At 43.6% G+C, this 72,089-nt stretch overlaps 1 protein-coding gene across 1 annotated transcript; it reads left to right on the top strand.

Annotated features, from left to right (window-relative positions):
- The first annotated feature begins 21,660 nt into the window (after nucleotides 1-21,660).
- herpud2 (HERPUD family member 2) lies at nucleotides 21,661-49,159 on the top strand. The gene is made up of 7 exons (XM_078539815.1): nucleotides 21,661-21,738; nucleotides 28,350-28,460; nucleotides 30,229-30,389; nucleotides 33,922-34,047; nucleotides 39,093-39,416; nucleotides 45,744-45,861; nucleotides 47,191-49,159. Exons 2-7 carry the CDS (start codon nucleotides 28,365-28,367, stop codon nucleotides 47,377-47,379), a joined length of 1,014 nt encoding a protein of 337 aa, XP_078395941.1. The 5' UTR covers nucleotides 21,661-21,738; nucleotides 28,350-28,364; the 3' UTR covers nucleotides 47,380-49,159.
- Nucleotides 49,160-72,089: the final 22,930 nt, after the last annotated feature.

Here is a 72,089-nt window from a genome sequence, read left to right as displayed (position 1 = left end):
CGTCAAAACCTCCATGAACCAGCACAATTGTCAGCATAATAAAACACAATTGTTTTTTTTTCCCTTGCATTAAAAAATACTGGTTGTTTTTAAGAGTAGTAACCAGGTGCAGTTTTATTAATAGAGCTGAAAATTCAGCTCAATTAATAATATAAAATAAATAATAAAATAATTAAAATACTATATATAAAATTATAAATAACAATGTTTATTTAATAATATTAAAAAATATATTTAAAATTATGCATTTTAAATAAATATCTATTGCGTTACCTGTGAGTAACCTGTTGTTACATCACTGAAAATGAGTTTTAAAAAGTCCCTACTGAACCATTTACTAGTTTAATTAGTGTGCATCAGACAGTTTATTAGTAAATTAAATATTTTTATTGTGTAAAAGCTTTTAAAAGCATCTACCAGTGTCTGGACCTCAGAAAACAAGCTCAATTTAAAGAGTCTCTTTGAATGGATACAATCAGCAGAAGCTTGGCACTCTGGTTATTTTGATCTGAAAGTGAGGCCTGTTTAGTGACAGTGCCAGTGCTGGGCAAAAAGAATTATAAACCATCATTAAGATTGCAGGAATTTGATTTACGATTAACGTAACTTATCTAAAATTCCCCAATCTTTTGAGTTAATCAACCAATTTCACTCTGATTGCGCTGATGAAACTAGTAGAAACTCTGCCTCGTGGAGAACTGACAGGAGTGGAAATGTGCCCGTAAGATTCCCTTGTACTATTGCACAGAATCTTGTGTATATTGATTTAGCAGTAGTGTTGGTTTTGCTTTGTTTGACTCTTTTGTCTCAGATATCTTTGCTATCTGAGAGTTGAGATATTTGTTACAGTAGTCTGGCCAATACAATGGTTCATGTTTGATGTTTGATCCTTTTACTATCTCACATGTTAGAATTTTCAATAACTGAAGTACTGATGGGGCATCGCTGATTTGAGGAACAGTTTCTGTATATTATCATGGACAAACTTTGGATGCAATAAATATCATGCGAACCATAGCTGTGTTTACACTTCTGACCTCCTTACCAAACCTTCGCCATGTATCTCAGCTCTGGCTGTCAGGAAACCTGATCATTCTGTTACAGGTTTAATTAGGCCAACATCATGAGCTGATTCTTCATAGTGGTTACCATGCAGAGCTTTTCAAAGCCTATAGGTGTGATTGCAAAGAGTTATTAGCTCATTTAGTAGTTTTTCTTCAAAGTAATCTTGCATTCTGCTGTATGTTTTGTTAGCAATATCTTCCAACTGTAAGACATACAGTTCCATCATTACCAATGTTGCTTCTATCACTATGACTAAATTCCTGTGCATCGACCCTGTTGTTGGTTCTGAACTAACCTGGCGCATTCAGTCACCTGTGCCCTTTTCTGTGTCAAGTTACTCTTAACATTGTCCGCTTCCTTGGTCTTCCTCAGCTTCTTGCTCCATGTACGTCTGCTGGGTCACAGAAGATGTTTTATCTGTCCGTTCTGGAAAGGTATCCAAACCACCATAATTGCTGATCCTGGATCTTCTGTATAAGTATAGATTCGTGTCCAAGCAATGTTCTCATTAAATTATTCTTGATTATTTGCATCCTGAATAGTCCCAGTGTTCCTCTCAACCAACTCCGCTCATCGAGTGGTGCTCCGACATAGAGTTATTCTGCATATCCATACTAAAACCTGATACGCAGACTTCTCTTACTGTCCACTTCTCTTAATCCAAACTGGCCCAATTCAGGTGAACTGGCATTTCACTTTTTGTTTAGTAATAGATTCCCAGTTTTCTTACATTTTCAGCACTTAATTTATTTTTAGTGCAAAATGTGCGATTATCAGCGATAGACCATAGTGTGAGTTTCACTGAAGCAATGAAGCAATTGAGCTCATGTCATTTTCCTGTTGAGCCTACTCAGGTGACATGGTGTTATTTTTCTCTGCATGTTTTATGCTAAGAAGCATTCCAAACAATTAGAATATTCTCTCATACCCTGTTCTTCATTAACATTGACTTTGAGGTGTCAGCTGTGGCTCAGTTCATAGCACCCTCGCCTTTGAATCAGAGGGTTGTGGGTTCATGTCCCACTCCCGGAAACCAAGAACTGTGATTGTACTCGAAAGAGTTGCAATCTGTGACTGTTGATAACTCGAAAGAATTAACATTGACTTTTATGGACATACAATTTAATCGCTGAAATCTGAAGAAGCCTGCCCGTATTCAGCACCTAATGCTTTTGTAAATACTTGTAGATTTTTCTGACATTGCTAAACACAGATGTGTTTTGTTCTGATATAGTGCACACAAACACTAGTCAACTAAACAAGGTACGGTTGATGACCTTGGCATTCCAATTTCTGAACAGCTCGCTATCCAGCAAGGCTTTGATATATTTTAGCATTTGACCCGTGTAATGATTCTTTTGATATCCCCTTGTTTTTGTTCAGGATCTGAGCCATGTAGTATGACCTTGAATTACTTTTGGGCCAGAACATTAAATATTGTCACAAACACAAGTCACAGACGACATGTAAAAGGAGTTGGATCTTCCTTATTGAACAGAATAGCCACAAATTCTATCATTAGAATGTCAGGGTAGCTTTCCCAGACTGTTGAGCTTGACAGTTAGAAAGCGGCTTTTCAGTGAGCTTTAAAACTTTAATTTGTTCTAAAATTCTAAGAGCACCGTGGTTTGCATGATTAAAGGGCCATTATTGGCAGTGGTTTGCTCTTCTCACCTCTTTGCGATTCTTATTTGCAATTCTGTAGATTATAAATATTTTTCTACATAAAGCTATAATTGGAGTTATTTCTTCTGGGGGTAGGGTGGGGGGCGGGGGGGTGGCGGGTGGCAGGTTTATCAACATCATTTCTAGATTTAGATGCATTTTAAGTATTTATAGCTGAACACAGATCACCCACTCGATTGAAGCAACATTTTTCAGCCACTGGCTGTGCCTTCATGACAGCCCCGTTTAGCATGTTCGGCACCTCAAACTGTACCAAGTTTCCTCATTTTCGGCCATATGTTGGCCCATAATCATCGGACTATTGAGAAAGAATTAATTTCTTCACTGCTGTGACACAAGAAAAGTTTGTTTCAGTAGAGGAAGAGGGAGGAGATGGGTTCTGTGACTTAGCAGCTATTGGATGATTAACCACAACAGCATCTAACATCTAACTTTCAGTGTGCCGCAATTTCCTCCAACAAAACATTGAGAAGAAATGAAATCGTTGTCTTCGACCAAGTCCGTGCCTTCATCACCTATTACCTCCCCTTCTCTGGCCAGTGTTTCAGGCTGAAGCAGACTGTTCCCAACCTCACTATTCTATATGACCCTTAGCTGAGTTTCCAATTGCGAATTCTCTCCATCACAAAAACCATCTACTTCTAGTTTCATAATATATCCTCCTCCTTCCAACTTCATATCAACCCACCTTCAGCTAAAACCCATCGCCACTGTCCTTGCTGACATTGGCTCCCAGATCCCCCAAGACCTCAAATTTAAAATTCTCATCCTTTTTGGCTCCACATTGCGTAGGAAGGATCTTGAGGTTTTAGAGTTCAATTTTGATTCAGCGGGGTGCGGCCTGATATCGGAAATAGGAATATGTTGCTGCTTGTTGCCACTGCTACCAGCAGATCTGCTGTCATAGCATGTCACACTCGTCTGCCTTACACCATCTTCACACATCCATTGTAGCTCGTCTGCCCACTACTTTGCCTTCTAAAATAGATCTCTGTAGCTTTTCAGTTCTGATCAAATGGCTGAAATACTGGCATTTTCTTTTTTGGATGTCATGTTTTAGAGTTCTTTTTGCTCTTACAATTTCCAGCACTTCTTTGTTTATCTTATGATCTGTTTATGGAACTTTTAGCAAACAACTTAGCATCCACATTTCATAGGCCTGTGTTTTCTTCCATAAATCTTTATTTATTGCCCAGGTTTCTGAGGAAAACAGGAAAGTGGATAGAATGTAGCATCCTGAGTTTTTTTCCTTTTTACAAGTTTGCGTTTTCTTGTTACTGCATCCTTCATCTTCACGAAATTACTTCTGGCTATCGCAATCCTTCTTCTAACTTCTGCATCACATCTGCTATCTTCTGTTATCATTTGTCCTAAATAGACAAACTGATCCATATGTTCCAGTGTGACACCATCCACTTCAATCTAGTTTCTTCTACTGTATTCCTTCTGACTATCATTGTTTTTGTCTTTTTCGTATTCATAGTCAATCTTATCCTAAACTTCTAGATTTTACTTGGTCTATGATATTTTGTGGGGCCTCTTCTGATTCTGCAAGTAACATTGTGTCTTCAGTGTACTGCTAGTTTATTATGTTCTTGCCTCCAATTTGTAGCCTTGGAAGTACATCTAATTCTCTGAATATTTGTTCAGCAGTACACAGCCTTGTTGTACTCCTCATTTCACTTGAAATGTGCCTGATTGTCTTCTATCCTGATGCTTGCTATTTGGTCCCAATATAGGCTCTGGATAAATCTCATCTTTAATGTCATTGTCACATTTCAGCAACACGCCTGTTAGCTTTTGGTGATAAACACGATCAAGCACTTTTCATAGTTTATGAAGCATATGTGAATGTTTTTGTTTACTTCCAGATATTTATCAAAGATTGTTCTTGGGTTAGATATTCCTTCTCTGTTCCTACGCCAGGTCTAAATCCAGACTGCGCTTCAGCAATTTCTACTTCAGTTGCCTTTTAGGAATATAAAATTGCGAAATTGGTTCTGTTTTTAATTACAGCAACACAGATTATAGAATGATATGACAGAAGTGTTTCACGCTATAAAAGGAAAGGCAGGGTTGATAGAAGCAGATTGTTTCTAGTAGCTGAGGAGTCAAGAATGAGAGGCCATAAGATACAAAATTAAAGACTTGGAACAGAGGGCAAGGGAAATGTCTTCAGAATTGTGAGGCTGTGGAGTTCACATCCAGACTTCATAGTTGAGTCATTCAGAGTTAGATTGAGTAGGTGGATTATGGAAACCCTCACTCAGCCTCTGCACCTCTCTTTCTTCCTTCAAGATGTTCCTATCTGGTTGACCAAGTTTTGGCCATGTTAGGACATCTCAGGTTGCTCATTGTCAATTTTTGTCGAATATGCACCTGTGAAACGCCTTGGGACATTTCACTAGGTTATAGTTGCTATCTAAATGAAGTTGTCGTGATTTGGTTTGGTCGATTGGCCTGTTTCTGTGCTGTAATGTCCATATGTCATCTTTATACAGATTTAGAAAATCAAATCTATTTTTATGAGGAGGGGAGAAAGTTAATGTGAGCTACTGCTTAGTTACAGAGAAATTGATTTGTTTTTGGCTGCCTATGTTGATATAGAAAGTTGCATTTCAACAGAAGATGACAATATAAAGTAGGTTATTTAACATGACAGTGTGGAGTGCATGATGTGGAATCCAAATTGCTTTGCAGTCATTCGTGACTGAATGCTCACAACAACAAAATTGAAGTTCCTTTTATTTATGCTGGTTAGTTTAGCATGCTTGGATGGACGTGTCTGAATCCATGTCATGGTTTTTAATTTTACCATGGGCAAGTTCTATTCAATTGTTACTTTTGAAAATGCTACCATTCGAACAAAAAATGTATGTAGTAAAGCTCAGTATAGAAGGCCCATTCCTCACTGTAGTGTTTATGGTATTTATTGTGCTGATCTTTATTCTGCTGAGTAAACAAGATACTAACTAATGGGATGGCTCACTAATTGAACTTGTCCTGGGATGGGTGGGGAGGGGGGGCTGGGGTGGTGGAGGGGTGTGGGGGCATGCTGGGAGGCTGGGATTTTTCTCACTCTGTTTCAGGTAAACCTTCAGCCAATGCCCCATAAGGAAGGTGGTCCTAACACAAGAAGGATGGAAAGATTTTCAGTGCTCTGTGCTGATACACTGTCAGATTTCAGCCTGTTTATACTCCAGGTGTACCCTTGTTCAGGTCTGAGGTATTTAAGACGTGTCTCTGTGGAACAAACCGAAAGCCTACAGGTGGATTTAGATTGCTCAGCAGTTGAATTTGGAGACTTGTAAACATGTTGATAGTGTTATGTATATGTCAGAACAGCTGGCAGTCCAAAAAAGGTCTACCATCTGAAAATAGTATTCTGAGCAATGCCTTCAGTGTAGTAAATAGCTGTTAATTGTACTAAGGTACTTTACCCAAGAATGCTACTGTATGGCTTTGTGATTACCATTACTTAATTAAATTCCTGATTTTGGCCAGGCTGCCTGATGGGTAGAGCTAGTCACTCCGCTGATTTGAGGAAAAATCTTAGCTGACATTTGCATACTTTCTTGTGACTAGTTGCAGAGAGAGTTAGCAGAAGCCTGTGTCTGTAATCTTTCCTCATTGCTGCCAATTGGATTTCAGTGAAACAGAATTGTGAGTATGAGAGAATTTTGAGTCACTTGACTGTACAATATTGGATTCTGTCCTTAGCAACTGGATTAGATGCATGAAAGGATTGTTTTCAGATCTTCAACAGAAATATGAAGATATGGTAATCTGGTGGAGCAGTGTGAAGTGAGTTAGCTTATTTTACGACAGCGGGCTTAATAGGGATTCCTCTTCCTTCCTGAACAGGGCTAACTAGAACGGATGACATTTTCTATTATATAAAATGAAAGCAGAAAATACTGGAAACACCGGAGAGAGCAACAGTTAACGTTTCAGATTGGTGACTTTTTCTCAGAACTGGAAATTGTTAGCAATGTAATAATTTTTAAGCAACCTCAGAGGCAGGAAAAGAGTAAAAAGGAACGGTCTGTGATGGGTGGAATGCAGGAGAGATGAAACGATAAACCGGATAATGATCCAAGGCAAAAGTGGGTGATAATGGGACCAGTATAGGAACAGAAGATGGGTCCAGAGGAGGTGGAAATGAGAATATCAGCATCATTACCATCTTTCTGAGAAAAAGGGGGCAATAGTCATATGAATTGGTGACTGCAATGTTGAATGCAGAAGACTGAAAGATGAGGTGCTGTTCCTCGAGCTTAATTGAGCTTCATTGGAACAGTATAAGAGATCGGAGAGGTGGAGGAGGTGAGATTTGGGATTGGGGTAGAGAATTAAAAATGGTAAGCAACCAGAAGTTCAGGGTTGTGCTTGTTGACTGAATAGGGATGTACAACAAAGCAATCACCCTATATCTGCTTTTGGTCTCTCCAGTTGGGGAAACCACATTGTGAGCAGCAATTGCAGTAGATTAAATTTTAAAATGTACAAATAAGTCACTGTTTCAGTTGGAAACAATGTTTGGGGCCCTGGATACTGGGAAGGGAGGAGGTAAAAGGGATCCCCTGACCTTGTTTGGGAAGGTGCTATGCGAAGGGGAACTGTTGTTGAGGTGATTGAGGAGTGGGCCAGTGTGTTGTAAAGGGAACTGTTTTTTTTATTCATTCACTGGATGTGGGCTTCGTTGGTTCGGCCAGCATTTATTGCCCATCCCTAATTGCCCTTAAGAAGGTGGTGGTGAGCTGCCTTCTTGAACCACTGCAGTCCATGTGGTGTAGGTACACCCACAGTGCTGTTAAGAAGGGAGTTCCAGAAGTTAGATCCAGCGACAGTGAAGGAATGGCGATATATTTCCAAGTCAAGATGGTCATTAACTTGGAGGGGAACTTCCAGGTGGTGGTGTTTCCATCTATCTGTTGCCCTTGTCCTCCTAGATGGTAGTGGTTGTGCGTTTGGAAGGTGCTGTCGAAGGAACCTTGGTGAATTCCCGCAGTGCATCTTGTAGATGGTACACACTGCTGCTACTGTGCATCGGTGGTGGAGGGAGTGAATATTTGTGGATGTGGTGCCAATCAAGCGGGCTGCTTTGTCCTGGATGGTGTCAAGCTTCTTGAGTGTTGTGGGAGCTGCACTCATCCAGGCAAGTGGGGAGTATTCCATCACACTCCTGACTTGTGCCTTGGTGGACAGGCTTTGGGGAGACAGGAGATAAGTTACCAATTGCACAATTCCTAGCCTCTGACCTGCTCTTGTAGCCACAATATGATGTGGATAGATGTGTTTGGTGGTGGCATCATGATGGAGGTGGTCGGGGTGGTAGGTGAGGGCAATGGTAACCCTGTCATGGCTCTGGAAGGAAGGAAAAGGGGTGAGAACAGCAGAACTGTGGAAAACAGGGCAAACGTGTTCGAGGACCTTGTAAACCATGGTGGAGGGTAAAGGGAAGACATATCAGAAGCAGTGGTGTTCTGTGGTATCATCAGAACAGATGTGACGGAGAATGGCAGAGTTCTTCCAGGAAGTGGAGTGGGAGGCAGTGTAATCACGGGAGTTACAGGCACCTAGTGGGCTTAAGTCTTCTGTTATTCTTTGTATGTTCTCCATGACCCCACCCCTTGCCTTCTCTCACTTTGTCTTGTAATATTACTAGTCACGGTGATAGGCTGAATGGCCTCCTTCTGTTCCTTTTCCTCCATTGTGACTCCTTGACTCTTTTAAAAAGTGGATTGTCTACATAACAAGTTTACATGAGGTTAACGATGAGCAGTATAAAATCAAATGAATGTGTGGGCAGTGGAAATCCCCGCTCCCCTGTGAGAAATCCTGTCCCCTTTCACTTTGTCTCCTTTTTCTTGAAAATATCTTCCAGCTGTTGGCAGAAATATTGGTCTAAATTTCTGCATTGTAATCCTTTAGGCATTAAAAGGGGTGGCCCAGGTTGACTAGTTTCAATACTCCCCTTTGTTTCCTGGCATCAGCTGCAACTTGCATTTATATAGCGCCTTTAATGTTGTCAAACATCCCAAGGCACTTTCACAAGAGCATTATCAAACAAAATTTGACATAGAGCCACATAAGTAGGTATTAGCACAGGTGAGCAAAAGCTTGATCTAACAGTTAATTTTTAAAACAAAAACAAAAATACCTGGAAAAACTCAGCAGGTCTGACAGCATCTGCAGAGAGGGATACAGTTAATGTTTTGAGTCTGAATGACTCTTCATCAGAACTAAGGAAAAATAGAAAAGAGGTGAAATATAAGCTGGTTTAAGGGGGGGTGGGACAAGTAGAGTTGGATAGAGGGCCAGTGATAGGTGGAGATTGCCAAAAGATGTCATAGACAAAAGGACAAAGAGGTGTTGACAGTCATTCAGACTCGAAACGTTAACTGTATCCCTCTCTACAGATGCTGTCAGACCTGCTGAGTTTTTCCAGGTATTTTTGTTTTTGTTCTAGATTTCCAGCACCTGCAGTATTTTGCTTTTATCTTAGTAGTTACTTTTTTAAAATAATTTTAAAGGAAGAGAGACATACAAAGAGATTTAGGGAGGGAATTCCAGAACTTAAGGCACCTCCTGATAGTGACACAGCATAACTTGCAGAAAACCGTATGTTTTCCTGTGAAGAACAGTTTGTCTTTCGTGTTATGGTTCAGGGTTTGAAACTGTGCTATATTAGAAATATCTGTATATCTGGCAACAAGCCAGTGACAGTGCCTGAGTTCCATTGTTCATAACTGCCTGTTCCAAAGGGTACAAAAACAATAAGCTTAGTATGCAGTTTATTTCTAACAAAACTGTCTTCCGAATACCTATGCATTTGTGTAACCTGTAGTTTGTATAGTGAATTCGCTGGCTGTTTTTTTTTAAATTTACTCATGCGATTATGTGAGCATCACTGGCTAGGCCAGCATTTATTACCCATCCCTAATTGCTCTTGAGAAGGTGGCAGTGAGCAGCTTTCTTGAACCGTTGCAGTCCATATGATGTAGGGACACCCACAGTGTTATTAGGGAGGGAGTTCCAGGATTTTGACCCTGTAAGGAACACATCTTTTTATTTTTGTTGGACTGCTGTAAAGAACATACCTTTCTATTTTCTGTGAATTGTGGATTAAAATTACAAAGACTGCAGGTTGAAAGACATGTCCACTGGAACAGGATGAGAGATATATATATACAACGTTACAGTCCTGGAACAGAGTGTGCCGGAAAGGAGTCCCGGACCAAAGGATCTCCCTGACAAACGCATTTAATTGACTTATGACCAGGTGACCAGACATTGAAAGACAAGTGCTCAACCAGTGAACTAAAGACAAAGTGCTGGAAGACCACCTTGTGTCATCAACAAAGAACTGAAAGGAATTTGGGAGACACCAATCAAAATCAGCCCACCTAATCCTGCACTCCAGAATCGGTGCCATTGAACTGTTTTATCCCACCCTTAAAAGTTTTTGTGTGTATTATGTGCCTTGTATGTGTGTGTATAGGGATTTAAGAAGAGGGTAGAGTTTAAGTTATAGTGTTAGTAATTAGCAGTTCATATTTCTTTCTTTTGCCACAGGTTAATGACACTTTGTTCAATTAACCGTTACTTATTTAGCAAGTTTACAAACCTGGTGCTTGTATTCTGTTAACCTAAATTAAACAATTAGATAGAATTGGGCAATCTGGTGGTTTGATCAAACTTTTTTCACATTTGTCGTGTCTCAGGGAACAGTGGGGTTTGGTATAACAGCTCACTATCTCCAGTGAGTCGTGACAGCACAGCGACGGTGATGAAACGTGACATATTTCCAAGTCAGGATGGTGAGTGACTTGGAGGGGAACTTCCAGGCTATGATGTCTGCATATGTCTGCTGCCCTTGTCCTTCTAGATGGTAGTGGTCGTGGGTTTTGGAAGGTGCTGTCTAGGGAGGTTTGGTGAGTTCCTGCAGTGCATCTTGTAGATGGTACACACTGCTGCTACTGTGCGTCAGTGGTGGGGGAAGTGAATGTTTGTGGTTAGAGTGCCAATCTAGCAGGCTGCTTTGCCCTGGATGATGTCAAGCTTCTTGAGCGTTGTTGGAGCTGCATGCATATAGGCAAGTGGAGAGTATTCCATCACACTCCTGACTTATGTCTTTTAGATGGAGGACAGGCTTTGGGAGTCAGGAGGTGAGTTACTCGCCGCACACTCCCCAGCCTCTGACCTGCTCTTGTAGCATGGCACTTTTATGGCTGGTCCAATTCAGTTTCTGGTCAATGGTAACCCCCCAGGATGATGTTAGTGGGGGATTCAGCAGTAGCAATGCCATTGAATGTCAAGAGGCAATGGTTAGACTCTCGTTGAAGATGGTCATTGCCTGGCACTTGTGTGGTGAGAATGTTATTTGCCACTTGTCAGCCCAAACCTGGATTTTGTCCAGGTCTTGCTGCATTTGGACATGGACTGCTTCAGTATCTAAGGAGATGAACATTGTGCAATCATCAACAAATATCCCCACTTCTGACCTTATGATGGAGGGAAGGTCATTGATGAAGCAGCTGAAGATGGTTGAACTGAGGACACTATCCTGAGGAACTCCTGCAGTGATGTCCTGGAACTGAGATGATTGACCTACAACAACCAACAACCATCTTCCTTTGTGCTAAGTATCACTCCAACCAATGGAGAGTATTTCCCTCCACTCCATTTCTCATTGACTCCAGTTTTGCGAGGGCTCCTTGGTGTCACACTCGGTCAAATGACGCCTTGATGTCAAGGGTAGTCACTCTCACCTCACCTTGGGAATTCAGCTCTTCTGTCCATGTTTGAACCAAGGTTGTAATGAGGTCAAGAGCTGAGTGGCCCTGGCAGAACCCAAACTGGATGTCAGTGAGCAGGCTATTGCTAAGCAAGTGCTGCTTGATAGCACTGTTAGTGACTCCTTCCATTACTTCACTGATGATCGAGAGTAGACTGATGGGGCGGTAATTGGCCGGGTTGGATTTGTCCTGCTTTTTGTGTACGGGACATACCTGGACAATTTTCCACATTGCTGGGTTGATACCAGTGTTGTAGCTGTACTAGAATAGCTTGGCTAGAGGCACAGCAAGTTCTGGAGCATGAGTCTTCAGTACTATTGCCGGAATATTGTCAGGTTCATAGCCTTTGCAGTATCCAGTGTTCTCAGCCATTTCTTGATATCAAATGAAGTGAATCAAACTGCCTGAAGACTGGTATCTGTGATGCTGGGAACCTCCAGAGGAGGCCGAGATGGATCATCCACTCAGCACTTCAGGCTGAAGATTGTTGCAAATGTTTCAGCCTTATCTTTGGCACTGACATGCTAGGCTCCAAAATTGAGGATGGGGATATTTGTAGAGCCGCCTCCTCCAGTGAGTTGTTTAATTGGCCACCACCATTCACTTCTGGATGTGGCAGGACTGCAGAGCTTAGATCTGATCCGTTGGTTGTGGAATTGCTTCGCTTTGTCTATCGCTTGCTGCTTATGCTGTTTGGCATGCAAGTAGACCTGTGTTGGAACAGGATAAGCCAGTGACTTGTATCAGATCCTTGTTTCTCAGTCTTCTCCATTTGGTAATCTTAATTTTGTACTTTCTTTAGTTTCCACAAGTCAATCAGACACTTTTCCTTTTTTTTCTCAAAACAGTGTTTGCTTTGGTTTGATTCTATTGAGCCAAAAAAAATCCAGATGTTCTGACAGTTTATTAGTATTGCACCAACTTTAACTGGAATTCCCCCCCCTCCCCCCCACGAGTTGAAAACAGCTGATAGTTCATTCAAAGAATTTAAATTCTTTGACTTGAAGGCTTGTGAAAATTAAGATTTTCAAACCATTTCTAGGCTTTGGTCAGCAAGCACTACGCTATTAGAATGGATGAAGTGATGACGCTTTGGAGTTGTTCTGTGCTTGCTGCTAAAGCGTGTTCTGCACTGTTTCCATTGCTTGTAAATTTTGTTTCAAATGTACTTTGTTAATCCAAGGATATGAAAACCTATACCTACTTTGTCAAAAAAAAATCTGCACACACTTTGACAAACACTTTAATGGAATAAAATGCCCTAAGCTGCTTCACAGAAGCTTGACATTAAACCAAATGAGATGAAATGATGAAAAGCTTGGCCAAAGACATAGGTTTGAAAGAGTGTTTTAAAGGAGGCAAGTGAGTTGGAGAGGCGGAGAGGTTTAGTGAGGATATTCTAGACCTTGGAGCTGAGACCACTGAAGTTGTGGCCACCAATGGCAGAGCGATTAAAATAGGGGATGCTGAAGGGCCCAAATTTAGATCCAGGTGCAGATATTTTGGAGGGTTGTTGGGCTGGAGGAGATTACAGAGATGGGGAGGGGTGAGGCCATAGAGGGATTTGAAAATAAGGATCATGATTTAAAAATCAAGACGTTGCTTGACTGGAAGCTGATGTACATCAGTGAGCACAAGGATAGGGGAACAGGACAACTTTAATTAGTACGACATGGGTATAATTACATTGTGACAAGTTAACATAGGCAGTTTCCAGTATAAATCTGGGCAGAATGGAAATATAAAAATAAGGACAGACTATGACATTAGAAGTGTGACTGAATTCCATCTGTGCGTCGTGTCTGATTATCCCCCAGCTTCTGTCTCTCCTCCAGCTAAACTTCGCTTTAACACAGAGATAAAAGCAAAAAACTGCGGATGCTGGAAATCCAAAACAAAAACAGAAACAGAAATACCTGGAAAAACTCAGCAGGTCTGGCAGCATCGGCGGAGGAGAGCACAGTTGAAGGGTCATGAGGATTCGAAACGTAGTTCTGTTGAAGGGTCATGAGGACTCAAAACGTCAACTGTGCTCTGCTCCGCCAATGCTGCCAGACCTGCTGAGTTTTTCCAGGTATTTCTGTTTCTGTTTTTGTTTTGAACTTAGTTTTAAGTCCATGTGCACTGCCTCAGGGGATTGACTGTTAAAAGTAAACACACTCCTTGAGTAAGTTTCTTGGTCCATTGGCTTTGAGATCAACAACGATTTAGTCATGGATTGTGATTGGTTTTTGGTTGTTTTCATGAGGAAGGTTCACAACAAGTTATTTGTTAAACAAAAACAGAAACAGAAATACCTGGAAAAACTCAGCAGGTCTGGCAGCATCGGCGGAGAAGAGCACAGTTGACGTTTTGAGTCCTCATGACCCTTCAACAGAACTAAGTAAAAATAGGAAAGGGGTGAAATATAAACTGCTTTAAGGCGGGCGGGGGGGGGTGGGGGGGGGGGCGTTGTTTGTTAAAATGTTATTTGTTAAAATGAATTTACAGAAAATTTAACTGAATTAATTTGATAAAGTACCTGGTTACCATAACACCTAAAAGACCTGCATTTATATCGAATCTTGCACTTCCCCAGGATTCCCCACAGCACTCCACAACCAATGAGTAATTTTTGAAGTCTAATCAGTGTTTTGTCAGAGAATGTGGTAGCTATTTTTGTGCACAGCAAGGCCTTGCAGACTGCATTGTGCTAAGTGATAAGATAATCAGTTTTATTGATAATGGTTAAGGCATAACTTTTTTGGCCAGGACGCAGAGCTCTCCAGCTCTTATTTAAATTAGCACCATGAAATCTTTTATGTCCACCAGAACATGCAAACTTGGCTTAACATGTCATGCAAAGTTTGGCACCTTGGTACAACACTCTGTTGGGACTGAAACGTTACTTCTCATTGTGTGCTTAAGTCATGGAGTAAGGCTTGAACACAACCTTCTGATTGGGCTGAACATGCTACTAATAAGCCACATTGATTATGAGAATCTTCACAGCCCAAGAAGTCTGTCAGTTTCCAGTTAGTTTGTAGATCTCTCAAATTTCATTCAATTGCATTACAATTCTCCCACCATTAACATCCTGGGGGTTAACATTGACTATAGCCATATAAATACTGTGGATGCGGGGCAAGTAACTCATTTTTTAACTGCCCAAAGCCTGTTCACCATCTACAAGGCCTGAGTCAGGAGTGTGATGGAATACTCTCCACTTTCCTGGATGAGTGCAGCTCCAACAATGTTCAAGAAGTTTGACACCGTGCAGGACAAAGCAGCCTGCTTGATTGGCACCCCATCCACCACCTTAAACATTCTCTCCTTCCGTCATCGTCGCACAGTGACAACAGTGTGTACTATATACAACATGCACTGCAGCAACTAACCAAGACTCCTTCAACAGCGCAGGAGATGAACTGTTTTTTTTATAATCCACTCTGACCACAGAATCTCCATGAAATGGACTGAATTATTTCTCTCTAAGCTTGCAGTAATGATGTAACAATGGTTAATTCTGCAGTGTGAATGACACTGATATACAGTGCACTGGAGATGGACAATCGTTTGGTGCCAGCACAAATATCGACTGATTGTGAGTACATCTCCACACACACCTTACAACTATACTTTAAAAAGATGCAGATTCCAAGGCTGTAATTGAAGCTCCACGTTCAAGTGGTGTTCAGGGCTTTTCTGAGCTTTCATTACTTTTCCCCTAAATGTTGTTTCATTCCAGTATCCAGTAGCAAAACAAAATAAAAATTGATTCTTTTGGTTTGACACTACCACCAAGGTTGTTGTGTTGTGATTGCACTTGTTAAAAAATATTGTATCAATCTGTGTCTAATACAGTTGGCAGGTGCCACTGTGTATTTCACTTGACTGTGCTCAAGGTGCCTTCAATCTAATTTGATAGGTTCAGCTAAAGGGGTGTAGGTGGAGACTTGTATGAAGCCTAAATGCTGGAATTGACCAGTTGGGCCAAACAACCTGTTTCTGTGTTGTACGTCCTAAATAACCCACTGGTTATTCAAGTATCAGGCTGATAAATGTATTGCTCTTGCTCTAAGACTCTGAGCTAATCTCATCTAATTCTAATTAGTTATTAAAGAAAAATATAATCAATATAAACATTACAACCATTCTTTTAAAAATATCAAGCTTCTCCCTGACTGCCCAACTTTAGGTAATAGTTACAAAATATATTGTCTAGAAATTACATCGGCATTAAATGGACAATAGAAAATGGGGATGGGGCAGAGAAAGACGAGACCAATAGAAGTAAAGTTCTTAATTGCTCCTTTTTTAAAATATAGGGTTGACAAATTTAAATAGATTGTTGCAGTAATTAAGTTGCTCCTGCTGTCTGAGTAACCTTGTAACTATTAAGTTTTATAAATTTCATAGATTACAGGTAAAATAATTTTAGCACAGCTTTCCAAAGTCACCCTCTAATACCTTACTAAGATATTCTGTACACAAGCGGTTACACATAAGATGAGTGCCTTGTGGAAAGTAAATAACTGAAGGGTGTGCCTGAATTTGGACGGCTCTGACATAAAGACCTTGTATCCCTGGACTTTATGTCCCTGGAGTGTATTCTGTTTTTCTATTAAGTGCATGTAGCATATGATTTGGCATTGAATGAGATGTTTTTATAGTAACTTTTCTGTGTCCCTTATGGGCGCATGTACTGTTGAGGCTGTGACATAAAATAAGGGCAGGTGACATGATCCTAATTTTGATTTCCACCCCTCGCCACAGTAGTTTGAATATGAAGCTGTGAAGTTGTGGAATGCTCTGCAGGGAAAGGTGGTATTGTTTAGCTGTGGGCTTTGGTGGCAGTTTTGGTGTTTGGCACATCACGTTTGCTTAATTTTCAATCCGTTTGGCAGCCTTATGCTTTGCAATGTGCTAAGTCCCCGCAGTTGCACAAAAAGACAAGGAACAGGAGCAGGAGTAGACCAAATGACTTATCACGTTTGTTCTGCTATTCCAGACAATCACGGCTGATCATGGGCTTCAAAGGGAGCATTGAATCATGAGTACACCACCCCTTTACAAGATGCATATATTCTGTAAGAAGCTGTATTTATAGTTTAACCATTTGAAGATTTGAATTGGCTTTGGACCCAGTAATGTGGTGATGATGCAATTTTGTTTCCCAGGCACAGTTGGCAGTTAACTAGTCCTCAAAAATAACCCCCCCGCCACCGCCCCAAGGAATCCATGAATGCTGTTGATGTTAACGATATGGCCCCAGGTTGACCTCTCTTTAATCTTAAAACGTAGAACAGTGTGTTTGCTAATAATTTTGCAATGTCCGTTTGGTTTAGAGGGTGACTATAAATACTTGGGCCTAATGCAGGTACTTGGCTGTATTGTGTGCCACCCTCAAGTGACTTTGAGACGACATGTTGATCTCTTCTGTTAGCCTAGTTTAAATCTCAGTAGTAAAATGATGTTCGCATCAGTATAAACACAGTGTGAGGGATGTTTGAGGTTCCACTTGTTACCTTTTGTACCTGTAGAGTACAAAAATAACACCCGTTGCTGCCAAAACTTTGGGTCCCTTCAGCTTGAATTAAGGAGGACATGTGAACAGTACAATTACAATATCCCAAAAACTGTTTGAAGAGCAGTCATAGTCTTGTGCTCAGCTACATTACAGCAGAATTACAAATGGTCATGGTACATTGTTTTCTCACTGATCATTGGAAGTGCAGTAATAGCTTTTCCATCATTTTGCATTTGGCCTTAAAGCACTGTTTTACTCTCTGCTCACATGTAAAGTTCTGAACATCAAAAACCAGCTGCTGGTTCTAAAGTAGAACCACAAAGAATATCAGTTAAGGTTTTGAGTTGTGTCACTGTCCTATTTTTCTTGGGTTTAGAATAATTTGGTACAGTTGAATCTAATTGTTCTGTGTGAAGTGCTGTTTCTTATTAAAACAATAGCCCCTACAGCACAAAAGCAAAATACTGCGGATGCTGGAAATACGAAATAAGAACAAAAAGTGCTGGAAAAACTTAGGTCAGTTAGCATCTGTGGAGAGAAACAGAGTTAACGTTTCAGGTCGATAACCTTTCATCCCTACAGCACAATTGTTTCAGAACACAGACGGTGCAATTGACAACACTACGGAAGCTATTTGCAAATCTGCTGTGTGAAAAATGCTATAAGCAAAATGTTTGCTACTTATGGTACATCTGTGTCAACAGTGTGTTGAAACATTTAGTATCACCAGTTGTAAGATAATTAGCTAATAAAATTAGTCACAATTAAATTTGCAACTCAGCTCTTAGTGGTGGTTTTATTCTTCTTTTCCCTGCCTTTGACACTGCCACCTGTCTTTATCTCTGCCTTTGACACTGCCACCTGTCTTGGAACAGCAGATTCTGGAGCCAACCGGAGAGCAGGCTATACTTGGCCTGGTATTGTGCAATGAGATGGGATTAATTGATAAGTTCATAGTGAAAGCACCCCTAGATAGCAATGATCATAACATGATTGAATTTTACATTCAATTTGAGGGAGAAAAGAGTAGGTCCAAGACTAGTATTTTGAACTTAAATAAAGGCAAATATGACAGCATGAAAGTAGCTAACTAGAGTGAACTGGCGAATGAAGTTAAGGGATAAGCCCATAGAGATGCAGTTGCAGACTTTTAAAGGGATATTTCAGAGTACACAGAACAGATACATTCCAATGAGAAAGAAAGCTTACAAGGGATGGATCCACCATCCATAGTTAACTAAAGCTGAAGACAGTATCAAACTTAAAGAAAAATCGTATAATTCCACCTAGATGGGTGGCAGGTCAGAAGAGTGAACAGACTATAAAGAACAGCAAAGAATGACAAAAAGATTAATAAGGAGGGAAAAATTTGAGTACGAGAGAAAGCCAGCTAGAAATGTAAAGATGGATAGTAAGAGTTTCTATAGATATTTAAATAAGAAAAGGCTTAACAAAGTGAGCATTGGTTGTGTAGAAAGTGAGCCTGGGGAATTAATAATGGAAAGTAAGGAGATGGCAGATGAATTGAACAGGTATTTTGCATCGATTTTCACTATAGAGGATACAAGTAACTCCCAGAAATAGCTGTAAATCAGGAAATGGAAGGGAGGGAGGAACTTGGGGAAAATTACAATCACCAGGGAAGTGGTATTAAGCAAATTGTTGGAACTGCGGGCTGACAAATCTCCAGGTCCTGATTCATCCATTGTTTTCTCACTGATCATTGGAAGTGCAGTAATAGCTTTTCCATCATTTTGCATTTGGCCTTAGAGCACTGTTTTACTCTCTGCCCACATGTAAAGTTCTGAACATCAAAAACCAGCTGCTGGTTCTAAAGTAGAACCACAAAGAATGTCATTTCTGAGTCAGGTGAATCACCCTGCAGTGGAGGAGAGATATCCTTGAAAGCCTTCAAATTTAGTGTGCATTTAATAAGCTCCAACGTGTAACTTTGCATTCCCAGTCCTGTACCTCGTCTTCCTAAAATCTATTCAAGAGAACCATTGTAATAAAGATAAATTAAGAATATGAAACTTTCTGGGATGTCAGAGGGAAATGTAAGGATTGATTTAATATGTAGGGAGCTTCACCTGGACTAGGTTTTGGTGAGGTAGGGGTAGAGGAAATGGGTATATTTGCATGCTTTTCTGAGGTGAAACCTGCCTTAAGAAGAATCCCTAGAATTGAAAGGCAGTTTCTGATCTGTTAGACAATTGGTTTAGGAACATTGTGTCTCGACTAAGCTGCATGCAGCAGTATAGGCCAGTTTGGAAAAAAAGAAAGAAAATCTGGTATTGAGGTTATTTGTATTCTGACCATTCCAGGTATAAGGGGCACAGAGATCATACTAAAATACTGCAGATATTAAACAGAATGGCCATCTAGTGCAGAGCTGATTGCAATTTATGGTTCTGTATCAGCATAACTGGTAGACTAGGAAATTTGGCACCATAATCGCCAACATGTTTGTTTCATTATAATAAGGTGCTGATGCACTGATTCAGCTTTGTACATGTAGCAGGTCAGAGTGACAGCCAGTTGTTATGACTGGAGAAGAAGGCGGGTAGGACTATTTTAAATTTGCAAATACTGCTGGTGGTAAGAGAGTAGTACTTTTGCTGTCAGCTGCACTCCTGTGACCTTAAAAGCATTAGCTGAGTGACCGTGACTACTGCATGGAAAATCATGGAAATTCTTGGATTTCTACAGCACCTTTCACAACTTCCATATATCCCAAAATGTTTTAGAACTAATTAAATACTTTTGAAGTGTAGTCATTGTTAATGTAGTCATTGTTAATGTAATAAATTCAGCAACTAGACTGTGCACAGCAAGCTCCCACAATCAGCAAGTGATAACAATTGGATAGTTTCATTTAGTGGGTTGAGAGGGACAAATATTGGCCAAGGTGCTGAGGAAACCTCCCCTGATCATCTTTGAAATTGTGCCGTGGGATCCCCCTGAGGGGATAGATGGGGGTCTTGGTTTAATGCTTCTTCCGAATGTCAGCATCTCTGAGAGTGGAGCACTTCTTCAGCACTGATCTGTATAATTTGCTTGCGGTTGTTTATCACTTTCATTGGCAGTGATATATTGCTCAAATCACAGGGCTAGAAGCATAAACCTGCTTGGGGTGGTGAGAGAGAACAATATAAAAGGTGTCATCAATGCTTTTTGTACAAACCCCCATCTTGGATATTGTACCATCCCCATATCTGATTCCTCTTTGAATTTCCAACAGGTTTTCATAATCCGGTATCTCGTGTTTCTCCTTTCACCAGGAATAGGGGTGCAATCCTATACCTGGTGAAAGAGGAACACTTACTTTGCAGGCACTGAATGCTTGAGCTTTGTTCCATTGGTGTTTTTTTCCAACTTAATTTTTGATTTTTCCACCTGTTCGGGTAGAAGTTCATTGTGACATCAAGCTTCGAAACCAAAAATTATTATCCTGCTAAAGGAAACCAACGCAGGTGTTAAAAGTAGGTGATTTTGTATGTATCTGTTAGGTTCTATTGGCAGCAATCTTCTGAGTCAGAAGGTCATGAAGGCAATCAGAGTACTATCCTTCAGCCTAGATCTCCCATGGCTTGCAACTCCTACACAAGACTAATATTGTAGGATGTGGCCAAATGTTTGGTCCTTATTGAAGTTGTCATTGTTCAGGAGTTTCTCTCTATATTGGGTTATAAATGTTCTTTCTATATTTATTGGAGTTTCCATTTCCCTAGTGTACCAAATCCTGCTAGAGCACCTTGACTGATCAGTTACACATTGTGTTTGAATGATGGCCTTTTTGCAGTATTTATTTACATTAAAATTTATCTGTCATTCCCTACCTAGCCTTTGATTAACTTCAGAACTTCAGCACATCATTAATCTTGATGCTTTAGTGTGTTACTGAGGCAATCCAGCATTGTCAGAGGTATTGACTTTTGGATTAGACATTAAACCAAGCACTTGCCTGCCTGTTCAGACGAAGATCTCATTTCATTATTCAAAGAAAAGGAGAGTTTGCTTGTAGTCCTGACCAATATCTCTCTCTCTCAACCAGCACATTTGCTGTTTGTGGCATCTTGTACACTAACTAACTATTTGTTTGCATCATAGGGAGAGGTGGTGGCGTAGTGGTATTGTCACTGGACTGGTAGTCCAGAGACCCAGGGTAATGCTCTGGGGACCCAAAATTCAATAAAAATCTGGAATTAAAAGTCTAATGATGACCATGAAACCATTGTCGATTTACGTAAAAACCCATCTGGTTCACTAATGTCCTTTAGGGAAGGAAATCTGCTGTCCTTACCTGGTCTGGCCTACATGTGACTCCAGACCCATAGCAATGGGGTTGACTCTTAAATGCCCTCTGAACAAAGACAATTAGGGATGGGCAATAAACACTGGCCTAGCCAGTGCCGCCCACACCCCATGAACAAATAAAAAAAAAAGTGGCTACACTTCAAAAAGTAATTCATTGTCTGTGATGTAGTTTGGGGTGCTCCAAAGATGGAAAAAGCTTTTTATATGAATACAAAATCTTCCTTTTATTATTTGTGATGCAACTGTCTGGAAATAAATTCACCTTTTCTGTTCCCTCCTCAGTCCACCAAGGATCAGAGGCTTGTGTATTCTGGCAAACTTCTCCCTGACCACTTGCAGCTGAAGGACATTTTCAGAAAGGTAATTTAAAACCCTTGATGGTCTTGTGTTAGGTTAATATAAAGTGAATGTGAGTTAATAGTGACCAGATTGAAATAAAACTATTTAAAGGCCTGACTCGCTTCCTGTGCAGTTTAAAATGTGTTCAAACACCAACTCTCCTGTTGGCTGTAATTTGTTTTAAATTGCACTTACCTTTTACAATGACTGATATGCTTGTCATACAGTGTTCACAAGTGTATACAAGGGAGGTGGGTATGTTCATATTTGGGCAGCAATATGAAAGGATGAGAATGTTGTAAAGTTATGGCAGTGGTTACAAGTTGAGTTGGAGAAAGAGACATGTTTTATGGGTTCCAGTTAGCACATGGATATGCGTTTGAGGTGCTGTAACCTACAGGGTTATGGACCAAGAACAGGGAAGTGGGATTAGGCTGGATATCTCTTTTTAGCTGGCACAGGCATGATGGGCCAAACGGTCTCCTGCTGTGCTGTAAATTCCTGACACTAGGATTCTATGAAGTTTGACCCAAAGCTGCACAATAAATCCTCTTCATGACATTTATGAACTGCAGGGAACCATTAGCTGGGCACTTGTGAAATTCCACTTGTCACTGTCCCGAGCCCTTCCCCATTTATCTCCCCATTTTTTCTCCCTATTCAGCCTGCCTTCATCCAAATTTGACAAACATAGCACTTGTCCAAGTTCTGTAATTCAATTCCAGCTACAATGGGCTTAGCCACAAGGGAACATTGGCCATATATTCTAGTGTCAAGGTTCATGGAGCATGTCTTACCCATCTGTATTCAAGCAGCAGACATCTCTATCTCTTTTACTAATGCATGTGCTTCACTCTATATTGATATTCTATAGTCATGGTTCTCAAAGTGTGGCCCATGGACCACTGGTGGTCTGCGAGGATCTTTAATGTGGTCCACAGGCAGGTCCAAAATACAGGTCACTGAAACTGGTAAAAGCAAAGGACTACGGATGCTGGAAATCCAAAACTAAAACAAAAACAGAAATACCTGGAAAAACTCAGCAGGTCTGGCAGCATCGGTGGAGAAGAGCACAGTTGACGTTTCGAGTCCTCATGACCCTTCAACAGAACTAAGTAAAAATAGGAAAGGGGTGAAATATAAACTGGTTTAAGGGGTGGGGGGCGGGAGGGGGGGCTGTTGGGACAAGAAGAGCTAGGTAAAGGGCCAGTGATAGGTGGAGATAACCAAAAGATGTCACAGACAAAAGGACAAAGAGGTGGTGATATTATCTAAGGAATGTGCTAATTAAAGGTAGAAAGCAGGACAAGCAAGGTACAGATAGCTCTAGTGGGGGTGGGGTGGGGTGAAGGAATACTAAAAAGGTTAAAAGATAGAGATAAAACAATGGATTGAAATACATTTAAAATGGAAATAGGTGGGAAAAGAAAAATCTATATAAATTATTGGAAAAAACAAAAAGGAGGGGGAGAAATCGGAAAGAGGGTGGGGATGGAGGAGAGAGTTCATGATCTAAAATTGTTGAACTCAATATTCAGTCCAGCAGGCTGTAAAGTGCCTAGTCAGAAGATGCACCGAAGTAATCATCGATGTACCGGAGAAAGAGTTGTGGGAGGGGGCCGGAGTAGGACTGGAACAAGGAATGTTCCACATACCCCATAAAGAGACAGGCATAGCTGGGGCCCATGCGGGTACCCATAGCCACACCTTTTATTTGGAGGAAGCGAGAGGAGTTAAAGGAGAAATTGTTCAGTGTGAGAACAAGTTCAGCCAGACAGAGGAGAGTAGTGGTGGATGGGGATTGTTCGGGCCTCTGTTCGAGGAAGAAGCGGAGAGCCACCAGACCATCCCGGTGGGGGATGGAGGTGTAGAGGGATTACTTCGGTGCTGCTTCATGCTCTCGTTGGGACCTGGAAAAATTTATTAATTTTGCTTCCAATTTCCACCCCTCCATCGTTTTCACATGGTCCATCTCTGACACTTCCTTTCCCTTCCTTGACCTCTCTGTCTCAATTTCTGGTGATAGACTGTCCACCAATATCCATTACAAGCCTACCGACTCCCACAGCTATCTCAACTACAGCTCCTTACACCCCGCTTCCTGTAAGGACTCCATCCCATTCTCTCAGTTCCTTCGCCTCCGTCATATCTGTTCTGATGATGCCACTTTCAAAAACAGCTCCTCTGACATGTCCTCCTTCTTCCTTAACCGAGGTTTTCCACCCACGGTGGTTGACAGGGCCCTCAACCGTGTCCGGCCCATCTCCCGCGCATCCGCCCTCACACCTTCTCCTCCCTCCCAGAAACATGATAGGGTCCCCCTTGTCCTCACTTATCACCCCACCAGCCTCCGCATTCAAAGGATCATCCTCCGCCAACTCCAGCATGATGCCACCACCAAATACATCTTCCCTTCACCCCCCCGGCAGCATTCCGTAGGGATCGTTCCCTTCATGATACCCTGGTCCACTCCTCCATCACCCCCTACTCCTCAACCCCCTCCCACGGCACCTTCCCATGCAACCGCAGAAGATGCAACACCTGCCCCTTCACTTCCCCTCTCCTCACCGTCCAAGGGCCCAAATACTCTTTTTAAGTGAAGCAGCATTTTACTTGCACTTCCCTCAACTTAGTCTACTGCATTCGTTGCTCCCAATGCGGTTTCCTCTACATTGGAGAGACCAAACGCAGACTGGATGACCACTTTGCAGAACACCTTCGGTCTGTCCGCAAGCATTACCCAGACCTCCCTGTCGCTTGCCATTTCAACACTCCACCCTGCTCTCGTGCCCACATGTCCGTCCTGGGCTTGCTGCATTGTTCCAGTGAAGCTCAACGCAAACTGGAGGAACAGCACCTTATCTTCCGACTAGGCACTTTACAGCCTTCCGGACTGAATATTGAGTTCAACAATTTTAGATCATGAACTCTCTCCTCCATCCACACCCCCTTTCCGATTTTTCCCTCTCCTTTTTGTTTTTACCAATAGTACTGAGCAAATTGATGGCGCTGCAGGCTGGCAAGTCTTCAGCTCCTGATGGACTAGGGTCTTAAAAGCGGTGGCTAATGAGGTAGTTGATGTGCTGGTGTTAATTTTCCAAAATACGCTGGATTTTGGAAAGGTTCCATCAGATTGGAAAGTAGCACATATAACCCCTCTATTCAAGGAGGGAGGGAGGCAGGCAACAGGAAACTATAGGCCAGTTAGCTTGATGTCTGTCATGGGGAAGGTATTAGAATCAATCATTAAGGAGGTTATGGCTGAGTACTTAGAAGAGCTCAAGGCAATTGGGAACAGTCAGCATGGTTTTGTGAAAGGGAAATCATGTTTAACCAATTTATTGGAGTTCTTCGAAGGAGTAACATGTGCAGTGGATAAAGGGGACCCTGTAGACAAACAGTACTTGGATTTCCAGAAAGCATTTGATAAGGTGCCACATCAAAGATTATTATGGAAAGTAAAAGCTCATGGTGTAGTGGGTAACATATTAGCATGGATAGAAAATTGTCTGGAAGGCAGAAAGCAGAGAGTATGCATAAATGGGTCTTTTTCTGATTGGCAGGATGTGACGAGTGGTCACTGAGGTCTGTACTGGGGCCTTAACTTTTTACAATTTACCTCAATGACTTGGATGAAGGGAGTGAAGACATGGTAGCTAAATTTGCAGATGACACATAAATAGGTAGGAAAGTATGTTGTAAAGAGGACATAAGGTTGCAGTTGGATATAGATAGTTGAGTGAGTGGGCAAAGACCTGGCAAATAGAGTTTAACGTGGGAAAATGTGAAGTTCACTTTGGCAGGAAGAACAAAAAAGCAGAGTATTACTTAAATGGAGAATGGCTGTGTAATTCTGAGGTCAGAGGGATCTAGGTATTCTAACACACGAGTCACAAATTACCATGCAGGTATAGCAAGTAATTAAGGCGGCTAATGGAATGCTATCCTTTATTGTGAGAGGGATTGAACATAAAAGTAAGGATGTTATGCTTCAGTTATACAGGGGCCATTGGTGAGACCGCACCTCGTATACTGTGTGCAGTTTTGGTCTCATTTTAGGGAAGGATGTAAATACATTGGAGGCGGTTCAAAGGAGGTTTACTAGATTGATACCTGGAATGAGTGGGTTGACTTATGTGGAAAGGTTGGACAGGCCGGGCTTGTTTCCACTGGAGTTTAGAAGAGTGAGGGGTGATTTGATTGAAATGTACAAGATCCTGAATGGCCTCGACAAGATGGATGTCGAAAGGATGTTTCCTCTTGTGGATGAGTCCAGAACAAGGGGGTACTGTTTTGAAATTAGGGGTTGCCCTTTTAGGACAGAGATGAGGAGAATTTTTTTCTGAGGGAGAGGATTGTGCATCTTTGGAATTCTCTGCCTCAGAAGGTGGAGGAGGCAGGGTCATTGAATATTTTTAAGGCAGAAGGGATAGATTCTTATGCAAGGGAATCAAAGGCTTTCGGGGCTCAATGGGAATGTGGAAATCAAAACACAAGATGATCAACCATAATCTTATTGAATGGCAGAGCAGGCTCGAGGGGCCGAATGGTCTACTCCTGTTCCTATTTCTTATGTACTTTATGTCGTCTGCAAATTTAGCTACCAGGCCTTCACTCCCCTCTCTCAGTCATTGATATAAATGGTAAAATGAGGAGGCCCTAGCACAGATCCCTGTGGGACTCCACTCATCACATCCTGCCAATCAGAAAAAGACCCATTTATGCATACTCTCTGTTTTCTGCCAGCCAGCCAATCTTCTATCCATGATAATATATTACCCCCTACACCATGAGCTTTTATTTTCCGCAATAACCTTTGATGTGGAACCTTATCCAATGCCTTCTAGAAATCCAAGTACAGTATGTCTACAGGTTCCCCTTTATCCACAGCGCATGTTACTCCTTCAAAGAACTCCAATAAATTGGTTAAACATGATTTCCCTTTCACAAAACCATGCTGACTCTTTCCAGTTGCCTTGAGCTCTCCCATGTGACCAGCTATAATCTCCTTAATGATTGATTCTAATAACTTCCCCACGACAGACGTCAAGCTAACTGGTCTATAGTTTCCTGTTTTCTGCCTCCCTCCCTTCTTGAATAGAGGAGTTATATTTGCTACTTTCCAATCTGATGGAGCCTTTCCAGAATCCAGCGAATTTTGGAAAATTAACTCCAACGCATCAACTACCTCATTAGCCTCCTCTTTTAAAACCCTAGGATGAAGTCCATCAGGAGCCGAAGACTTGTCAGTCTGTTGGAACTTTAGATATTTCATGACATTGCAGCTTGTCCTTTTCTGGAGTGGGCTGGGGAGAAGGGAGCCTGGGGGGTGGTGTTGAAGTAACTTTGGCAAGTTTTCTCTCCTGCACTTATGTCAACCCCCTTACACTATCGTATTATCCAGCAGGCAGATTTCCGGAATTCTTAACCTACCATAAGAGAATATGAAATAAGAGCAGGAGTAGGCTACTCGACCCCTCAAGCCTGCTCCACCATTCAGTAAGATCGGCTGATCTAATCGTGGCTTCAGCTGTACTTTCCTGCTTGGCTTCTATAACCCTTAACTTCTTTGTAGATCAAAATCTGTCTAATGATCCAGCCTTCACAGCTCTCTGGGAAGAGAATTCTGAAGACCAAAGACCCTCGGAGAAGAAATTGCTCCTCATCTCCATCTTATGGGAGACCCCTTATTCTGTGGCTGTGCCACCTCTTAGCATCTATCTGTTAACCCCCCTCAGGATGTTGTGTGTTTTCCATAAGATTACCTCACATTCTCCGAAACTCCTTGAGTATAAGCCCAATCTGTTCAACCTTTCCTCATAAGACTTACCACTTCATCCCAGAAATCATCCTAGTGAACCTTCTCTGAACTGCTTCCAATGCAAGCATATCACTGCTTAAGTAAGGAGGCCAAAGCCGTACATCGTACCCCAGGTGCGGCTTCAGCAATGCCTTGTACAGTTGTAGCAATACTTCCCTACTTTTATGATTCATCCCTACTTGCAATAAAGGCCAACATTCCGTTTGCCTTCCTAATTACTTGCTGTACCTCCATGCTAACATTTTGAGGTCCATGTACAAGGACACCCAGATCCCCCTGTACCGCAGTATACTGAAGCCCCTCTCCATTTGGATAATATTAGCTTTTCTATTCTTCTTGCCAAAGTAGACAGCCTTCACAGTGCAGTGTGACCTTAGAATGGTGTGTTGCATATTCAAATACCCTTATGATGCCATGGTGTTGATAGGTAGCCACCTGGTAAAATGTTTGTACTTCTCTCCAGACCTGTCAACCAATATTACTCATTCTGCACTGATGCGTGGTTTGAAAGGCTCTTCTTCTTATTTTTTATTTTTTTCTTTCTTATTTTTATGTGAAGTGTTTACAGGCTAGTAATTCCTTGATTCAATTTCATATTTTAATTTTTTAAGAATTAAACAGCTTGTATGAAACTAATCTTTTTCCCAGCACCTTTTGTCTGATGTGTAAAATGAGCAAAAACAGTCGCTCAGGTTGTAATTGAAACTGTGTCTTTAGCCGTAGCTTGGCTGTTATAGCACTCAACGTTCCTAATTCAGTGCTTTTGCTTCCTCCTTTTTTCATCCTCCCTCCACCCATATTTGTGACACAGCAAGACGAGTATCACATGGTTCACCTAGTCTGCTCTTCAAGGACTCCTCCAGGATCGCCCAAATCCAGTTATCGGAACAATGGAACGACGGCAGCCAGCAGTGGCACCATGGTAAATATCTTTCCATTTCAAGTCACTGCAGCCGTGATTTAAAAAGTATGTACTGATGAATGCTACTTCCAGAACAGCTGAGGATGCTCAGTTTCCCTAAGCTGGGTTGATCTCAATTTCACAATTTCAAAATAAGGGGGAAGCCACTTAGAACCGAAGTGAGGAGAAATCTTTTTACTCAGGTTGTGAATCTTCGGAATTCTGTACCTCAGAGGGCCGTGGAAGCTCAGTCACTAAGTATGTTTAAAGTAGAGATTGACAGATTTTTAAATACCAATGATGTAAAGGGATATGGGGATAGTGTGGGGAAAAAGGCATAGAAGTGGACGATCAGCCATGATCGCATTGAATGGCAGAGCAGGCTCGATGGGCTGAATGGCCTCTGCTGCTATGTTCTTAATTCTTAGTTTTGGTAATGGGTTGCCATGGTTCCTGGAAGAAAATGAATATCTTTTTAAAATTACTGTTTCAGATGTATTATATTTGGCAAGTGAAAAGTTAATACAAATACTTTTTAATCACCTGACCCTCCTCCAACCACAAACCAGCCTGTCTGAATCACTGTGCTCATACTCTATCTTACACTGTCACATTTGCCTCTTGCCCTATCTTTGCTGACCCAGGTTGGCTCCTGGTCCCCTAATCCTCAAATTTAAAATTCTCATCTTGTGTCTAAATCTCTGTGATCTCACCCCTCCTGTTTCTAGAAATTTCCTCCATCACTACAACCTTCGTCACTCTGGTCTCTTCGATTTCTGCTTTCCCTCAGCAGCACCAACCACCCCGCCCAAGCCTGTGTCGAATTCTTGTGTTGTGTAAGTGTTTGGGATGTTAGTGTCAGCCATGGCTCAGTGGGTAGCACTCTTGCCTCTGAGTCAGAAGGTTGCTCAAGTTCCGCTCCAGGACTTGAGCATAAAAATCAAGCCTGATACTTAATGTTTACACCGATGTACACTTGTTTTCTTCAGACTATTTCACTGTTTTTGGGACAAGTTCTTCAGTTATTATAATTTCTGTTACTAGCATTGGTATGTTTCTGAAATGTGTTTGAAAACATCAATAAATGGATTTTTCCTATGACTATGATTTTGTGCATTCATTTGAGGTGAAATGTATTAGTTTTAGACGCACAGACTTTGGCTAAAGGCATGTTTACATTTAGTACTTCTGATTATTCATTCACTGGTTCCCTACATTTATATCACTTCGAGATGGTGGAGTTGTGTTTTTGTGAGATTACGAAGCTGCTATTGGGTTCTGTGAGGAATGTAAATGTACAGGGTAGACACGCAGTCATTGGTCTCCTGCAGAACATCAGACCTATAGAAGCACTGGCTTTAAAAACCCATGGACATGACTGGAAAACTTTGAATATGGATGCTGATTGACATTTTCATCTCGGGCTCTTTTATCTGTCAAAGACAACTGACTTTTCCAGAGCATTTTGTCAGTCTTTTATAGGTCATTGCTTTTCTTGTTTGAGCCAAAGAAATGTTGAAAGGTGGGCCTCTGACATGTTTGTGATGTCATGATGGAAATTTTGAGCCCAAACTGTACTAATTTTGGCTGAAGGATGAGATCTGATAGGAATGAAAAGCAAAAAAATTTGGAAAACATTCAGGTGCAGGTTCAAGCGACATTGGTGGCAAGGGAAACTAAGTTCTCATTTCGGGTTAATGATCTGTTGTTCACGGTATGAGTTTATTCCACTAGAAGTTTCTAGTCTCTGAATGAAAGTATTTACAATGAACTTTAATCCTCTTTTCAGAGTTCTGAAAATTCAAGTACTACAACTGTCTCATCGTCTCCAAGCCAAGAAACAATTATTGGATCCACGGGCCCCAATTCAACTAATATCAGACATCGTAACTTTTCTCAGGTTCCTTTAAACCATGCACAGAGCCAAGGATTCCAACACATAATGCAAGGGTAAGTAGATGCAGTTAGAGGTGTGTCTTTTTTTATTCATTCACGGGATGTGGGCTTCACTGGCTGTGTCAGCATTTATTGCCTATCCCTAATTGCCCTTCAGAAGGTGATAGTGAGCTGCCTTCTTGAACGCCTGCAGTCCATGTGGTTTAGGTGCACCTACAGTGCTGTTAGGAAGGGAGTTCCAGGGTTTTAACCCAGTGACAGTGAAGGAACGGCGATATATTTCCAAGTCAGGATGGTGAGTGACTTGGAGGGGAACTTCCAGGTAGTGGTGTTCCCATGTGTCTGTTGCCCTTGCCCTTCTAGATGCTAGTGGTCGTGGGTTTGGAAGGTGCTGTGTAAGGAGCCTTGGAGAATTCCTGCAGTGCATCTTGTAGATGGTACACACTGCTGCTACTGTGCGTCAGTTGTGGAGGGAGTGAATGTTTGTGGATGTGCTGCCAATCAAGTGGGCTACTTTGTCTTCGATGATGTCAAGTTTCTTGAATGTTGTTGGAGCTGCACTCATCCAAGCAAGTGGGGAGTATTCCATCACACTCCTGACTTGTACCTTGTAGATGGTGGACAGGCTTTGGGGAGCCAGGAGGTGAGTTTCCCATCGCAGGATTACTAGCCTCGACCTGCTCTTGGAGCCACAGTATTTATATGGCTAGTCCAGTTCAGTTTCTGGTCAATGGTAACCCCCAGGATGTTGATAGTGGGGGCCTCCGTGATGGTAATGCCATTGAAAATCAAGGGGCGATGGTTAGATTCTCTCTTGTTGGAGTTGGTCATTATCTGGCACTTGTGTGGCATGAATGTTACTTGCCACTTGTCAGCCCAAGCCTGGATATTGCCCAGGCCTTGGTGCATTTGGACATGGACTGCTTCAGTATCTGAGGAGTCGTGAATGCTGCTGAACATTGTGCAATCATCAGCGAACATCCCCACTTCTGACCTTATGATGGAAGGAAGGTCATTGATGAAGCAGCTGAAGATGGTTGGGCTGAGGACACGACCCTGAGGAACTCCTGCAGTGATGTCCTGGAGCTGAGATGATTGACCTCCAACAACCACAACCATTCTCCTTTATGCTAGGTATGACTCCAACCAGCAGAGAGTTTTCCCCCTGATTCCCATTGACTCCAGTTTTGCTAGGGATCCCTGATGCCACACTCCGTCAAATGCTGCCTTGATGTCAAGGGCAGTCACTTTCACCTCACCTCTGGAGTTCAGCTCTTTTGTCCATGTTTGAACAAAGGCTGTAATGAAGTCAGGAGCTGAGTGGCCCTTGGCATCAGTGAGCAGGTTATTGCTAAGCAAGTACCGCTTGATAGCACTGTTAATGACCCCTTCCATTACTTTACTGATGATCGAGAGCAGACTGATGGGGTGGTAATTGGCCGGGTTGGATTTGTCCTGCTTTTGTGTACAGGACATACCTGGGCAATTTTCCACATAGCTGGGCAGATGCCAGTGTTGTAGCTGTACTGGAACAGTTTGGCTAGGGGCGCGGTAAGTTCTGGAGCACAAGTCTTCAGTACTATTACTGGAATATTATCAGGACCCATTGCCTTTACACTATCCAGTGCCTTTAGCCCTTTCTTGATATTATGTGGAGTGAATTGAATTGGCTAGAGACTGGCATCTGTGATGCTGGGGACCACCGGAGGAGGTTGAGATGGATCATCCACTCGACACTTCTGGCTGAAGATTGTAGCAAATGCTTCAGCCTTTATCTTTTGCACTGATGTGCTGGGCTCCACCATCATTGAGGATGGAGATATTTGTGGAGCCTCCTCCTCCAGTGAGTTGTTTAATTGTCCACCGCCATTCACAGCTGGATGTGGCAGGACTGCAGAGCTTAGATCTGATCTGTTAGGTGTGGGATCGCTTAGCTCTGCCTATCACTTGCTGTTTATGCTGTGTGGCACACAAGTTGTCCTGTGTTATAGCTTCACTAGGTTGACACCTCATTTTTATTTGTACCTGTTGCTGCTCCTAGCATGCCCTCCTGCACTCTTTATTGAACTAGGGTTGATCCCCTGGCTTTATGGTAATGGTAGAGTGGGGGATATGCCGGGCCATGAGGTTACAGATTGTGGTCTAGTACAATTCTGCTACTGCTGATGGCCCACAGCGCCTCATGAATGCCCAGCCTTGAGTTACTAGATCTGTTCAAAATTGATCCTATTTACCACAGCCATAGTGCCACACAACACGATGGAGGGTATCCTCAATGTGAAGGCGGGACTTTGTCTCCACACGATTGTGTGGTGGTCATTCCTGCCGAGACTGTCATGTACAGATGCTTCTGCGGCAGGCAGGTTGATGAGGATGAGGTCAAGTACGTTTTTCCTTCTTGTTGGTTCCCCCACCACCTGCTGCAGGCCCAGTCTTGGACCATTGCAGTACCTGGAGTGATGGCACTCCCTTAGTGGTGTGAGGGAGGGAATTTCTTTTGCCCCGGTACGTGTCCCAAGTCCGGATGATTACAACTTGAAGGTCATGTTTCCATCTCCAACAGGCAGTTCACAAGCTTGGCTCTTGTTTCAACCTGAACTGAGCGTCTAACCTGCACATCCACCCCACCTGAAAAACATTAACTACTTCCACCTTCATAACATTGTCTGCCTCTGACCTGACCTATACTCATATGTTGCTGAGAGCCCCATACTTGCCTGTGATCCCCAGACTTCAATATTTCCGTATTCTCCTGACCATCACCTCACCCTCCTCCATCCACAAACCAGCCTGTCTGAATCACTGTGCTCATACTCTATCTTACACTGTCACATTTGCCTCTTGCCCTATCTTTGCTGACCCAGGTTGGCTCCTGGTCCCCTAATCCTCAAATTTAAAATTCTCATCTTGTGTCTAAATCTCTGTGATCTCACCCCTCCTGTTTCTAGAAATTTTCTCCACCACTACAACCCTCACCACTCTGGCCTCTTCAATATTTGCTTTCCCTCAGCAGCACCAACCACCCCACCCAAGCCTGTGTCGAATTCTTGTGTTGTGTAAGTGTTTGGGATGTTAGTGTCAGCCATGGCTCAGTGGGTAGCACTCTTGCCTCTGAGTCAGAAGGTTGCTCAAGTTCTGTTCCAGGACTTGAGCATAAAAATCAAGGCTAACACTCCAGTGCAGTACCAAGTGAGTGCTGCACTGTTGGAGGTGCTGTCTTTCAGATGGTACATTGAATTGATGCTCCATCTGCCCTTGCAGGCGAGTGTAAAAGATCCTATGACACTACTTCAAAGAAGAGTAGAGGAGTTCTCCCTGGAGTTCTGGTCATTATTACTGTATTGTTACTATACAGCCTTAGGTTGATTCTAGAGTTTACAGAGGTTATTAAAATTGCAAGTGTAGCAATGTGTTTTGTTAATTGAGGTTGTCCAGTGTAGACAATACAACCTATTTGAGTTGCAAAATCCCACAGGTACCTGGCCCTTGGATCTTTGACTTGCTCATTTTCAGAATACCGCATCAATTATGAAGCATGATTTTGGTCTCTCCCCTCTGCTAAACTGTGCTACTTGTTTTCTTTTAGACATGGAGTTGGCCAGGTTCCTATGCAGCCAGGAATTCCAGGTGGCTTTCCAGTGTACCCCATGTACAGTCCACAGCATGTCTTCTGGTGGCAACAGATGTATGCTCGCCAGTACTACATGCAATAGTAAGTACTCTGTTACTCAGACGTGAGAAGATGCATTACTCAATTCTGAATGGATATGCAGAAAAAAATCAGCTTAGTGAAATGGAAAATGGTATAGCATCTCACACACACATTTGTACTTCACCTACCATTTCCAAGCTTCAGGTGTTACTTTTATGGAAAGAAATGTTGTCGAGTTGGAGGAAAGTATTAAAACAGTGTGCTGCACTTTAACCATAGAACCATAGAAAGGTTATGGTGCAGACAGAGGCCATTCAGTCCATTGTGCCTGCGCCAGCCAAAAAAAAGAAACTTGCGCCTCATTTTAATTCCACTTTCCAGCACCTGGCCTGTAGCCTTGCAGGTTCCAGCGCTTCAGATGCAGATCCAGGCACCTTTTAAATGAGTTGAGCATTTCAGCCTCAACCACCAATTTAGACAGTGAATTCCAGACACCCACCACCCTCTGTGTGAAAAAGTTTTTCCTCATGTCCCCTCTAATCCTTCTACCTTAAATCTATGCCCCCTGGTAATTGACCCCTCAGCTAGGGGGAAACAGGTCTTTACTGTCTACCTATCTAGGCCCCCCATAATTTTGTACACCTCAATTAGGTCACCTCTCAGCCTCCTCTGTTCTAAGGAAAACAACCCCAGCCTATCCAATCTTTCCTCATAGCTGCAATTTTCAAGCTCTGGCAACATTCTTGTAAATCTCCTCTGCACTCTCTCCAAAACAATTATGTCCTTCCTGTAATGCGGTGACCAGAACAGTACACAAACTTCCAGTTGTGGCCTAACTAACATTTTATACAGTTCCATCATTACATCCCTGCTTTTGTACTCAATAACCACATCCAATAAAGGAAAGCGTTCCATATGCCACCTTTACCACCTTATCCACCTGTCCTGCCACCTTCAAGGACCTGTGACCATGCACTCCAAGGTCGCTCATTTCCTCAACCCCTCTCAATATCCTCCCATTTATTGAGTATTCCCTTGCTTTGTTTGCCCTCCCCAAATGCATTACCTCACACTTTTTTTTCTAGATTAAATTCATTTGCTACGTATCCGCCCACTCAACCAAACCATTGATATCTTTCTGGAGGCAACAGCTATCCTCTTCATACACGGCTGATTTTTGTGCAAATTTCCCAATCATGCCTCCTACATTTAAGTCCAAATCGTTAATATATACAACAACCGGCAAGGGCCCCAGCTCTGTGGAACACCACTGGAAACTGCTTTCCATTCGCAAAAATATCCATCAACCGTTACCCCGCTTTGCTGTCACTGAGCCAATTTTGGATCCAACTCACCCCCTTCCCCTGTATCCCATGGGATCTCACTTTTCTGACCAGTCTGCCATGTGGGACCTTGTCAAATACCTTACTGAAACATGTAGACAACATCCACTCCACTACCCTCATCAATCCTCCTTGTTACTTCCTCAAAAAATTCTATTAAGTTAGACACTATCTTCCCCTAACAAAACCATGCTGACTATCCGTGATTAATCCGTGCCTTTCTAAGTGATAGTTTGATTCCAGTAATTTGCCCACCACCAAGTCAAACTGACCGGTCTATAATTTTCCGGCCTAGCCCTCGCACCCTTTTTAAATATTGGTACAATGTTCGCAGACCTCCAACCCTCTGGTACCTCGCTGTATCTAGTGAGGATTGGAAAATGACCCTCAGAGCATCTGCCAATTCCTCCCTGGCTTCCTTCAATAGCCTGGGATACAATCCATCTGGCCCTGGTGATTTACCTACCTTTAAGGATGTCAGCCCCTCCAGTACTTACTCTCTCATTATGCTTATTTTATCCCATATTTCACACTCCCCTTTAACTAGAATGTCTGCATCATCCCTCTTCTAGTGAAGACAGAGACAAAGTACTCATTGAGAGCCCTGCCCACATCTTCAGTGTCAACGTGCAAGTTGTCATGTACATCTGTGATAGGCCCTACCTTTTCCTCAGTTATTCTCTTGCTCATAATGTACTGGTAAAACATCTTTAGCTTTTCTTTGATTTTACCTACCAATATTTTTTCCTAACCTCTGCTTTACTAATTTCCTTTCTTCACCTCTGTACTTTCTATGCTCATCAGATCTTGTGTACAGGAATGGTACAGTCACATTATATTCATCATAGATCATAAATCTGCAACTTTACTTAGCACTTGCTGTTCTGAGTTCTACAGTGAAGTCAGTTTTACATTGAAATTCATACAGTTAGCATATGTCGTTAATTTTGGGTAGCTAATTTTTGTTGCACTATTTTTATTTTAGCATAAATTAGCTTGCTTTTTAATGTTTACAAAAAAAGTTCTTGGAGGAAAGTCTTAGTTCCTGATCAGCACAGATTTGCACTTTAAAATCAGTTTTAGTGTAATTTGTTATCTTGCTTGTGTAAGCTGTTCTAAATATTTTGTAAATGTAATATAAAAATAATCTGTTGATAAAAATAGGGAAAAGTTTGTGTTATTACTTTCTTCCCCTTCCTTGCTGCACTCTGTAGTGTTACCTTGGTATAGGAAGAAAGGTTAAACCTAAAATAATGATTCCATAAACCCAATTTCTTTTATCCATTTACAGAAGGTGGACATCACTGATGAGGCCAGTGTTTATTGCCCTATCTCTAATAGCCTTTAAGGTATCTGAGTAGCTAATCTAGGCCATTTCAGAAGGCAGTCAATAATCAACCAATTGCCATGGGTCTGGAGTCACGTGTTTACTCAGCCAGACAGAGTAAAGGTGGCCGATTTCCTTCCCTAAAGGACATTAGTGAACCAGATAGGCTTTTACGACAATCTGGTAGTTCCATGGTTACCATTACAGAGACAAGGCTTTTATTTCACATTTATTTAACTGAATTTGAAATCCCTAGCTGCCCTGGTTGGGTTTGAACTTGTGTCTGTAGATCATTCATCCGGACCTCTGGGTGAGAAGTTCAGTGACCTGACCATTGTGCTACTGTATCTGCTGATACCGTGTGCATTCTTGCTGCTGTAATGTGGAGAAATCCAGACATGAGATCACTTTGTTTCAGCGTAGCTGCTTTTGCTGAAGATTCTTCTCTAAATTATTGTGAAATTCCATTCTGTACTGTAATTTTATTCTAATTTTGAGATTTAACAGTGGGTCCCAGCAATAGGATGCAGGTCTGGTCTGTGTGTTGGCTTTAGAGGCTGTGTGTGAAATTGGATTGATGATATTCTCAACCAGTTTTTAGTAGGCATGCGCCCACAACACAGCCTACACCTATCTGGTACTAAACAAGTGACCTGTGCTAGTGGAACATTAAAGATGGTTGCATGAAAAGTGGAAATGTTTCTACAGGGTAATTAAATTCATTTTTCTTCTAAATGTGAAAAAATTCTGGTTGACCAGAGATCCTTAAAATTTCTTTGGACATGAGTTGGTTAGAGTTAAGTGTGTCCTAAATTACTGACAAGATGATGAACCACTGAGCACTTTTGTTTTACGCTGGATGCCCCCCCCCCCCCCCCCCCCCCCCCAATACGATATACCAGTAAAATTGCCGGTGGTGGTGTTGTCTACTGAGTGGCAATGGAGTTGAGACACACTGGCTCCTTGTAGCCACCTGGTGGCCAGAGCCTGCTATTACAATGTGATGCTGACATAGTAAAATTGAATAGGAAATGTTGACCTCACAATTTACAATGGTAAATGTGGGAAGAAAAGTCAAACCAAAAATCATGTCAGTGGAGTGTAAGATTTGTGAGGTAGAAAGTTCATGCGTAGTATTAGAAAGTTTAAATGCTTTCCTGGTTTCCAGTGTATTATTTCACACTTGTGGAGACAACCATTTGCATCTCTGCTTCCCTCTGAACTGCTCAGGTAATTTAGGATTCTGGTTTTTCAAGCATTTCATGTAATGGAGTGACTTGGCCATGTCTTCCCCTTCCCCTGCCTATACTCTTTCCACGTGACTATGCTTTGTTATGATCCTCATGTCAACGGTGGAGAGCATTAATTTTGAATCCAATCCTGTTGTCGCCTGATGTCCAAAGATGAGCACTTTGCACCAGAGATGACTGGATTGCAACCAGCAGTGGGAACCCTTGCTGACCCTCTTATTCCTTTCCTCCTCTGGCCATTGGTGCAGCACTATAGTTCTACTTAGTTCAGCTACAGCTTATACTGGCAATCAAATCTGAACCTATTGGGTGCGCTCCATCCATTTTATAATGGCAGACAGCACTTTAGATTGGCTTGGAAATTGATCCTGAACAGCCTGGGTTCAGGAAGTCCTTCAGTGTTCATCTACCAGAAAGCCCATTACTGGGGAACCTGTACTTTCTGATTGGACCTGTTTTTTTGATCAGTACCAGAGAATGGAACAATCTTCTGTTTGTTGAGCCAAGTGTCAATATTGAGTATGCTGAGTTGATTTGGCACTGGCAAGACGCTAGTGAAGCTCTGTCCACTTAGACTTAATATTTTTTAACCTGGCTCCACGTAAAATGCCCTCAGCCTAATCCGTATACCACTTCCATTTCTCAAACCAGCCGTGCTTCTCAAACATTGTTATTGGGTGTTTGTTCCTTAGTTTTATTGTCAGCAAGAACCGGGTCTAAATTATTCTCACTTGGTTAACAAGCAACCCTTAAAGTCGATGGATTCCATATCCAACACGTTGGGTTCAAAAAAAGTATCTGACTCACTGGCCACTCAATCTCAAAAGAATAGTTTCAACACTTCTAACACATTGGTTTTAAAATATGCATTTTAAACAGTGACCATTGAGGGCTTTATTGGGACAGCTGGCTGAGAGAATTTATCAATCTAAAATAACTAGTGTGAATGGTTCCACAATTCAAAACTGCCTCTAATTCAGCACAAATCCTCACTAAAACTGAAGTCAGGTCTTCTGAGTTTGGGCAGAGTAAAAGGAGGTTTGATTTTCATTTGACCAGTATTATCTTTGAGCTGGGAGTGTTATATGCTGCCAAAAGGTGAAAACTTCTCCATTCCCTACTCTCCACTCTAACATCTGCCCTCGTGATGAGAACAAAGCTTGATTCATTTTCCTCTGCTTCTAGTCAAGCTGCAGCCAGGCTCTCAGGATCAGCCAACACACAGCCCTCCAGTCCAGCAGCCTCTGAGCCTGTGAACCCTGAGCCTAATCGCCCAGATGAGGCCCCGGCCGCCCCCATTGCAGCTGTCCCAGAGAACAGACCCATCAACCAGAATATTCAGATGAATGCACAGGGGGGCCCAGTACTAAACGAAGAGGACTTGAATCGTGATTGGTTGGACTGGATGTACACGGTCTCCCGAGCAGGCATCCTGCTAAGTATTGTGTATTTCTATTCATCTTTCAGTCGCTTTGTGATGGTGATGGGAGCTATTTTACTGGTTTACTTGTAAGTATTGGTATCATTTTTTTCTTAGTTTTAAATTTGCAATTGAATTCAAAGCTGTGCTTGAGAAAGAATCTCCCATTAATCACAGAATCTCAGAATTGTTACAGTGCAGAAGGCGGCCACTCAGCCCATTGTGTCTGCACCCGCTCTCCAAATGAGCATTATGACTCAGTGCCATTCTCCTGCCTTTTCCCCACAACCCCGCACATTGTTTCTATTTAAAATATCATCTAATGTCCTCTTGAATGCCTCAAGTGAACCTGCTTCCACCACACTTCCAGGCAGTGCATCCCAGACCCAAACCACTCGCTGTGTGAAAAAGTTTTTCTAGCGCCTTTTGCAAATCACTTTAAATCTATGCCCCCTTGTTCTCGAGCCTTTTATGAGCAGGAACAGTTTCTCCCTATCTACCCTGCCCAGCGCCCTCATGATTTTGAACACCTCTATCAAATCTCCTCTTAGCCTTCTTCTCTCCAAGGAGAACAGTCCCAGATGAGATGTATCCCAGGCTGTTAAGGGAGGCAAGGGAAGAGATATCAGGGACCCTGGCAGTAATTTTCAAATCCTCTCTGGCCACAGCTGAGGTGTCAGAGGACTGGAGGACTGCTAACATTCTCCAATTATTTAAAAAGGGAGGAAGGGTTAGACCAGGAAATTACAGGCCAGTCAGTCTAACCTCGGTGGTGGGAAAGTTACTAGAAAGAATTCTGAGGGACAGAATATATCTGCACTTGGAGACATGGATTGATCAGGGATAGTCAGCATGGATTTGTTAAGGGAAGGTCGTGTTTGACAAATTTGATTGAAATTTTTGAGGAGGTAACCAGGAGTGTTGATGAGGGTAATGCATTTGATGTGGTCTACATCGACTTTAGCAAGGCTTTTGATAAGGTCCCTCATGGCAGACTGGTCAAGAAAGTAAGAGCCCATGGGATCCAAGGCAAAGTGGCACGTTGGATCCAAAATTGGCTGAGAGGCAGGAAGCAGAGGGTGATGGTAGAGGGATGTTTCTGTGACTGGAAGTCTGTTTCCAGTGGGGTTCCGCAGGGCTCAGTGCTGGGGCCCTTGCTGTTTGTGGTCTATACAAATGGTTTGGACTTCATTGTAGGGGAGTATGATCAAGGAGTTCACGGAATACACAAAAATTGGTAGGGTGGTAAATAGTGAGGAGGATAGCTGTAAACTGCAGGAGGATATCAATGGACTGGTCAGGTGGGCAGAGCAGTGGCAAATGGAATTCAACACAGAAAAATGTGAGGTAATGCTCTTGGGGAGGGCTAACAAGGCAAGGGATTACACTATGAATGGTAGGACCCTGGAAAGTACTGAAAATCAGAGGGACCTTGGTGTGCATATCCACAGATCCCTGAGTGTACCAGGGCAGGTAGAGAAGGTGGTTAAGAAGGCATGTGGGATACTTGCCTTTATTAGCCGAGGCATAGAATACACGAGCAGGGAGGCTATGCTGGAACTGTATAAAACACTGGTTAGGCCACAACTGGAGTACTGCGTGCAGTTCAGGTCACCACATTATATAGGAAGGATGTGATTGCACTGGAGAGGGTGCAGAGGAGATTTACCAGGATGCTGGTAAATGAGTTTTTCAATTAAACCTGGAAAAAGCAGGCAGGCAGGGCTAGAAATATTTAACAACTTTAAAACAGTGATCACACACCTAGTAATACTTTCAAAATGCCATCCGTTTTCAACAAAAACTGGATCACAAACATCACCCTGAGCATTTATTTCAAGTAAAAGTTTCTTTAAAAGAAATGTTATTCGATCATGCCGTACGATTGAAATATTGCCTTACTTGGAATTAATTGGAATGTGATATAGAAGACTTCCATAAAAACAAACTTTGGTCCAATCCTAGTGCTAAAATTCTATCCAAAACCCCCTATCTGGGTCATCAACAGGTTTAGATACCAGCTCTTCTGGTAGCACTTTCTCTCCTTGTCCAGTGGAAAATAAGTTTTATTGGTTGTTTTGTATATGATTTTGTATAAATAATATGCATCTTTATAATTCTCAAGCTTTTGTGAAGATTGATTTTTTTTTTTATTGTGGACACTCAGTGACTTTTGTGTATATAGGCACTGTTTTTGGATTCAAGGTTTTCAATCACAGCTTCTGACAACACGGTCACAGCTCCAGCTGACTTATCCTCCACTTGGTTGCAGCATCTCTGTTTTAGTATCTCTGCAGTTTACATCAAGTACTTTTAGGCATCTGCAGGATGTGCACAACCTGTTCTGCAATAGGTTTGACTGCAGTTCATGCATTTCCAAAACAATTGATTTTGGTTTGTGAAGCCCTTTGGGATATTATCAGCATGTTGGAAGATGCTATGTATATACAAGCGCTTGTATCTTGAGCACAAGCATTGAAATTACTTTTAATTACAGTCGAGATATGGGAAACACCAGCAAGGCAGCATTTATTATTCACCCTTAGTTGCCTTGGGAGCATTAAGAGTCAGCCGTGTAGTCTGGGAATTAATCATGCATGTAGGTTAGATCTGGCAGGTTCCCTGCTTTGAAGGACTTTCGTGATCCAATTGGTAAGGAAAAAATAGAAGCAAAGGAGATAATAGCAGAGGTCTCCAGAGAAACCGGTTTTCAGGAGGGAGTTAAAGATTGAGAGGGGAAATGATGAGGCCAAGGAGAGTGGTTGGGGATGCACAAGTGGTGACCATTCAGTGGAGGGAAGTTGTAGGGCTGCATGTAGAGGGGGGTGGGGGGGTGGTGGTGTTGATGGGTGGCAACAGGAGCTGGGCTTAGCTACCAATATAGGTCAAAAGTTAGCAAAATGGAGAAGCAGGTCTCTGTATGAGATTAGATATGGGCAGGGTTTTGGATGAATGCCTAGAAAGCATTGCAATAGTTTAATCTGAGGTGACAAGGAGGGACTGGCAGAGGTGAGCAAATTAATGCAGCTGGAAGCAGGCAGCTTGACAGGATGCAAACTTGTGAATAGACTAGTTCAGTCTGAGGCAGTAGTCAAGGAGGCAGTGGCAAGGGTACAGAGTTTGTGGTAGTGGCTAAAGACCATGGCTTCAGTCTTCTCAGTATTTGGATGAAGGAAATGGTGGCCCATCCAAGTCTATATATCAGATCAGCAAGGGTTCGAATGCAGTTACAAGAGAAATGGGTAAAAATCACAGCCAGGGACATCAGTGAGGAAAGGGAAGTTGGAGATGGGGGCAGTAGATTGCAAGGAAGGACAGGGTGGGGTCAAGAGTGAGTTTTTAAATTTATTTTATGATCGTGGCACTTGTCACTGCCTCCTTACAAACAGTAACCTTCCCATGCAAAAGGGAGTAAAAACCTGGAATTCTCTCCCCAAAATGCTGACGGTAAATTGACATTTTCGAGCATCAGATGGACAGGTATTTGTTTGGTAAGAGTAGGAAGGATACGGGGCAAAGATGGATAAATGGAGTTGTACAGGTCAGCCATTATTTAATTGAATGGCTGAAGGAACTTTAATAGCCTACTCTGTTTCTGTGACACAAAAGGAACAAGGGTGAATTCACCTTTCGTTCTCTCTTCCATAACCTTGGCTGCAGCACTGTGTGTTCAGTCAAACACAATGTGCCATGTAGAATCTTATCATCTTATCATATTGCTTTTTCACTTACCTGGTGAGCTGAGTCCCATGTTGCTCTTGCTTCCGCTCTTAAGCGTCTGGGTGGAAGGCTGAGCTAAATTCTTGACTGACAAGGGAGTCAAAGGGTATGGGGGTAGACAGGAAAGGAGAGGCCACAATCAGATCAGCTATGATCTTATCAAATGGAGGGGCAGGCTTGAGGGGCCGAATGGCCTACTCCTGCTCTTAATTCACATGTTCATGTGTATATTCGTGAAATAAGGGTCGATGGTCTGCTATAAGCTGACACTATGGACTTTTCACATTGTTTCTGGATAATCTCATCAGTCCTAATGCTGCACAATGGCACAGTTTGAAGCTGTTTCTAGGTGATTGCAAAGCCTGGGTGCAGCATGAATGAAAATGGCTGATTGTGCTGGTCTGGGCTTCACTATCACTTTTGACCATTGAAACACAGATTGTTACAGCACTTCTAATCCTGAGCTGTTGTGTTTCCTGCTCGATAGGCGTTCAATAGAATGGTTTGTTTGTTATCAGGGGACAGAATATTCTACTCTTTTGACCCTGTAATACTTGACTGATGTCCCGTTGCGAACTACCTGTGATAACACTTGACTAAATTTCACAATTCAATCAGTAACTTTTGGTGATATGAGTGAAATTTTGCTGAAACAAAGAATACCTTTCTTTAACACAATACTTTTTTCATCGTGAAGCTTTCCTGTCTGGTCACATTTTATGATTGTTATTGTAGTAGCTCATGGTGTTAAATTCTTTTTGGCACCAAAGCTGTTTTGATGAACGAGACGATGTCACATTTGAAAAATGCTCATTGAGTTGGAAAGGTCTGACGTTCAGAGTTGCCTTTTTCCTATGTTACTTTCAGAAACCAGGCTGTGTCACTGCCTTGTATGGAATCTGTGTTAACTATTGTGAGACACATTCTCTGCACTTTAATAAAAGGACCCCAGTCAAATTGTAAAGTCATCTCTAAGTTTGTTCTCTTAGTTTACCCAATCATGATTCACTAGAGAAAACTGAAACATTTTAATACATCATGGGCCAAGATATACAGTCTGTTTCTCTCCACAATCTCAGAGCATGGAATAATTTGTATCTGTTTCTAAAGTGCTACTATCTTCATTTCACAATCAAAGTCGATGACCATTGCTGCTCTAACAATAGTTCATAAGATTTCTTCTAGGGCTTCTTATTGCTTTGAAGCAATTAATTTATCGCACAGAGGTGCATTCTCACTCGGCATTGGGAATTCCACTATTATACTTCTCAAAAATCTTAGTGACAACTGTGCAACAGGCCTTCACCCTCTGCATGATGTGTAACCACCATGCCCCACCCCCACCCTCACCCCAGCTCCTAGGTTTGCCTTTATGAAGCCTTTACTTGGACCTTTTTATCGGCATATGTTTAAATTCTCACTTTTATCTGTTATTATGCTGTTGTCTCTTTTAAAAGAACAAATGTACATTTCCAAAATGGTGAATGTGGTAAATGTGACAGTTCAGAGTGTCCTATTGTTGTCCCCTCCTCCAACCCTACTCTTGGATCATGTCCTTTTGGCGCATGGAAGCTGAACTATATGCAAAGGCTGAAGCCTGTGCCTCTGGTACATCGCAATCTTGCAGGCTGCAGATTTGCTTTGTGTAACTGGGTAGTTAAGTACCAGTATTCAATGAGTGAGGAAGATTTCTAAACTCAAATGTGAATCAATGGGAAGCTTTCTTCAGTAGTGGAATGATTTGGGCACATCCCTATTCCTGGTGTGCCTTCTACAGCAGTGGATCTGATATTGTCTGACAAAGTTGAGCAGCTAACACACCAAAGTCTTCAGTAGGTTATGGTGCTGTGACTGAGATGTAAAGGGAACTTTGAATTGATTGGAACACCTCCTTTACACCTGCTCTCCTTTACAGTGGAAAAAAAATCAATCCAGCTTGCGCCACTGCATGCACACTCTCCCGCCGCAATTTGGAATGCATTAAATGCACAGCTAACTTCCTCTCTGGGAGAAGGCTGGGCAATAGCAGTGATAGATGGAGAGGAGGAACACTGGGCTTAATTCTAATTGTGGATGTTACAGACTTAGTCATGCCATTTATATGGTGTGTTTGGAACAGGCTCTTTAAGTCCATTATGCAGCAGTTTCTCACGTCGATTGTACTTTTTTGAAAATAGCCACGCAAGCTTCTTTTTCGGTGTCCCCCCAGCCAGTTGTTTTACAGTGTGCTCCCTCACTTGCCTGATGTGAGAAGAGGTGATCCGATCTACATACCAATTGAATGTTCTTTGCTGGAGCAGTCTAATGTGTTTATGATGGGGTAGGACAGGCTATTGGCTACTCCACATCTTTCAGTACCAGCAGTATTCTTTCACCAGTGTAGAATTAAATCAATTCACAGAGGCTTCAATTTTCCTTTTATTATGGAGCAGACCTTTCTTTTCACCTGCTGTGCCAATAAAGAACAGGCTGTCACCAGTCTTCTCAGTCACAAGATCACTGACTATCTACTGATTAGCAGAATTTTAGTTCCTTTTTTAGATCCAGTTGGCCAGTAGTAAAAAGGCACTTTAACTATTGCAGGAGCAGGGAATTCCTTACTCTCTTCTTCATTTGCTTTTAAAAAACTTGTAGCTTAGTGTGGCTTAAAGCGTAAACCATGCCTGATTGCTGCTTTGTTCATTGAAAAATCCTAGGCATCAAGCTGGATGGTTCCCATTCAGACAAGATGTACAGAATCGGCGGCCAGCAAATCAAGCTGTGGAGTTCAACCAGGAAGGACAGGAGGACAATGCCCTTGAAGTGCATGAAATGGTGAGTTTGAACTCACTCCATTGAGTCTGGATCTCAGTGCGGTGATTGATGGAGTCTAACCATTTTATCACCTATTTAACCGTGCGTACTGGGGGCTAGTTTCTAAGTATTATAGGCACACTGGTTACCTTGGACCCCTCCCCAGCTGTCCAAGTTGAATGTTTGATCTTACTGACGTAGATCACTCTTAAGAGTGGGTGTGAGCTGTGAACAAAAGGACCGGCAGAACCATATCCACACTCGCCAAACACTGCAGACAATATCCAGAGCTTTGAGCAGAGAATACAAACAAACAGAGAATGCTGGAAATACTCAGCAGGTCAGGCAACATCTGTGGAGAGAGAAGTAGAGTTAACGTTTCAGCTCTGTGACCTTTCATCAGATCTGGGAAAAGTTAGCGCTGTATTAGATTTTGAGCAAGGTTTGGCTGGGACGAGGACAAAAAGGTCTGTGATCGGGTAGAAGACAGGAGAGATTGAATGACTGAGAAGTTAGCCTTCCAGAGCCAAAGGGAATGATGAAGGGGGTTGGAAAAGAAACAGAAGATATGCCTAGAACAGCTGCTGTTGACTGAAAGCAAAAATGAGAAAACTGAAACATACAAAGATAAGGAAACAAGACGGGGATCAGGAAGGTGGTTCTCCATAAACTTTGTTGGGCCATAATCCACAAAAATGCCTGTCGTGTGTTTTGGGCCATTGCTCTGTCTTCACCTCAAATACATAAGCATGAGTGGAAACCCTCCATGGGTAAATCTGGACTTGTGCATGAAGAGCTCTCGATAAGGAATTAAAAATGTTTTAGAAATTTTAACTCCTAAAGGCAGTTGTTAATATCTAAATTTTGGGCTTGAGTCTTTTCAACCAAGTGGTCACCTTATGGCACAGAGAAGCTGACTCAGTCCTTGACAGTTTGATTGGAAAGCTCAAAGAAGGGAAAACACCCGGAACTTTATGGGGCCTATACAAGGCTGTTCTTTTTTTTAAAAAGAAAGTTGTGTTTACCAGGTTGAGCAGAGAAGCAGTGAGTAATCACAAAACAAATGCCGAATTCAGCCCGATATTTAAAATAGGGAAAGAAATCTCTCAATGATACCCCTACAGCACACGGTGCTCTCTCTCATTTAATTATTTCTAATACAATTTTTATATATCTTGTTAGTACCCTCAAACTGCAGTAGTGCTATTAATCCATTTCTAACAACAATTTTGCCTAGCGTGATACATTGGGTGTGCAGATATACCACTGAGCGCCCCAAGACTGACTGGTGGTGTGGGTAAGCACTGTTGGGATGTACACTGTGTAATGGATTCTAATTTGTATTTTTAGGAACGGCTAATGGATGAAGGCCTGGATGACGACAGTGGAGAAAGCGGTGAAAGTGGCGACAGTGGAGATGATACCACAGAAAGCACAGCAGGGACAGAGCCACCTGGCTTCATGGCTTCTGCATGGTCATTCATCACCACCTTCTTTACCTCACTCATCCCTGAAGGCCCTCCTCAAGTTGGCAACTAAGAGAAGCAGTGGACTTTTCATCTGACTGCTCACTACAGCTGTATATTTGAGTGGCACTTACTAAAAGAAAAACCAAGACTGCAGTGTGGGAGTGTACTTAACCCTTTATTGCTTTGCCATTGTCTCCGCAATTTTCCACGGTGTTAAGTCTTTCACCTGATCATGACATATATTTGAGTTTCGTCTCTTTCATTGCACCCAAATTCTGGAGAGCACCAAATGAAAAATGCGTGCTTTCCTCAGTTTAGTTTTCATTGCTTTACATTAGCAAAGATAAAATATAATAAAAGTGACCTGTCTTCCATGGTTTTGTTGTAATTGCCACTAGCTGGGATTTTTGGAGCAACTGGGTGCTGGCAATAGAAAATGCAAAGAGCTAAGTAAACTAGACTAGCCTTTCTGTCTAAACCTGCAGAAGTGAGGAAACTATTTGCTTTAAAAATATTTTTTCATAATTAATGCAAAACTGTTATAAACAAGGTCTGTATCTGACATACCGCAGTCACACACCGATTTGCTGCTCTTTTTTTCCTTGAAGAATTATTTATCAGCAGCTGACAGCCTAGTCTCCCATTTGAATGAACACTGCCATCTGGTGAAAAAACCCACCAGGAGTACTTAACTTGAACCCAGTACTCGTGTGCTAACCAGGTGGAGGTATAGAGTGAAACATTCACAAAACTCGTCCTATTCTTCAGTCACTTAAATGTTCTGGAGTATTCATGACATGGGTAACACTTCCAAGCAATGGCTTGGGATTTGAAAGGCTGGGAACTGAAATAAACAGATTTAATTCCTACTTGTTATATACTTTTTAAATAACTTTTACATTTTAAAAACTCATTTTAGAATTATATATTTTACTGGCTTGACTTTATCAATGGCATTCAGAGCTTGAAGTCATGAATTTGAGGATCATTAATCAGACAATTGCCAGTTTTAATTTGGAAACAACCGTGTGACTTGTGTTAAGTGGCATACGTTACTGATACATAGAAGTGTGAGAGCATAGTGTTGTAAACAACATGATCTGTTTGAGAACATTAGCAGCCTGAACAGCAATAAATGCTATGTATAAAGAAAGCAGCACTGTTTCCTGCCTTACAGGAAAGGACCGAATAAAGTCAGTGCCTGCCGCATGCTAACGTACTTCATGTCAAAATACTGTCACGATGTATTGCTGATTGTTAGAAAAAAATAAAGCAAATAATGACTTATTTGAATAAACATTGCCATAAACTTGTGCATTTAAGATGTGGCATGCAGGGGCTACATGGATTACTGCATTGAAATCGGTTGTGTGCGAGATATGGGTAGCTTCTGTTCCAAGAGGCCTGTTTCCCAAAATTTGAGCGTGTCCTCTTTGCAGCCCATTTTGTGGGATATTGCATCCTGTCATAACTGACTGAGAAAAACAGTCTCATTACCTCTAATCTGACACTTCAAATATCCCCTTTAAAAGGAAAAGAACTACTATCTCAGCATTAACACCTGTGACATAATAGGTCATTTTCTTTGGTATTAAGGTCCTGTCTCAACCAATGCTTAGTGTCCAAGTTCAGAATTGATTTCTGTTTCTATAATTGATGTACAGTGCACAGAAGTTTCTAGTTTCTCTCCATGTGTTTGATTATTGGTGTGCACTAGGACAAATTTCATCCGTTATGGACAGACTCCATCCTCATTGCTTTCTAGGTAATTATACATTCAGTAGCTTGCCACATTTTTTGCTTGTGTAATTACTGTAATTATAAATAAATTTGACTTCATTTTAGCCTGATGTAATGGTTTGGCAATGAGAACAGTGCACATCCCATGTGGTTTCTGTTAATTTTTAATTTTGTACCATATTATTCCATTAGTACCTTTTACATGGGTAAGAGTTTCAATTCATGGGAGATGTCATTCTGCTTGCTTCAAAACAACACTTTGTAAAAAAAAACTGCAAGTGTTGAGAGAAAGTTCAATCATTTTTTTCCCCTTTTATGGACCACAATCCTTGAAACTTTTTACCTTTTCCTGATCTTTGGTATTAATGCATTGTCCTGTGTCATGGTGAAGAAATTATAATTTTATGCAGGGATAAAATAACATGCATATCAATTTTAAATATTTCACTACAACAGTGATTACACTTCAAAATTGGCTGTAAAGCGTGTAAAAGATGCTACGTGAATGCAAGACTTTATATGCAAGAGTGGTTGCATTTACACAGCAACTTTCACAATCTCAGGATGTCCTAAAGCGCTTCACAGTTAATGAAGTGTAATTCATTGTAGTGTAAAGTAGGAAACACAGCACAGCAAGCTCCCACAAACAGCAGTGAAAAAACAAGCAGCCAATCTGTTTTAGGCGTTGGTTGAATAAATGTTGGTTAGGACACAGGAGAACTCCAGTACACATCTTCAAAATAGTGTAATCAGATCTTTTTAAACCTACCTGAGAGCAGAGAGGGCCTAAGTTTAACCTCTCTGAAAAACTGCACCATTGGCAGTGCAGCACTCCCTCTATATATGAAACTTTCAACAATGTGCAGTTATATAGTCTCAAAGGGCTTTACAAAATTCCCAAATAAAATTGGACGTTGAGACAGATGGCAAAAGGCTTGGTCTATACTGAGGGCTTTAAGGAATGTTTTTATGGAGGAAAGAGAGGTGAGGAGGTTTAGGGAGAGAATTCCAGATTTTAGGGTCCGGGCAGCTGAAAGCATAACCACTGATGATGGAGCAATGCAAATTGGGGATGTGCAGAAAGCCAAAATTGGAGGATTGTAGGGCTGGAGGAGGTTTTAGGGAAAGGGGTAAAGCCATGAAGTGATTTTAAAATAGAGGTGTTGCTGGATCAGGAACCAATGTAGGTCAGCAAGCATAGATGGTGATAGGTGAATGAAGCTTGGTGTGATTTAGGATACAGCAGCAGAGTTTTAGTGTGAAGCTGGCCAGTCGAGTAGTGGAATAATCCAGTCTTGAGGTAACAAAGGAGTGGATGAGGGTTTCAGCAGCAGATTAGCTGGGGCATGGGTGCAGAAAAGGAAGCAAGTGTCAGTCTGGATTATACTCTGCAGTCTTTGGGCTGAACACACGATCGTCTGCCTGAGGCTAGGGTGCTACCAAGCAATAGGATGGGCCCATCATGAGCTTACTTTATGACAGCAATGCAGATGTAAAATTTATGTTTACAGCTTTCCATTGCACAACAATTATTGACAATCACTGATGTATGGGGTTGGGGCTAGGTATTTTGGCTCCTTAGTCCTTTGTTCAGACCTTTGTGTGACCTGTATTTGCAAACATGCTGCAGAGATAACCAGCCAGGCAATTTCCAACACAGCAGTGTCAGTGAACAGGGCATAAGTCCATTAACACACCATGCTGGCACAGTGAAATATCTGCAGGCAGCAAATAACTTTACCAGCAGAGGGCAGCATAGCTACAAGAATTGGCTCCGTCAGAAGATGCCACTGATTTTCTGTGAAGGTGATGGAGGAGCCCAGGACATCAGTGCAAAAGACAAGACACATGTATTTGCTACAATCTTCAGCCAGAAGTGCCGAGTGGATGATCAATTTCAGCTTCCTCCAGAGACCCCAGCATCATGGATGCCAGTCTTCAGCCAATTCGATTCACTCCACGTGATATCAAGAAAAGGCAGAAGGCACTGGATATTGCAAAGGCTATGGGTCCTGACAATATTCCAGCGATAGTACTGAAGACTTGTGCTCCAGAACTTGCCGCACCCCTAGCCAAGCTGTTCCAGTACAGCCACAACACTGGCATCTACCCGGCTATGTGGAAAATTGTCCAGGTATGTCCTGTACACAAAAAGCAGGACAAATCCAACCTGGCCAATTACCGCCCCAACAGTCTACTCTTGATCATCAGTAAAGTGATGGAAGGTGTTGTCGATGGTGTTATTGAGCAGCACTTACACAGCAATAGCCCAGTCACTGATGCCCAGTTTGGGTTCTGCCACGGCCACTCGACTCCTGACCTCATTACAGCCTTGGTCCAAACATGGACAAAATATTTGAACTCCAGATGAGAGTGACTGCCCTTGACATCGAGGCTGCATTTGACCGAGTGTGGCATCAAGGAGCCCTAGCAAAACTGTGGTCAATGGGAATCAGGGAGAAAACTCTCTGCTGGTTGGAGTCATACCTAACACAAAGGAAGATGGTTGTGGTTGTTGGAAGTCAATCATATCAGCTCCAGAACATCACTGTAGGAGTTCCTCAGGGTAGTGTCCTCAGCCCAACCATCTTCAGCTGCTTCATCAATGACTTTCCTTCCATCATAAGGTCAGAAATGGGGATGTTCACTGATGATTGCACAATGTTCAGGACCATTTGTGACTCCTCAGATACTGAAGCAGTCCATGCCCAAATGCAGCAAGACCTGGACAATATCCAGGCTTGGGCTGACGAGTAGCAAGTAACATTTGCACCGCACAAGTGCCAGGAAATGACCATTTCCAACATCCCATGAAATAATTTTTTAAAAATCAGTTAATATTGCCAAGCTACTGAACCATAAGAGATGAGAATAAGGCAAGAACTAAACCTACAATAATATTGGAGAATACAAGATAATAATAATGAAGACTTGACAGTGAGATTGCCTCAGAGAAATATATATGACAAAGGATATTTAGAAAATAGTCAAAGTTTTTTCAGATTTAGAGAAGTTAACAGCACAGGAAACAAAATGGAACAATATTGTAACTGAGTGTAGGTTGTCAATCAGATTGATTTTAATGAATCTGATTAGATATGTAAATTTACATCGTGAAAGTATCTATAAAATGGTACATCCTGTATGAGTTTCATCATTCATATTTTAGGCATATATAGATTTGTGCAAATTCCTGGGTGACTCTTGTATTTAATTGGCTTAAATGTCAAATTGTTGAACCCCCAAAAAATCAGAGCTGGAGAGATTGAAGACCAATCAGTGAAGCTTGAGTGAAAACCACTGGTGATGAAGTTCAATAAAAACTACCAATCAGAAAGAGGCAAATCAGCAACAATTACCAACAAAAAGTGTTACCATGCAACTTGCTCAAATGTATGTTTTTCCAAGTATGACTGAAATCTTACCTGAGAAACTTAGGATGGAAGTGTGATTTATAAAAAAAACATGAGAAAATGAACAAACTTATTTACATTGTGAGACTTTTGCAATGTATCCAAGAATGATCTCTATCAGGGGCCTGCATTATTTTGAGAAGCCTGGGGTTTGAGTTCATGGTCACCCAGAGATTTCACTCTATCAGCTGGAGAGAGTAGCTACAACTCCCAGCAAACATCTGGACCTATAACACAGTGTTCCACAGGTACAAATACTCTGAATAAAATTCCCAGTGTGAGACCACTGGCACCCTGTGAGGCAACAGAGGTCATTCTAAATTTGTTTTTGCAGAGATCAACACAAGGGAAAACATGGACTGTGGATTCTTTGAGGTAGAGTTGAAAGGAAAATTAAAGTGTTTCTTTTAAGAAAGAGACAGGCAACAGATGGAAGAGAAGCAGGAAGAGAAATAGTAGAAGCTAAGGAGGGAAAGTCGCAGAGAACGTGAAATTTTGAGAGGCTGAGAATGAGAGGACCTAGAATGTGTTGGAGTGGCAGAGAAAGAGTTTACGTGAGGAAGAGTGACAGAGATGAAGTGGAACTGAGAGGACATGGTAGAGTAAAGCTGAAAAGGCAAAGAGAAAGGCAGATGAATGATTGGATAAGTAGGTGAAGAGTACTGAAGATATTTGGGGATCAAACTGCATTGACGCTGACTATAGTTACCCGAAAATCTTTGGAAATGGGAATGATGCTAAAGTACAGCCCTGTGCTAGAAAGGAAATTAACCAGGGAACTATAGGCCGATTAGTCTGATGTCAGTTGTAATAAATTTCCAGAGGTAGTAATGTGCCTGATAGGATCTGGTGTATAAAAGCTGCTCATAGATTCTCACTTTAAAATAATCACTTTGAAAGTTATTCTCCTGTTGTAAATGAAATAATAATAAATCAATGCTTCGAATAGATGGAAGAGGAATGTTCCAGGCATTTAGTCGAGGCCATTTGAAACTTAGAGTTTTCATGTGGTACTTGTTCCATATTAAACAGTTTTACGTATATTCATATAAAGAGTTGCCTAAAAGTCAAATAAACATGATCATTACTCGGACCACGTCAACAATTCAAGTGTAAACGTAGAGAATCCAGAATGTTTAGGGTAATCAAGAGAAAGATTTATATTGCACCTTTCATGACCTCGGAACATCCCAAAGAACCTTTCACATGAATAAGAATCCCTGAATATATTTACCTTGTTCAACGTACAGAGGGAGTGTGGTGTTGGAGGTGCTATCTTTCGGCTGAGATGTTAAATTGAGGTCTCCTGTCCTGGCCAATATTTATCCCTCAACCAATGTCACTAAAACCAAGTTAGCTGGCCATTATCACTTTGCTGTTTATGGGAGCTTTCTGTGCACAAATTGGCTGCTGCTTTTCCCTACATTACAACTGGCTCTTTTACTTCAGAAGCATTGGTATTGGTTGTGAACACTTGGGACATCCTGAGAATAGAAAAGCACTATATAAATGCAAATGTGTTCTTTCTGGAGAACACCCCATTGTGGTTAACCAGGCCTTCACACCTCATTACGATAGCATTGGGACTCCCCTTAACAGTTAAAACTCACCAATACCCACCATGGGCACAAATCATTCTTTTAGCAAGTCAACATGGTGAAGTAAAGAAAGTTAAAACGTTTGTGAGTTCTTTACTGTGGTGTCTGGCTAGGATTCCTGCTTTCAAGTAGATTAAAGATTATCTGTCGCATCTAGCAACAAGGTTGTCTGAACTTGGATTTAGCAATGATGTGGAACACCTGGTCCCTTATTTCACTCACTAAAGTTGGCTTCATATCCCTCTGCAACATTTGGGGTCAGCCTTTATTTTGGATCTGCACAAGGGGGGAAATCAGACGATCAGAATAAAAATACCTGGATCTGATTTCAAAGTCATTACTTCATCAAGACTTGGCACATTGTTTAACTCATTCATTTCATGATTCATTCATCTTAGACTATCTCAGAATCTTTTTGAAAGATTCAGTTTACTGAACCATTGCTGTGTTCATTGTCTTTCCAAACTCTTTTAGTGAAAAACACCACAATTTACAACAATACAACTCCATTAGATTAACACAGCCATGGAATAGGAGCAAATCACAACAGAGGATTAAAACAGAGCCTTTCTTCCCAAACCCTTCACCAAAAACCATGGTTATAGGTAATGCAATTTGTTTTAAAGCTCCTCTTACCTCCTCAAAACATGGACTGTCTTAGAACAGCCACAGTCCTTTAAGATGATTCAACATTTCATTAGGTAATTTAAAATGGATGTAATTCTAGTGTCTAAAACTTTGCTGCCCGTGTCTGAACTCCACCAAGTCCTGCTCACCTATCACCCCTGTGCTTGCTGACCTACTCCCGATCAAATCATGTCTCGATTTTAAAATTCCTACATCCTTATTTACAAATCTCTCCATGGCCTCACCCCCTCCCTGTCTCTGTAATCTCCTCCAGCCCCACATCCCCTGAAATATCTGCGCTCCTCTAATTCTGGCCTCTTGAGTAACCCTAGGTTTTGATCAGTCCACCATTGGTGACTGTCTTGGTGGCTGTGGCCTCAGCTGTCTGAGCCCCAAGCTCTGGAACTCCCTCCCTAAATTTCTCTGCCTCTCTACCCCTCTAAGTTGCTCTTTAAAACCTACCTCTTTGACCCAGCTTTGGTCACCTGTCCTAATATCTCCTGATGTCAACTTTTGTTTGATGGCCCTCCTGTGGAACACCTTGAGACATTTAATTCTGTTAAAGGGGTAATATAAAATGCACATGATGGTTTTGCTGATGCTAGCTTCTTTTATTAGGCAGTATTTAGCTGTAGCTGCCTGACTAGGCCATAGTGTATGTGGGGAAAAAATTCATTGATTGAATCAATTCTAGAAAATATATCATCTCTTTTCAAGGTCCACAAACAGTTAGAGGTGTTCCCCTACCGAGAATGGAGGTAATGTTTTTCATATTTGAGCCTTATAGTGACGAATGGAGTATTGGTTTTTATGAATATTTTCATAACACAGGCTGCATCACTAATACAGTTCATTCCTTTCTAATTCCCTTGATACAGTAACAGTAAATCCATTTAACCATCTGAATGCTCCTTTTCATTTCCTAAATCAAAAACTACACAAATTAAGCTGAGAACATTGAATATATTAAAACAAGTATTTCTTTATTTTAATGCCTAAGAAATCACATCAGCAGTAAAAGGTTAGACCAGTTCTTGCATTGGGGAAGTTATGCTCCAAGTTGGTGTCAAGTGTAGGGTCTGTTGTCCAGAGGGAGAGACCATTGTTAATTTAAAAAAAAAGCAACAGTTCATTTTATCTAAGATAAAAGTAAAATACTGCAGATGCTGGAAATCTGAAATAAAAACAGATAATGCTGGAAAAACTCAGCAGGTCTGGCAGCATCTGTGGAGTGAGAAACAGAGTTAACGTTTTTAGCTCTGAAGAAGAGCCATACGGACTCGAAACATTAACTCTGTTTCTGTCTCCACAGAAGTTGCCAGACCTCCTGAGTTTTACCAGCATTTTCTGTTTTTAGTTCATTTTATCTTCTGTGTGATTGAATGGCTTCCAGTTTGAGTGTATAAATTGGAAACACAAATGATAATTTACTTAAATAATGATTTTATAGCTGAGAATTAACTGTGCTGACCCCACAGGTAGGCTGGGACCTAGAATTATAAAGACAGATAGTAAGACTGAACGTTGGTCCTATAGAGAGTGAGTCTGGGAAATTAATAATGGAAAAGGAGGAGATGGCAGATGAATTGAACAGGTATTTTGCATCAGTCTTCACTATAGAGGATGCAACTAACATCCCAGAAATAGCTGTAAATCTGGAAATGGAAGGGAGGGAGGAACTCAAGAAAATTACAATCACCAGGGAAGTGGTACTTAGCAAATTGTTGGAACTGCGGGCTGACAAATCTTCGGGTCCTGATGGACATCATCCTAGGGTCTTAAAAGAAGTGGCTGGTGAGATAGTTGATGCGTTGGTTTTAATTTTCCAAAATTCACTAGATCTGGGGAAGGTTCCATTAGATTGGAAAATAGCTTATGTAACTCCATTATTCAAAAAGGGAGGGAAGGAAAAAGCAGGAAACTACAGGCCAGTTACCTTAACATCTGTCATAGGGAAAATGTTAGAAGCTATTATTGAAGATGTTATAGCAGGGCACTTGGATAAATTCAAGGTAATCAGGCAGAGTCAACATGGCTTTGTGAAAGGGAAATCATGTTGAACCATTTTATTGGAGTTCTTTGAAGAAGTAAGGTGTGCTGTGGATAAAGGGGAACTGGTGGATGTACTGTATTTAGATTTCCAGAAGTCATTTTATAAGGTGCCACATCAAAGGTTATCGTGGAAAATAAAAGCTCATGGTGTAGAAGGTAACATATTGGATTGGATAGAAGATTGGCTAGCTAACAGGAAACAGAGAGTAGGCATAAATGGGTCATTTTCTGGTTGGGAGGATGTGATGAGTGGTGTGTCACAGGGATCAGTGCTGGGGCCCCAACTGTTTACAATTTATGTAAATGATCTGGATGAAGGGACTGATGGGATGGTTGCTAAATTTGCTGATGACACAAAGTTAAGGAGGAAAGTAAATTGTGAAGAGGATATACGGAGACTACAAAGGAATAAGTTAGGTGAGTTTTTTTATTCATTCATGGGATGTGGGCGTCACAGTCTAGGCCAGCATTTACTGCCCATCCCTATTTACTCATGAGAAGGTGGTAGTGAGCTGCCTTCTTGAACCGCTGCAGTCCATGTGGTGTAGGTACACCCACTGTGCTGTTAGGGAGAGAGTTCTAGGATTTTGACCCAGCGACAGTGAAGGAACGGCGATATATTTCCAAGTCAGGATGGTGAGTGGCTTGGAGGGGAACTTCCAGGTGGTGGTGTTCCCATCTATCTGCTGCTCTTGTCCTTCTAGATGATAGTGGTCGTAGGTTTGGAAGGTGCTGTCTAAGGAGCCTTGGTGAGTTTCTGTAGTGCATCTTGTAGATGGTACACACTGCTGCTACTGTGCGTCAGTGGTGGAGGGAATGAATATTTGTGAATGTGGTGCCAATCAAGTGGACTGCTTTGTCCTGGATGTCGTCAAGTTTCTTGAGTGTTGTTGGAGCTGCACTCATCCAGGCAAGTGGGGAGTATTCCATCACACTCCTGACTTGTGCCTTGTAGATGGTGGACAGGCTTTGGGGAGTCAGGAGGTGGGTTACTCATCGCAGGATTCCTAGCCTCTGACCTGCTCTTGTAGCCACAGTATTTATATGGCTAGCCCAGTTCAGTTTCTGGTCCATGGTAACCCCCAGGACATTGATAGTGGGGGATTCAGAAATGGTAATGCCATTGAACGTCAAGGGGCCATGGTTGGATTCTCTCTTGTTGGAGATGGTCATTGCCTGGCACTTGTGTGGCATGAATGTTACTTGCCACTTGTCAGCCCAAGCCTGGATATTATCCAGGTCTTGCTGCATTTGGACATGGACTGCTTCAGTATCTGAGGAGCTGGGAATGGTGCTGAACATTGTGCAATCATCAGCGAACATCCCCACTCCTGACCTTATAATGGAAGGAAGGTCATTGATGAAGCAGCTGAAGATGGTTGGGCTGAGGACACTACCCTGAGGAACTCCTGCAGTGATGTCCTGGAGCTGAGATGACTGACCTCCAACAACCACAACCATCTTTCTTTGTGGTAGGTATGACTCAACCAGAAGAGAATTTCCCCCTGATTCTCATTAACTCCAGTTTCGCCAGGGCTCCTTGATGCCACACTCGGTCAAATGCTGCCTTGATGTCAAGGGCAGTCACTCTCACCTAACCTCGGGAGTTCAGCTCTTTTGTCCATGTTTGAACCAAGGCTGTAATGAGGTCAAGAGCTTAATGGCCCTGGCAGAACCCAAACTGGGCGTCAGTGAGCAGGTTATTGTTAAGAAAGTGCCACTTGATAGCACTGTTGATGACCCCTTCCATTACTTTACTGATGATGGAGAGTAGACTGATGGGGCGGTAATTGGCCGGGTTGGATTTGTCCTGCTTTTTGTGTACAGGACATACCTGGGCAATTTTCCACATTGCCGGGTAGATGCCAGTGTTGTAGTTGTACTGGAACAGCTTGGCTAGGGGCGCGGCAAGTTCTGGAGCACAAGTCTTCAGTACTATTGCCAGAATATTGTCAGAGCCCATAGCCTTTGCAGTATCCAGTGCCTTCAGCCGTTTCTTGATATCAATTGGAGTGAATCGAATTGGCTAAAGACTGGCATCTGTGATGCCGGGGACCTCCGGAGGAGGCTGAGATGGATTATCCACTCGGCACTTCTGGTTGAAGATTGTAGCGAATGCTTCAACCTTATCTTTTGCACTGATGTGCTGGGCTCCCCCATCATTGAGGATGGGGATATTTGTGGAGCCTCCTCCTCCAGTGAGTTGTTTAATTGTCCACCACCATTTACGACTGGATGTGACAGGACTGCAGAGCTTAGATCTGATCCATGGGCAAAGATCTGACAAATGGAGTGTAATGTAGGAAAATGTGATGTTGTCCATTTTGGCAGTATGATTAAAAAACAAACATATTATCTAAATGGTGAGAGATTGCAAAGCTCAGAGTCAGAGGGATCTGGGTGTCCTAGTGCATGAATCGCAAAAGGTTAGTATGCCGGTACAGCAAGTAATTAGGAAAGATAATAGAATGTTATTGTTTATTGCGAGGGGAATTGAATACAAGAGTATGAGGTTGTGCTTCAGTTATACAGGGCATCAGTGAGACCACATCTGGAGTATTGTGTACATTATTGGTCACCTTATTTAAGGAAGGATGTAAATGATTGGAAGCAATTCAGAGAAGGTTTACTAGACCAATACCTGGAATGGGTGGGTTGTCTTATGAAGAAAGGTTGGACAGACTAGGCTTGTATCTGATGGAGTTTAGAAGAGAGAGAAGTGACTTGATTGAAACATATTAGATCCTGAGGGGTCTTGACAGGGTGGATGTGGAGAGGATGTTTCCTCTTATGGGAAAACCTAGAACTAGGGGTCACTTTAAAAATAAGAGGTCGCTCATTTAAAACAGAGATGAGAAAATTCTTATTCCTTCAGAGGATTGTGAGACTTTGCCAGAGTCCTTGAATATTTTGAAGGCAGAGCTAGATAGATTCTTGATAAGCAAGGGGCTGAAAGGGTATTGGGGATAGGCAGGAATGTGGGGTCAAGATTACAATCAAATCAGCCATGATCCTATAGAATGGTGGAGCAGGTTCGAGGGGCTGAGTGGCCCTACTCCTGCTCCTAATTCATATGTTTGTATGTAAACTATTGGCATGGCAGCACAGTCATTTAATCTACAAAGAGTCTGAGTTCCTGTGGAAGAGGGTGCAAACAGACAGTGTTCCATACAAATCACAGAGTCACTGATGTTGTGTAAGAGTTATTGTACCCCTAACTCTCCCAGTAGTTATACGTCGATATCAGAGAAAACGTTTCCTGGATTTAGGAGCAACTAATCCCACGTCAGCTTCTGCCACAACCTCCAGACTGTCAAAGGCCAGCAGTCTGGTTACAGCTCCTCAAGCTGTGTAAGCTCCAATGTGAGTCTTGCTGTGGGACAGTCTAATACTGGAGTAATTTCCTCCCAATCTGTGGCAATGGAGAGCCACAGACAGCAGCATCAGGAGGCTCACTGCAGCTATTCTGAAAAATAGCCCACAGGTCGCTCTGTGGACTCCAGCTGCAGACATTCCTGAAGGTTTCATCACATCAACTCTCATCATTCAATGCCCCACCCAGTCGAACAGCCTTCTTTTCTTTCCCCGCTGCAAAATATTTACCACAAGTAAACAAACTTGTGTTCAAACACCACCAGCCAACCCACCGCCTAGCCCATCACCCCCAACCTCTCACCCCCAACCTCTCACCCCCAACCCATCAACCCCCAACCTCTCACCCCCAACCCGTCACCCCCCAACCCATCACCCCCAATCCATCACCCCACAACCTCTCACCCCTCAACTCGTCACCCCCCAACCCGTCACCCCCCAACTCGTCACCCCCGAACCCGTCACCCCCCAACCCATCACCCCCAACCCGTCACCCCACAACCTCTCACCCCCAACCCGTCACCCTCCAACCCATCACCCCCAACCCGTCACCCCACAACCTCTCACCCCCAACCCATCCCCCCAACCCATCACCCCCAACCTGTCACCCCACAACCCATCACCCCACAACCTCTCACCCCCAACCCATCCCCCCAACCCATCACCCCCAACCCGTCACCCCACAACCCATCACCCCACAACCTCTCACCCCCAACCCATCACCCCCCAACCCGTCACCCCACAACCCATCACCCCACAACCTCTCACCCCCAACCAGTCACCCCCCAACCCATCACCCCAAACCCATCAACCCCCAACCCGTCACCCCCCAACCCGTCACCCCCAACCCATCCCCCCCCAACCCGTCACACCCAACCCATCACCCCCAACCTCTCACCCCCAACCTCTCACCCCCAACCCATTACACCCAACCCATCACCCCCAACCTCACACCCCCAACATCTCACCCCCAACCTGTCACACCCAACCCATCACCCCCAACCTCATACCCCCAACCTCTCACCCCCAACCCGTCACACCCAACCCATCACCCCCAACCTCTCACCCCCAACCCGTCACCCCCAACGCATCAACCCCCAACTTCTCAACCCCCAACTCGTCACCTCAACCCATCAACCCCCAACCCATCATCCCCAACCTCTCACCCCCAACCCGTCACCCACCCAACCCATCACCCTCCAACCCGTCACCCCCCAACCCGTCACCCCCCAACCCATCAACCCCCAACCTCTCACCCCCAACCCATCACCCCCAACCCGTCACCCCAACCCGTCAACCCCCAACCCATCAACCCCCAACCCATCACTCCCAGCCCATCACCCCAAACCTGTCACCCCCAACCCGTCACTCCCCAACCTGTCACCCCCAACCCATCACCCCCAACCTCTCACCCCCAACCATCACCCCCAACCCATCACCCCACAGCCCATCAACCCCAAACCCATCAACCCCCAACCCATCAACCCCAACCCGTCACCCCCCCAACCCATCACCGCCCAACCCATCACCCCCCAAACCATCAACCCCCAACCCATCACTCCCAACCCATCACCCCCCAACCCATCACCCCCAACCCATCACCCCCCAACCCATCAACCCCCAGCCCATCACTCCCAACCCATCACTCCCAACCCATCACCCCCAACCCATCACCCCCCAATCCATCACCCCCAACCCGTCACCCCCAACCCGTCACCCCCCAACCCATCACCCCCAACCCGTCACCCCCAACCCGTCACCCCCCAACCCGTCACCCCCAACCCGTCACCCCCAACCCGTCACCCCCAATCCATCCCCCCCAACCCGTCACCCACACCCAATCCCCATAGCCACACACCTGATCCCCATAGCCACACACCTGATCCCCATAGACACACACCTCATCCCCACAGTCACACACCTGATCTCCTAGTCACACACCTCATCCCATTAGACACACACCCAATCCCCATGGCCACACACCAGATCCCCATAGTCACACACCAGATCCCCATAGCCGCACACCAGATCCCCATAGCCGCACACCAGATCCCCATAGCCACATACCTGATCTCCTAGTCACACATCTCATCCCAATAGATACACACCTGATCCCCATTGACACACACCTGATCTCCATTGATACACAACCAATCCCCATAGACATACACCTCATCCCCACAGCCACACACCTGATCTCCTAGTCACACACCCGATTCCAATAGACACACACCTGATCCCCATAGATGGAGCTGAGAATAAGGAGAGGGGAATGAAAAATAAATAGTGACATTCAAAAGGAAAGGATGTTGAGGGGAAGAGGCCAAGAATTAATCCACACTTTTTATCCAATTTAATGTTCCATTTATTAAATATGTTGGAATGAAACAGGAAAAGAGAGAGCTCAGACTCTGCCCAAATTAACCAGACTGAAATATGAGGTTGGAATGTACATCTGGTGGAATGGTTACTGTGGCCAAGTTAGATCCGATTATTAGAACTCAAAAAACAGCAAAGTATCCATTCAAATGATAGATGGTGATTTCACTGAAGCAGTTTTAAAATTATTATTTTTACTTATTTATTTTCCTCTAAAAACACAGAACCACACAAGTGATGACCAAAGGAATCATTGCCCTAGAGCAACCAGAGGAGCCAATTGGGAGAAAGGGTTCAGAGCAAAACTACACTGGATCGAATTGAAAAGTAGGGAAGTTATACTAAACCTGTATCAAACTTTGGTTAGACCACACTTTGAGTGCTATGTGCAGTTCTGATCACCATATTATAACAAGGCACTGGAGAGGGTGCAGAGAAGATTTGTGAGGATGATATCAGAAATGTGTGGGTTTACAGACCAGGAAAGGATTGTTGGGCTGGGGCTCTTCTCTCTTGAAAAAGGCTGAAGGGGTGACCTAATAGAGGTCTTTAAAATAATGGAAGGCTTTGATAGAGTGGACACAGAGAGAGTGTTTTCTCTTGTGGGGAAGAGCATAACTAGAGGCCATCGATATAAGATAGTCACCAGGAAATCCAACAGGGAATTCAGGAGCGACTTCTTTACCCAGAGAGGGGTGAGAATGTGGGACTCACTAGATTTAGATGAGTCAAGATGGGGGGAGGCTTGAGTGGAGCAGAAACACTCGCATGGACTGGTTGGGCCGAATGGCCTGTTTCAGTGGTGTATAGCCAATGTAATGCTATGAATTCATTCTCCAGCCTGAGATTGATCTACACAGTGCGAAAGCTTGTGCACTTGTCCAGGGTGGGTGGAAAAATAGAAGCAAGACTTGCATTTATATAGCACTTTTCACAATCTCTGGATGTCCCAAAGCTTTACAGGCAATGAAATGCTTTTGAAGTGTAGTCACTGTTGCAATGTAAGAAACTCATTTACACACAGCAAGATCCCACAAACAGCAACGGGATAATGACCCTGTTATCTGTTTGTGTGATGTTGGGATAAATATTGGTCAGGACATTGAGGAGAACTCCCCTGCTCTTCTTACAAATAGTGCCATGGGATTATTATGTCCAGCTGAGAGGCTAGACCCTTTTAATGTCTTATCCAAAAAGAGGCACCATCGGCCATGCAGCACTCCCTCAGTACTGCGCTAGAGTGTCAGCCTGCATTTCTGTGCTCAAGTCTGTGAAGTGGGTCTTGAGCCAACAGTTTTCTGACCCAGAAATAAAAGTGTTACCCAGTGAGGCACGGCCAATGCACAGTGCACACTGGAGATCTGATGGGCTTGGAGTCTCTCACATGTACATGTTGAGCTCTGTATTTCAAGAAAGAATGACCACATAACTGGTGGTTAAAACAATGTAGCTTCCTGGAGTAAGTTAGTAAGTTGCCCTTTGCACAGGGCTGATTGGTTGCCCCAGAGGGCAGATCTACGGATTGGATTCAAGGGTGAGACTGAGACTCAAAACCCCTCATGGCCATGACTGATAGTTATGGAGGAGAAGGAACTAATCATTTGTAACTTTTATCTCTCTAACACGGGCTGGATTTACGAGCGGGTAACTTGGAGTCGATTGGGTTTTAAAGACATATTCTGTTTTCAAAGCAATTCCACTGCATATTGGATCAGCCCCATTCAATAACATGCTCCTCTATATGTACATAGTCTGGGTAATTAGGAAGGGGCTGGGGTGATTGATGCATTAAGAGCAGCTGACACAGCCTGCAGGAACACTGGAGAAGACACAGGCTGGACATTAGATCGTTGTTCTGGGTAAATTCCCCAAGCCTGCTCTGTATTCTTGTGGGAGGTCAGGATGCCAAAATCGTGAATGGAATTTGTAAAGCTCCAGTACTGAAACTACCAGACTGGAGATTCAGCAACATCCTGCCTCGAGGAGAATCTCCTTAAACTGTCTATCTTGTCTAACACATCTTGAAACTCATATTCATTCTGTTAACTGCAATCACCTTCACCTAGATGCTGCGCAAAATCTCAAAAAAGCAAGATAACAGTGGGGGAACTGAAGAAGGCTGAGGGGATGAGATACGTCATCGATATTATAGTAATTATAGTTCTGACTTCTTTGCTTTTTTGAGATTTTGGCAGCATCTAGGTGAAGGTGATTGCAGATAACAGAATGAATATGAGTTTGCAGCGTGGGGAACCTCTGGAGAGAGTTTTTCTTTAATTATAGAGTTTGATGCACACGTGTAGCAGCTGCTGCTGTTTTGTAAATAAAGTTCAATGTTTCCACTAAGATAAGTTGCCTGGAAAATCAACTCTATAACAGACACAAACGCAAAACACCATGCAGGCTGGATATCTGAAATAAGAACAGAAAATGCTGGAAAAACTCAGCAGCCTCTATGGAGAGAGGCAAGAGTTAATGTTTCAGCTTGAGTGAGCTTTTATCAGAACTGAAGAAAGATGGAAATGTAAAAGTTTTTAAGCCAATAGAAAGGTTGGGGTGGGTGGCAGGAAGAACAAAAAGGAAGCTCTGGGATATTATGGAGGGCAGAAAGGATTAAATAACAACAATATTTCATGAGGCAACAGCCAAAGAGAGTGTAATGGGTTTAGTAAAGAAACAAAGGTTGTGCCCAACTGAGGCGTGGATTGCTACATGGAGAGATGCAACATGAAGAGATAAAGAAAGAAACGAGACAAGACCAGCCCAACAAAACAGAGCGAGAGAAAAGAAAAAACACACAACAAGATGAAGGACTGAGGCTACGACCTGAAGTTGTTGAACTCGATGTTGAGCCCAGAAGGTTATAGAGTACTGAGTTAAGAGATATGGTGCTGTTCCTTGAGCTTACATTGTCTGTTCCTCACCACTAATACCGATAATAAAATGAGAGAAGCCTAACTTGATTTCCTACTTCAAATACAGAATGAAACAGATTCCATTCCGCCCTCTCAATGGAGAATATAACCAGACCACCAGGCTCGAGGAGATACCAGAGCCACCTCTAACATTCAGCAGTTCTGGGAAAGGGTCTGAAATGTCAAAATCCAATCAGCCATGATCTTATCGAATGGCGGAGCAGGCTCAAGGGGCTGAATGGCCTAATGCCGTCCCTAAACCTCTATGCCTCTGTATCTCTCTCTCCTCCATTAAGACGATCCTTAAAACCTATTGAGGTTTGTGGTCACCTGTCCAAATAGCTCCTTGTGTGGACTGATGGCAGATTTTGTTTGATAGTCGCTCGTGGGGCGTGTCTTGGGATTTGTTACTACGTCAAAGGTGCTATATAAACACAAGTTGTTCTTATCATTAAAAACATCAAACTCCTGTTGTTCCTCAGGTCAGGGTCAGCTTTCAGTTATGAGGAACTATGAAGTTAATGTGTTGTTAAAAATCCAATTATACCTCATTCAACAAGATGGAACATTTTGAAGTGTTTTTACAGAAGTGTCTCAGATTGAAAGTTTTCATCAGCTCAATTGATTTCTAATTGATTTCAATGTGAGGAATGTTTCAGCAATGTACCCTGAGGAGAGGTTTCGAATCACTGACAGCGATATCTGCAACTCCAGGTTATTCTGCGCATGTGCAGACTCCAGAAATGACTGTGGGTTTCAGTGGAGTAATGACAGTGGACTCGAATAGTTTCATGGTCATTCCCACTGCAAATCCGGGTGCGTGTGACCCTGAGAGAATTCTGGGACCTGTTTCATCCTCGAATGAGCGTGCCTTAGTTTCCTATTGGCTGAAATTGGTGGTGTATTGGGAAGCTGATCTGTTCTGATTCTCCCCAGCCACCATGTATGAGATTCCATACCCCTTGATGTCCCTAATATCCAAAAACTTCTCAATTTTTTTCCTGAACATACTCAGTGACTCGGCCTCCACAGCCTCTGTGGTAGAGAATTCCACAGGTTGACCAGCCTTTGAGTGAAGAAATCTTTCCTCATCTCAGTCCTAAATGGCCTGCCTCATATCCTGAGACTGTGGCCCCTGGTTCTAGACCCCCCATTCAGGAGAAACATCCTCCCTGCATCTAGTCTGTCCAGCCCCATTAGAATTTTATACGTTTCAATCAGATCCCCTCTCATTCTTCTAAACTCTAGTCAATACAGGCCCAGTCGAACCAATCTCTCCTCATATGACAGTCCTACCATCCCCGGAATCAGCCTAGTGAACCTCTGTCGGAGGGTCAGTACTGAGGGAGTGCTGCACTGTCAGAGGGTCAGTATTGAGGGAGTGCTGCACTGTCAGAGGGTCAGTACTGAGGGAGTGCTGCACTGTCAGAGGGTCAGTATTGAGGGAGTGCTGCACTGTCAGAGGGTCAGTACTGAGGGAGTGCTGCACTGTCAGAGGGTCAGTATTGAGGGAGTGCTGCACTATCAGAGGGTCAGTACTGAGGGAGTGCTGCACTGTCAGAGGGTCAGTACTGAGGGAGTGCCGCACTATCAGAGGGTCAGTACTGAGGGAGTGCTGCACTGTCGGAGGGTCAGTACTGAGGGAGTGCTGCACTATCAGAGGGTCAGTACTGAGGGAGTGCTGCACTATCAGAGGGTCAGTACTGAGGGAGTGCTGCACTAATGTTATATTGAGCTGCCATCTGACCCTGAGGTGTAAAATGTGCCACAGTCAACATCTAAAACAGCTCCAGTTATCTGGTCATTGGCACGTTGTTGTTTGTGGGAGTTTGCGCTGTGAAAGTAGCTGTGGTTAGTCTTACAGCACTGGCAGCTTTGGTTATAAAAGCTTTGAAATATCTTAATATCACAGAAGTTGCAACATAAGAGTGTAAGTTGGTCTTTCTTTCCCAATGCATAATAAAAAGCAGAAATAACTGAGGGGGCTGGGTGGGGGGAGAGAGCAAGGGGTGGGGGAGAGCGAGGGGTGGGAGAGAGTGAGGGTGGGAGAGAGCGAGGAGGGGGGAGAGCGAGGAGGGGGAGAGAGTGATGAGGGGGAGAGAGTGAGGAGGGGGGAGAGAGTGAGGAGGGGGGAGAGAGTGAGGAGGGGGGAGAGAGCGAGGAGGGGGGAGAGAGTGAGGTTGGGAGAGAGTGAGGTTGGGAGAGAGTGAGGGTGGGAGAGAGCGAGGAGGGGGGAGAGAGTGAGGTTGGGAGAGAGTGAGGGTGGGAGAGAGCGAGGGTGGGAGAAAGTGAGGGTGGGAGAGAGCGAGGGTGGGAGAAAGTGAGGGTGGGAGAGAGTGAGGGTGGGAGAGAGTGAGGAGGGGGAGAGAGTGAGGGTGGGAGAGAGTGAGGGTGGGAGAGAGTGAGGGTGGGAGAGAGTGAGGAGGGGGAGAGAGTGAGGGTGGGAGAGAGTGAGGGTGGGAGAGAGTGAGGGTGGGAGAGAGTGAGGGTGGGATAGAGTGAGGGTGGGAGAGTGAGGGTGGGAGAAGGTGAGGGTGGGAGAGAGTGAGGGTGGGAGAGAGTGAGGAGGGGGGAGAGAGTGAGGGTGGGAGAGAGTGAGGGTGGGAGAGAGTGAGGGTGGGAGAGAGTGAGGAGGGGGGAGAGAGTGAGGGTGGGAGAGAGTGAGGAGGGGGGAGAGTGAGGGGGAGAGAGTGAGGGTGGGAGAGAGTGAGGAGGGGGGAGAGAGTGAGGGGGGAGAGAGTGAGGGTGGGAGAGAGCGAGGACGGGGAGAGAGTGAGGGTGGGAGAGAGTGAGGGTGGGAGAGAGCGAGGAGGGGGGAGAGAGTGAGGGTGGGAGAGAGTGAGGGTGGGAGAGAGCGAGGGTGGGAGAGTGAGGGTGGGAGAGAGCGAGGAGGGGGGAGAGAGTGAGGGTGGGAGAGAGTGAGGGTGGGAGAGAGTGAGGGTGGGAGAGAGCGAGGAGGGGGGAGAGAGTGAGGGTGGGAGAGAGCGAGGAGGGGGAGAGAGTGAGGGTGGGAGAGAGTGAGGGTGGGAGAGAGCGAGGAGGGGGAGAGAGTGAGGGTGGGAGAGAGTGAGGATGGGAGAGTGAGGGTGGGAGAGAGCGAGGAGGGAGGAGAGAGTGAGGGTGGGAGAGGGCGAGGTTGGGAGAGTGAGGGTGGGAGAGAGCGAGGAAGGGGGAGAGAGTGAGGGGGGAGAGAGTGAGGGTGGGAGAGAGTGAGGGTGGGAGAGAGTGAGGGTGGGAGAGAGTGAGGGTGGGAGAGAGTGAGAGTGGGAGAGAGTGAGAGTGGGAGAGAGTGAGAGTGGGAGAGAGTGAGGGTGGGAGAGAGTGAGAGTGGGAGAGAGTGAGAGTGGGAGAGAGTGAGAGTGGGAGAGAGTGAGGGTGGGAGAGAGTGAGAGTGGGAGAGAGTGAGAGTGGGAGAGAGTGAGAGTGGGAGAGAGTGAGAGTGGGAGAGAGTGAGGGTGGGAGAGAGTGAGGGTGGGAGAGAGCGAGAGTGGGAGAGAGCGAGAGTGGGAGAGAGCGAGGGTGGGAGAGAGCGAGGGTGGGAGAGAGCGAGGGTGGGAGAGAGTGAGAGTGGGAGAGAGTGAGGGTGGGAGAGAATGAGGGTGGGTGAGAGAGTGAGGGTGGGAGAGAGTGAGGGTGGGAGAGAGTGAGGGGGAGAGAGAGTGAGGGTGGGAGAGTGTGAGGGTGGGAGAGAGTGAGGGTGGGAGAGAGTGAGGGGGAGAGAGAGTGAGGGTGGGAGAGAGCGAGGGTGGGAGAGAGTGAGGGTGGGAGAGAGCGAGGGTGGGAGAGAGTGAGGGTGGGAGAGAGTGAGGGTGGGAGAGAGTGAGGGTGGGAGAGTGTGAGGGTGGGAGAGAGTGAGGGTGGGAGAGAGTGAGGGGGAGAGAGAGTGAGGGTGGGAGAGAGTGAGGGTGGGAGAGAATGAGGGTGGGAGAGAGTGAGGGTGGGAGAGAGTGAGGGTGGGAGAGAGTGAGGGTGGGAGAGAGTGAGGGGGAGAGAGAGTGAGGGTGGGAGAGAGTGAGGGTGGGAGAGAATGAGGGTGGGAGAGAGTGAGGGTGGGAGAGAATGAGGGTGGGAGAGAGTGAGGGTGGGAGAGAGTGAGGGTGGGAGAGAGTGAGGGTGGGAGAGAGTGAGGGTGGGTGAGAGAGTGAGGGTGGGAGAGAGTGAGGGTGGGAGAGAGTGAGGGTGGGAGAGAGTGAGGGGGAGAGAGAGTGAGGGTGGGAGAGAGTGAGGGTGGGAGAGAATGAGGGTGGGAGAGAGTGAGGGTGGGAGAGAATGAGGGTGGGAGAGAGTGAGGGTGGGAGAGAGCGAGGGTGGGAGAGAGTGAGGGTGGGAGAGAGTGAGGGTGGGAGAGAGTGAGGGTGGGAGAGAGAGTGAGGGTGGGAGAGAGCGAGGGTGGGAGAGAGTGAGGGTGGGAGAGAGCGAGGGTGGGAGAGAGTGAGGGTGGGAGAGAGTGAGGGTGGGAGAGAGAGTGAGGGTGGGAGAGAGTGGGGGTGGGAGAGAGTGAGGGTGGGAGAGAGAGTGAGGGTGGGAGAGAGCGAGGGTGGGAGAGAGTGAGGGTGGGAGAGAGTGAGGGTGGGTGAGAGAGTGAGGGTGGGTGAGAGAGTGAGGGTGGGAGAGAGAGTGAGTGTGGGAGAGAGTGAGTGTGGGAGAGAGTGAGGGTGGGAGAGAGTGAGGGTGGGAGAGAGAGTGAGGGTGGGTGAGAGAGCGAGGGTGGGAGAGAGTGAGGGTGGGAGAGAGTGAGGGTGGGAGAGAGTGAGGGTGGGTGAGAGAGTGAGGGTGGGAGAGAGTGAGGGTGGGTGAGAGAGTGAGGGTGGGAGAGAGTGAGGGTGGGAGAGAGTGAGGGTGGGTGAGAGAGTGAGGGTGGGAGAGAGTGAGGGTGGGAGAGAGTGAGGGTGGGTGAGAGAGTGAGGGTGGGAGAGAGTGAGGGTGGGAGAGAGTGAGGGTGGGTGAGAGAGTGAGGGTGGGAGAGAGTGAGGGTGGGAGAGAGTGAGGGTGGGAGAGAGAGTGAGGTGATGATTTGGATTGTAGTTCCTGGTGACTGAGTGGAAATCTCTCCATGGAGCTGTTTTGTTTTCCTTCTCGGAAACTGGGATTCTTGTTTCTCTTTGTTACTTATTCTCATCCTATGTAGCAATTGGCCGGGTGCCTCTGACAATGCTGCCTTGCCTCAGGACTGCAGCACAATGTCAGCTCAGGCTGTCAGACTGATTCTGTCATCTGCTCCTGGGCAGCTGGGTCAACATGTCCCATGGTCTGTTCTCAAGGATGGCTAACATTCTGGCCGAAGGTCATTCCTCAGTTAACCCAGCAGGAAACAGCTTAATCAGTCAGCTACCTCGCTGCTGTTGGTGGGATCTTGCTGTGCACAAACTCTGCCACCACTCTCAGCTGCATGACGATAGCGACGGGGCTTTGGAAGATATTCAGTGACTGGTGAAGCCCTGCCTGAGAATGTGAAAGGTGCCCAGTGATTCCCTCCTACCCGATTGCAGTGGCCATGCCGGACTGGGGCAGGTTGTTGGTGAAATGAGATGAAGGTGGGAGGTGTGCAGAGACTGTCTCCAAACGTGATCCCTGAATCGTGGGCGTGGGAGGATCAACCATGGCTGAGCGACACGACGAGAGGTTTAGAATCTGGGGCCAGTTCAACAGACTCCGTCTCCCCCTTGGTGGTGAATGATGCAAACCTGTAGGAGAGATTCGCCGAGGTTCCGGCTTGACCTGAATGTTCTGGTTGTGAAGAAAAATAATTCGAGACAGCTGGGAAAGCTGAGCCTGGTGGAGGGAGATTGGAAGATATCTGTGGTTTTGTCTGATTACTGGTTAGAAAGGGACAAGAACGTATTGCCAGAATTTGGACTTTGCCGGTGTCCCAGGTACATATTCCACCATTCTCTCCCTCCCAATGTTACTGGCTCCATTGTGATGACGCCAGGTTAACCAGGGCTCCTTTCTCCCCTTATCTTCTTGTTGTGTGACCTGCCCACCTGAAAGTGGAAGTTGTTAATCACACAGAATTATCTGTGCTTTAACTTGACTTCATCCTGCTCTTGGCCAATGCCAGAATACAGTAAACGATGGCTCTGGGAAGCTACACATGATCTATTATGTCACTTTGACCAGGTCCACAAAATCTTTATGGAACAGCTGCCACATGGGATTAGAAATGTTTTTTCTCCCCCTGTGTACTAACTAGGATAAATCAGGAAATATAAGAGACAGGGAGCATGTTAAAAGGCCCATAATGAACTTCAGAGTCCAGAGATACTCTAATCTAATGAGGATAGATCCTTTGCATTACATACCCAATTAATTATTCATGGCAGCTACATCAATAGGCTTTCATTTTGTTTTAGGGCCAGTAAGTAACTTAGAAAATTACATTAATGTGCAAGTGTTGTCAGAAGTCTTTAGTTTGTTAAGACATCCTGTAAAAAGTGTGTCCAGAAATAGTACAATTCAGGCAAAAGATAAACCCAATCATTTCTACAGAAACACTCTCTTAACTTTTCATCCTAGCTAATATGAACTGGTTACATGTGTTGTCTTTAGAGGGGAAGAACTTGCATTTCTATAGCACCTGTCACTTCCAGAGGCTGTCCCACAGCCAGTGACGTATTTTTGAAATGTAGTCACTGTTTGGGGAAACACAGCAGCTGGTGAGACTGCAGCAGAGCCAGGGGAAGG

The sequence above is a fragment of the Cetorhinus maximus genome, chromosome 4 (genome assembly GCF_964194155.1).
Source record: "Cetorhinus maximus chromosome 4, sCetMax3.hap1.1, whole genome shotgun sequence".
Taxonomy (NCBI): Eukaryota; Metazoa; Chordata; class Chondrichthyes; order Lamniformes; family Cetorhinidae; genus Cetorhinus; species Cetorhinus maximus.
The sequence above is the reverse complement of the archived record's forward strand: the minus strand, read 5'-3'. Positions and strand labels throughout refer to the sequence as shown.

Excerpts from the sequence above, each read along its gene's own strand:
- herpud2 (XM_078539815.1), top strand. The coding sequence starts at position 28,365 with ATGGTTCACCTAGTCTGCTCTTCAAGGACTCCTCCAGGATCGCCCAAA. Across the intron at positions 34,048-39,092 it reads CGCCAGTACTACATGCAATA|TCAAGCTGCAGCCAGGCTCT; the intron begins GTAAGTACTCTG and ends CTCTGCTTCTAG. Across the intron at positions 45,862-47,190 it reads CCCTTGAAGTGCATGAAATG|GAACGGCTAATGGATGAAGG; the intron begins GTGAGTTTGAAC and ends TTGTATTTTTAG.